Consider the following 72,089-nt stretch of genomic DNA (forward strand, 5'->3'; position numbering starts at 1 on the left):
ATGTTTCATATTGATCATTCGATCACTTGAAAATTGCTTTGAAGCTAATAGTTGGCGTGAGACAGCTATTATCGTCTTCCGAGAATGTTTCAATGATTGAAATGGAGTTTATAATAATTGGATACAAGTATAGTATGCGTACTTGCATATATGTAATCCAAGTCCGGGAACCATAGTATGCATACCCGTATGCATACTGGTTGGCTTAGTGAAAGCCCGGGGACCTTGTATGCATACCGGTACGCGTACTGGTGTGAGGTTCAGGTCCGGGATTTTCTGTTGAGTTTAGAAGGTATGCATACCCGTTCGCATACTGGCGAACCCAAACTTAGTTCGGGTACTGAGGTATGCGTACCCGTATGCATATCTGGGTAAGTTAAGTTCTAAAATCGATTTGTTCATGAACTAATACATTTACATAATAAGGAATGCGATCTTTTGCAAAGCGTGGCTATAATGTTCATGACTTGATTAGAGTGAATCAAAATCGATTTTCCTTCAATTGTTTCTTGTATACTTCTATGAGAATATAAACAATTGAACAACTCTAGAACTAGTTTCATTTGAGTCATTTGAACTAGTTATGGTTAAAATGAATGAGGTTGATATGAAAGTGTTCATATGGCTAACTTCGATTTACTATTGTTGAGCCAACAAAGGTGTACACTTTTAGGTACGGTTACTTATGTCTAAATGAAGTCACTTTTCATTTGTGTGTAACAAGCTAAGTTCGATCTAATGGTTGAAAGATATTAGCTTGAGTCTAATCAGGTTTTCATCTAATGGTGAATATCGAATGCTTTGTTACCAAGATAGCATTGATTGCAAACCCTGATTTGAAGACTATATAAAGGATAACTCTAGCAACTGGGAAACCTAATCCCCACACCTCCTATGTGATACTAGTTGTGACTAGAGTCTATTATCCTTTAACCTTAGGTTTTTCACGAAACCCTGTAGGTTAACGACTTGAAGACTTCATTGGGATTGTGAAGCCAGACCCAACTATTTTCTCTGTAGTTGCATGTTCTGATCTTGATGTTTTCTATCATGATTGAGTACTATATTCTCTAAAATTTTCTCGAGATTTAATCTCCGATAGGCAAGATAAAAATTAGTCACAAACATCTTCTTCTCATCGTTTGTGATTCCACAATATCTTATTTCACTACCATACGATTAAGATTATTGTGAGGTGATTGATATTTCTAGGCTGTTCTTCGGGAATATAAGTACGCTATATCAATTGGTTCCTGTTCACCTTGATTTACCAAAATACGGAACAAAACTCATAGGTTTATCTGTGGGATACAGATTTATCTATTCAATAGACTTTTTCTGTGTGAGACAGATTGGCTTATCAAGTCTTCGACTTTGGGTCGTAGCAACTCTTAGTTGTGGGTGAGATCAGCTAAGGGAATCAAGTTCGCAAAATCCGGCGTGGTTCTAGAAGCATAAGGAACGCGACTGTACCTTGATCAAGGTGAGATTGGTTAGGGCTAAAATACATTCCAGTCCGAAGTTAACTTGGAGTAGGCTAGTGTCTGTAGCGGCTTAATACAATGTGGTGTTCAAATATGGACTAGGTCCCGGGGTTTTTCTGCATTCGCGGTTTCCTCGTTAACAAAAATTCTGGTGTTTGTGTTATTTCTTTTCCGCATTATATTTGTTTAATTGAAATATCACAGGTTGTGCGTAAGTTCAATCAATTGTGAATCCAACCTTTGGTTGTTGATTAAATTGATTTACACTTGTATGTTGGTTTTTGATACCGTCCAAGTTATTTTTAATATTCAATCGGGCTCGTAAATTCCTATTTGTTTGATTGCAGATTGAATTGAGAAATAGAGATATAACTCTTTGATATAATTTTCTTAAGATCGAGTCTGACTGTCTAGTTGATTTTATTGAAAGTATATTGGAGTTAGTCCATACAGATTGCTAAGCGAAATATTTGGTGTGGTTGTTAGACCCCCGTTTTTTTTGTAAATTGTAATACAAAATTTGTGCATTAAATTTACAAAATAAATAGTATTTTCATAATACCAGTATATTCTAGGGACGGTAGGGATGAAAGCATCACAAGAAAATAACTTAGCGTATCAATCACCAAAAAATCCCAACCATCCAACACTCATTTCAAAACCACTATCGAGTCACCATCATTGATAGCATTTCAGTCATTTAATTATAAATTCTTATCATTTGTGGCTAGAGTGAAATTTTATTCAGTTTTTAAAATCTCTGGTTTGTTCCCCTTCAAATGATCTTTTTTATTTATTTTTTTGTTCCCCTTGATGCTGGAAGTTCATTATTCCTGCTCATATTTATCCTCTATTCCTTCTTTGCAAGTTTATAAGTCACTTATCGATTTAATGTGAATTTTCTAAATAACTTGTCACATTTGGTTTTAAAGATGTTTCAGACTATAATAATAACACCATGCATTCCAATTTCCTATTTCATCTTCTCATCTTGCAGGTTTATTATGACAGACTAACATTCATTGCTTAACAAATAAATGGTATATGCCATGTGGTAAAGGGTTGTGGTTTGAAGTAAACCACCCCACTACTAACAAAAACATAGTAGAGAATGGTATGTGAAAATGCGGGGTTCTAACAACTAGACCCAACAATTCGTTTGATAATCTGAGAGGACTTACAACAATACACTTTCTAGAGAATCAACTAGACAGTCAGAATAAATCTAGAATAAAGTATATCAAAGAGTTTAATATCTCTAACTCTTAATTCAATCTGCAATCAGTAAATAAAAATCTGCGAGCCCAGTTGAATGTAAGAGAATTACTTGAACGGTACCAAAGACCAATGTTCAGGTGTCAATCAATGTAAATCAACAACCAAAGGTTGCATATTCTAATTGATTGATCTTAACGCACAACCTGTGATATTTCAATTATACAACAAAATATAATATGGAATAAAAATAACACAGACACCAGAATTTTGTTAACGAGAAAACCGTAAATGCAGAAAAACCCCGGGACCTAGTCCAGATTGAACATCACATTGTATTAAGCCGCTACAAACACTAGCCTACTACCAATTAACTTCGGACTGGACTGTAGTTGAACCCTAATCAATCTCACACTAATTCAAGGTACAATTGCACTCCTTATTCCTCTGATCCCAGCAGGATACTACGCACTTGATTCCCTTAGATGATCTCACCCACAACTAAGAGTTGCTACGACCCAGAGTCAAAGACTTGATAAAAAAATCTGTCTCACACAGAAAAGTCTATAGGATTGAATAAATATGTCTCCCATAGAAATACCCATGAGTTTTTTTTCCGTCTTTTGATAAATCAAGGTGAACAGGAACCAATTGATAAACTGGACTTATATTCCCAAAGAACAGCTTAGTATTATCAATCACCTCACATAAACTTAATCGACTAGCGAAACAAGTCATTCTGGAATCACAAACGATGAGACGAAGGTGTTTGTGACTACTTTTCTATCTTGCCTATCAGAGATATAAATCTCAAGCCAATTTTACAATTGCACTCAATGACGATAGAAACAACAAGATCAGATCATGTAACTACAAAGAGAATAGTTGGGTCTGGCTTCACAATCCCAATGAAGTCTTCAAGTCGTTAACCTACAGGGTCCCAGAAGAAACCTAAGGTTAAAGGAGAATCGACTCTAGTTATGCAACTAGTAACACACATGAGGTGTGGGGATTAGGTTTCCCAGTTGCTAGATTTTTCTTTTATATAGTTTTCAAATTAGGGTTTGCAATCCAAGTTACCTTGGTAACAAAGTATTCAATATTGACCGTTAGATGAAAAACCTGATTCAACCAAGCTAATATCTTTTAACCGTTAGATCGAACTTAGCTTGTTACACATAAATGAAACGTACCCTCATTTAGGTTTATGTAACCGTACCCAAATGTGTACACCATGTTGGTTCACAAATAGTTAACCGAGGTTAGCCATATGATTACTCTTATATCAACCTTATTCATCTTAACCATAACTAGTTCAAATGACTCAAATGAAACTAGTTAAAGAGTTGTTCAATTTCTATATTCTCATGGATTTATACAAGAACACAATTGACGCAAAATCGGTTTGATTCACTCGAAATCAATATATGAACATTATAGCCACGGTTTGCAAATATTGCATTCCTTATTGATAAATGTTTAGGTTCATGTACAACCGATTTTAGAAAGTAACCTACTTAAGTATGCGTAAGGATATGCGTACTTAAGTAATCGGATTTGAGTTTGTATTAGTTTTCAAACTCCGCAGAAATTCACGGACGTGAACTTTCCTCCAGTATGCGTACGGGTACGCATACTTTAGGTACGCATACTTACCCTGCCTCCCACAACCTTTTTGGTATACACACAAGTATGCATACTTTAGGTTCCTGGTTTTGGACTTATACACTAATGTTCAAACACACTATACTTATATCCAATATGGTCACAAGATTATAAACTCTTTATTTCAATCATTGAAACATTCTTCTATAATGACAATAGCCGTTTTCACACACTATTAACATCAAAGAAATTTTCAAGATATTGAAATAATCATTATCGAAACATTCCAAGTCTTAGACCAAATGATTGTATCACACAAACCATATAAGATGTTACTCGGAAATTTTCTCATGATATATGATAACCTTGGTCGAAGCGAAAGCTTACCAACACATATTTCGAGAAATATGTAAGCGAGGTATACTCAGCTCGAAATCTCAAATGTGTATAGAGAAAACTATATCGTAACACGACTTATGTCTCAATATAGGATATAGAGCATAAATAGACTTTACAAGTGATAGATGAGTTTAAGTCTCTACATACCTTTTATCGATGAGGTTCCACAAGCTCTCCTTAGTAGTTTTTCGTCTTCAAGTGATAAACGCCGCGAAGTCTCAACTACACAAACTATGTCCTAGTTTGAGACATCTATAAATAGGCTAGAAATCAAAACTTATAGTTTTGATCACTAATATTGACAAACATGCTTGAGATAGCAACGCATGTGAGTTCGCCCAAGCAGTGCTCTAACAATCTTCCCCTTTGTCAATTTTAGTGACAAAACTATCAATACATATGGATTACAAAATAAATAAAAATTATAGCTTCTCATCCAAATGCTTGATCTCCTTGGCATCTTTAACGCGACTCGAAATCTTCGTCACTTCCAAGTACTCCATGATCCTAAAGGTTGTAAGTTCAGCATCATAGTTGTTGAAGATCCGTAACGATAAAAATGAGAAAACAAAGTGCTCTCAATTATTGTTATATAGTATCATAGTATTATTACACAACATCAAAGTTCAATTGTATCACAACTTTGACAACAATACTCTGGTGATATTATCACTCCCCCTTATTCAATGCTCCATATCGACATGAAAACCACTCCCCCTTACATAATGATCCGTAAACCATATGTATTTGTAGTATCACACTACACATTAATTCTCCCCTTTTTGTGAATATAAATTGGCAAAGGTACGAAAACTAGTGGGATCCTCATGAAATTTTCATAGAGATACTTAATGACCAAAAGAAAATACCATATCGACTTATTTAGATGCCATCATAAAGCCGAAGCTAAATGCATTCATCAAGGAGTTTATAAAGATACAAGATAACCCCTATAATATTCCACAACCGCACTCCCCACAAAGATTTGGCAATTAAGCACAAGTTCAAAAAGAACTCTCCCCCATAAAATGTCATTCCCGAAAGAACAACAAAGGCGACCTTACATTCACAAGAAAAGAAGGATTTCTTTGGACATAACCAAATCACATGAAAACATTAATTTGAATCCAAAGTATTCAATTGAATTAACCATAAAAGAATCCATGATTAATCCTATCGAAATGCACAACTAAATTAACCACAAGAAAACTCATGATTAATTCAATCGGAATTACACAACTAAATTAACCACAAGAAAGTGATCAATTCAATTGGTCATGCTTGTCATAAGAGAACTTACGGAGCAATAAATAAACTGACCACAAGAGAATGATCAATTAAATTGGTCATGCTAAAACATAAGAAAACTTATGGAGCAACACAGTATATGCACAAAAATGTGGATCGGAGATCGACCAATACTGCGGAATAGACAAGGATTTATTATATTTTCCATCACTATTTGCACAATGACATGTAATAAACTTAATCCTTGTAAACAAAAGTTTTATCCTTTCTTTCATCAAAACAATGACATAAAAGGCTTTACCTTTTGTAAAGTCAAAATTTCATTCTATCTTCTATCAATACTTTCATACCGACATAATAGAGATAAGTTTTGAACAAGTATGGGACAGTCACAGGTTCACGGACGTAAACACATATCCCGTAACATTTTGCAGTATGTATAAAATCATAAATATTAAAATTGCAAAAATCATCTTTCAAATAACTTAGAGTTTAAATAAATAAATCTAAAACATTGAAGATGAAAATAGTTGGACATATCTATGTGTACTCACAATACTGGCTATTCCAAACCCTAGCTATTCTTCTAAAAACATAAAAAGAAGATTTATTAGACATTGAGACCTCTGAAGAATTCTTTATCGTCCCCGAACTCCTTGTCGTCAACAGCCATGGGAACATAAGGTTCATGGAGAAAGGAGTCGATTCGAACAAACCTTCTAGGCTGATGATGTCGAACCAAGGCCTTCTGAATTTCGAGAGTTCTCATAGCAAAAGCCTTTATTTGCTGAATCACCTTCCTTGCTTCCTTCAACTCTTCAAGAACACCAGAAAACTTCTGAGAATTTGAAGGAACAGCTCTTGGCTTCCTCATATTCTTTCTTTTTCTTTTCAAAGTTGGAGGTAACAGAGATTTTTCTTTTTCCTTCATGATTGATGTATTAACAATCATATTAAAATCTTTTCCATCAGAACATATGATGCTTAGAGTCTCTATACATATATGTGTTTGTGAGAGGAAATCACAATTTAAACTCAACAGGCAGTCTTAGGATGAAAAGAGTTTCAGGGAAGGAAAAAGAGATATAGGGTCACGGAACCTTAAACAGCACAGGTTCACGCACGCACAATTCACAACCCTAGAGAGAGTAGAATTGTCGAGAATAACCCTATTTCATAAGACAGAGAAGTCCTTTCCAATATCAATTAGATATGAAAGAATTCCAAAATTTGCAAACCATAGCAAAAAAATAAAAAGAAAAAACTACTTTTCTTTTATTAAAGCCTGAGGTGTGCACAATCTTGTCTCTTTTGATCAGGCACATGAGATAAGATGCACAAAAACAAAACAATCAAGTTGTGATGCGGTGAACAACAATTTGTCCACCATAACCTTTTTGAAAGGAATTCATAGAACCATGTCTATCAAATTGTTTAGACCATACTCTTTTCTCTAGTGGTCTTGACCTATCTTTGGAAACCAACTTCTTTGAAGAGGATAACTTCTTACATACCTCAGCAGTTTTTTGAACAAGTTTGAGCTTGTCTGCTAGGCGATTTGCTCTTCTTTGAAGTCTCTTGACATGTCTCATCTTGTGTTTTTACTTGAAACACTTTGAAAGTTAATGAACTTTGAGCGAACAATAAGAACATGTCACTCGGATAAGATGATTCAGACGCCCGAGATGTGCAAGCTGCTAGGCACAGAGTGGAACCTGAAAAATCAGACATAGAGTTTCCAACAGAAAGGTTAATTTCTTCTTTCAGATTGGTTGAGTCTTTTTTTTTGGAAGGATATCAAGATTGATGTATGTATTGTTATAATTATCAAAATAAATATCTTCACAAAAAAGTGCAACACTTTATTTTTCATCTTCATTGGAATCATAGTGATCAGACATTTCATCAAGGGTTGCAACAAGACCTTTGTTTCTAGTGTATTTCTACGGTTCGGACACTCATTTGCAAAATGACCAAAGCCTTTACCTTAAAGCACTGTGGCATATCTTCTTCATTAGCCTCGTCAGTATCCATGTTTTTAGGAGGAATACGATTGTGAGATTTAACTGAAGAACTAGGTTTGTCTCTGGAAAACCGTTTACTTCTCTTCAATAGAAGATCCCTAAATTATCTAGTGATCATAGAGACTGATTTGTCAAGATCTTCATCTGATGAATCAGTCTCAGAAAGATCATCCTCAGAGACATAAACACTTTTACTTTTTTCAAGTAATTTAGTGTTCCTTTGTGCTTTGAAGGCAACATCCTTTCCAATTTTGGATGTATGCTCATGATCAAAGATCTTTAGCTTCCCAACCAACGTATTTCTAGAGAGAGCATCAAGGTTATTTCCTTCAACGATGGCATGCTTCTTAGAATCGTACAGCGGTCTGAGAATTTTCATCACAATGTCCTTTTCAGGAATAGTCTTACCCAATGCAAAAAATGCATTAAAAATTTCAGACACTTTGTGATTAAACTCATCAAATGAATCTTCATATTCCATACAAAGGTTTTCCCAATCGTAATTAAGGTTTTGAAGCCTAGCTTCCTTTTCACTGGTATTTCCTTTGAATACGGTTTCTAAGATATCCCAAGCATCTTTAGATCGTGTGCACATAGTCACATGGTGTTGAAGATCTGGGATAATGGCATTCAAACCGTCGTATTTTTTCTTTGCAGCAAGTATCTCTGCAGCATCATATGCACCAATGTTCTTTGGAACGGTCGCATTCCCTACTGCCACAACGGAAGCATCATAGCCATTAACTACATAAACCCATGATTGAAAATCACGCGCTTGAAAAAAGGCACGCATAGCAATTTTCCACCACAAGTAATTTGAGCCATCGAAGACTACTGGAGGTACGTTTATAGAGATAACACCTCTGTCCATATCAGATTGCTACAAACACAGACTTGTAAGGTCTTTAACGTATTTTCCTGCTCTGAAACCAATTGAAATGCGAGGGTCTAACAACCACACCCAACAATTCGTTTGGAAATCTGAGAGGACTTACTCCAATACACTTTCTAGAGAATCAACTAGACAGTCAAACTCAATCTAGAATAAAGTATATCAAAGAGTTTAGTATCTGTAAATCTTAATTCAATCTGCAATCAACAAATAGAAATCTGCGAACCCGATTGAATATAAGAGAATTACTTGAATGGTAACAAAGACCAATGTTCAAGTGTCAATCAATGTAAATCAACAACCAAAGGTTGGATATTCTAATTGATTGATCTTAACGCATAACCTGTGATATTTCAATTATATAACAAAATATAATGCGGAAAATAAATAACACAAACACCAGAATTTTGTTAACGAGGAAACCGCGAATGCAGAAAAACCCCAGGACCTAGTTCAGATTGAACACCACATTGTATTAAGCCGATACAGACACTATCCTATTACCAATTAACTTCGGACTGGACTGTAGTTGAACCCTAATCAATCTCACACTGATTCAAGGTACGGTTTCGCTCCTTACATCTCTGATCCCAGCAGGATACTACGCACTTGATTTCCTTAGCTGATTTCACCCACAAATAAGATTTGCTACGACCCAAAGTCGAAGACTTGATAAACAAATCTTCCTCACACAGAAAAGTCTGTAGGATTGAATAAATATGTCTCCTATAGAAATACCCAAGAGTTTTTGTTTCGTCTTTTGATAAATCAAGGTGAACATGAACGAATTGATAAACCAGACTTATATTCCCGAAGAACATCTTAGTATTATCAGTCACCTCACAATAAACTTAATCGACCATCGAAACAAGTTATTTTGGAATCACAAACGATGAGACGAAGGTGTTTGTGACTACTATTCTATCTTGCCTATCGGAGATATAAATCTCAAGCCAATTTTACAATTGCACTCAATCACGATAGAAACAACAAGATCAGATCATGTAACTACAAAGAGAATAATTGGGTTTGGCTTCACAATCCCATTGAAGTCTTCAAGTCATTAACCTACAGGGTCTCGAGAAGAAACCTAAGGTTAAAGGAGAATCGACTCTAGTTATGCAACTAGTAACACACAGGAGGTGTGGGGATTAGGTTACCCAGTTTCTATTGCTCTCCTTTATATAGTTTTCAAATCAGGGTGTGCAATCCAAGTTACCTTGGTAACAAAGCATTCAATATTCATCGTTAGATGAAAAACCTGATTCAACCAAGCTAATATCTTTCAATTGTTAGATCGAACTTAGCTTGTTACACACAAATGAAATGTAACCTCATTTAGGTTAATGTAACCGTACCCAAACTTTACACCGTGTTGGTTCATAAATAGTTAACCGAGGTTAGCCATATGATTACTCCTATATCAACCTTATTCATCTTAACCATAACTAGTTCAAATGACTCAAATGAAACTAGTTAAAGAGTTGTTTAATTGCTATATTCTCGTGGATTTATACAAGAACACAACTCAAGAACAATCGGTTTGATTCACTCGAATCAATACATGAAAATTATAGCCACGGTTTGTAAAGACTGCATTCCTTATTGATAAATGTTTAGGTTCATGTGCAACCGATTTTAGAAAGTAACCTACTTAAGTATGCATACGGGTATGCGTACTTAAGTAACCATATTTGAGTTTGTTTTAGTTTTCAAACTCAGCAGAAATTCACGGACGTGAACTTTCCGCCGGCATGCGTACGGGTACGTGTACTTTAGATAACCAGATGAGTTTGGTTTTGTTTTTCAAACTCAGCAGAAATTCAAGGACGTGAACTTCCACCAGTATGCGTACTGGTACGCATACTTACCCAGTCTCCTACAAATTTTTTTGTATACACACAAGTATTCATACTTTAGGTTCCCGTTTTTGGACTTGTTCACTAATGTGCGAACACACTATGCTTATATCCAAAGATGGTTACAAGATTCTAAACTCTTTATTTCAATTATTGAAACATTCTTCTGTAATGACAATAGCCGTTTTCACATATTATTAGCATCAAAGCAATTTTCAAGATATTGAAATAATCATTATCGAAACATTCCAAGTCTTACGCCAAATGATTATATCAAACAAACCATGTAAGATGTTACTCAGAAATTTTCTCATGATATAAGATGAACTTGTTCGAAGCGAAAGCTTACCAACACATATTTCGAGAAATATGTAAGCGAGATATACTCAGCTCGAAATCTCAAATGTGTATAGATAAAACTATATCGTAACACGAGTTACGTCTCAATATAGGATATAGAGTAGAAATAGACTTTCCAAGTGATAGATGAGTTTAAGTATCCACATACCTTTTATCGATGAAGTTCCACAAGCTCTCCTTAATAGTTCTTCGTCTTCAAGTGATAAAGGCCGTGCAGTCTAAGCTCAACTACACAAACTATGTCCTAGTCCGAGACATCTATAAATAAGCTAGAAATCAAGACTTATAGTTTTGATCACTAATATTGACAAACGTGCTTGAGATAGCAACGCATGTGAGTTCGACCGAGCAGCGCTCTAACAATATGCTCCATTGTTTCATTTTTTGAGAAAAAAGATAACATAAATTAGGTATGCCAATGAATCTTTCAGTTGTTGGAATCATAGCCTTTAAACATTTGCAGGAAACTAGATGGATCCTAAGAGAAGCTTGCAAGGGCCAAAATTTTCCCATTGAGATTTTCCATTTTGATTTGGAATCCCTTGAATTAACTTATGAAGAGATTAGGTACTACTATACCATTATTAGTTGGATTACCTAGATACCATCTAGGGTGTCAATTCTATTCCTATTGATTTGAATTATGGTAATATGACCAGCATTATGTTAGTGTCAAAAATTAAAGAAATTACAGTAACGTTCCAACTACTTAGGAATTAATATCACATCCTTGTTAGAATGAAAGATGTTATATAACTTTTTTGCATTAAATTTACAAGAGAATAATATTTGCAGAATGCATGTACAACCCGGTACGGTAGGGATGAAGCCATCACAAAAAAAAAAATTACTTGGAATTTACAACCGCCATAAAATCCCAACCATCCAACACTCATTTCACAACCACTAGCAAATCACCATTGCTGAGTTCTAAATAGAATATTTCAGTCATTTTATAATAAATTCTCATCAGTTGTGGCTGGATCCAAGTTTGATTTAGTTTTTGGATACTCTGGTTTGTTCCCCTCGATGTTGGAAGTTCTTAATTTCTCTTAATCTTCAGCCTCTATTCCGTCTCTGCAAGTGTATTCATTACTAATAGATATGTGTGATTTTTTTAAACAATTTATCACATATGGATTTTCAAATGTTCCTAGATATAGTAATATACCATGCATCATAATTTCCCATTTCATCTTATCATCGTGCAAGTTTTTATGCAGTCTAACATCCACTGCTTAACAGATAAATGATATATGCTAGGTGAGAAAAAGGTTGTGGTTTGAATCAAATCACACCATTCCTAGCAAAAGGACAATAGAGAATGTATGCTCCAACTAGGGCTGCACAAGACCGGTCCACGATACCCAAACCCACCCGTACCCGTTAAATCCGTGGGTTTTTAATCCATACCCGCCCGTTGTGGGTGCGGGGTTGGTTATGGAAAAAAAACCCGCTGTCTGTGGGTGCGAGGTTGGTTTAAGCTAATACCCGCCCAAAAAACCCGCAGATTATATACCATTAGATAAAACTAATCCTAATCGTCCATTATGAAACCCTAATACTAGTAGATAGGATAACTGATAACCCTCATTCACTTTTTACACTCTTCTCTCTGTTCGGCCTCTCCTCTTCTTCCTCCTCAGTTCTCCTTCTTCACCTACGAACGACAATTACCAGAAATCTTCACCAGAAATCGACAACAACTTCGAATCTTCACCAGAAATCGACAACAATCGAAAAATCAACAGATTCAACACTTAATCTTCATCTGTGAACTTCCTAGATATGAATATTTTGGGGGTTTTGTTTTTTTTTTCTCACTTAATCAAGGAGAATAGAAGTTACTCTAAATACTTGAATATAAAGCGGGTTTAAACCCGTTTAAACCCATACTCGCCCAACCCGTAGCGGGCGGGTAACAAAACCCACCAGCTGTTTGTGGGTGCGGGATTGGTTATGAAAAAAAAAACCCGCAGTCTGTGGGTGCGAGGTTGGTTTTAGCTTATACCCGCCCATACCCGCCCATGTGCAGCCCTAGCTCCAACGTTTCATGTTTTTGAGAGCAAAGAGAACATTGATTGCGTATAACAGTGAATCTAGAAAGTCTTTTCAGATGTTGGAATCATTTCCTATAAATATTTGTAGGCAATTAGATGAGTCCTTGGAGAAGCTTACGAATCCCATAAAGAGATTTATAAAGAGATTATTAAACATATTATTGTTAGCTAGAGATTGGGTAGTGAACATATTATTGTTAGCTGGATTAGATGGATGCCATTGTAAGGGTATCGACTCCATTCCTATTAATTCGAATCACATGAATATCCAACGTTGTGTTAGTGTCAAATATTGAAAAAATTAGAGTAATGTTCCAACTACTCTGCAATATCAGATCCTTGTTATAATGAAAGATGGAATATACGCGAGATTATAGGCCCACGATTTTGGTGTTTGATGCGTCTTTGTTGGTATACAATTGCAATTTATCCCTTGTAAGTGTAAGCTTTAAAAGAGAAGGCAGATATCATGAGTGGATCTATTGCATCGATCTTCCAATGGCCTTAGGATCGAGAGCAGTCGGATGCTCCCAGAATAGAGCAAACATTCTCTAAGTAGGAGTTGTTGCTTGTTGTATCAGAAATATCAAAAAATTTGGAGTGACAAAGTTCAAATATTGAACCAGTTTCATTCGTTCATGAAATTAAATATGCCATTCTTAGGCCCCTTCTTCCCTGAAAGAGTCCACCGCCTGCCGTCAGGCATGTCCCTTGAGTAGGTGATTCCGAGGCTGGATCAAAGGGGTACCACGAGCCCTCTGCCCTATGCATCTAACCAGCTTGCGTGGCGAAACTTGTTTCTTAAATTTACAAAGTAATTAGTATTTGCAGAATACACGTACAACCTGTGGATAGTAGGAATGAAGCTATCAAAAATGATTGACTTGGCGTTTATAACCACCATAAAATCCTAACCATCCAACACTCATTTAACAACCACTCACAAATCACCATCACTGAGATTTGAAAAGAGCACTTCAGTCATTTTACAATGAATTCTCATCATTTGTAGATGAAGCCAAGTATGATTTAGTTTTGAGATAATATGGTTTGTTCCCCTTGATGCTGGAAGTTCATCATTCCTCTTCATATTCATCATTCGTTTATTCTCTGCAGGTGTATGAGTTACTAATTAATTTAATATGAATTTTGTAAATAACTTGTCACATCTAGCTTTTCAGATGTTCCAGAACATACTAACATACCATGCATCTCAATTTCCCATTTCATCTTCCCATCATGCATGTTTATCAGGCATGTTTAATATCCATTTCATCAGCCTATTTTCCGTTAAGCGAGAGCCCTTTCACATGGGACTCCCAGATTACTATGGCCGACTTTCGTTTCTGTTTTACTAGTATGTCTAACTATCAGGTTTGCTTAATATGTAAATGGTATGTGTCAGGTGGGAAAGGGATGTCGTTTGAAGCAAAGCACATAACAAAAGGACCGAAACGATAGGTAAGCTTTAGTATATCATTTTGTTGAGAGAAAAGAGAACTTTGATTAGGTATGCCTGTGAAGTCTTTCAGCTGTAAGAATCATATCATTTAAACATTTGTAGACAACTAGACAAATCCTTGTCATAATGGAAGAAGTAATACAAAACTTTCGGTGTAAATTTACAAAGAGCATAACTCAATGGTATCCCATCAACTCCAGTTTAGAAAGAAGTCAGGGGTTCGATCCCCACCGTGGTAGAGGTTTGTATTTAATTATTTGTATAACAAAACTAGTGACAAAACACCTAGGTGACCAACTTTGTGGTACAAAAAATCCAGCCATATTATTTTCAATAAATTAAAACAATTTCATTAAAAAGTGTCACAAAAACCCCAGGTCAAATAATAATGATAAAATTTAGTCTTTGTTATTTAAAAAAACGCCAAACATACCCTTTTACATTCTTCTTCTTCTCTGATTTCTTTTTTTCTTCTTTCTTCTGTCTCCTTCTTCCCACCACAATCACCAGCAGCATCGGCAATAGATCTCCACGAACACCAGCATCAACTTTATTCTCCTCCGACCACACTACTGTACCTTCGTTTCTCACTTCACCACCAACACCATTACCACCACCGTCAACATCACCACCCCAAACTCCTCTCAACATCACAACAACCATAATAAAAACCCTAACCATAGTTTCATCTTCAAATTCAGAAGGAAATACAGGTGAATCTGGTGATGTTGTGATGTTTCTGTAAGATTAGATGAAGAAATTGTTGAAATTAGGGTTGCGACTGTAGATGCAATTGAAGAACAATAAGAAAAGAGATGGGTTGGTGAGGAATTGATGGTTGAGATCGATTTTCAAGGAAGGGATGATGAAATGGTGATGTTCCTAATAAGGGTCTGAGGAATTGGATCCAACAATTTTTTTCAATTTCATGCCCTAAATTTACTTTAATCTTGCCTTCTGTCATTGTCACCACCACCCTCCTTCTTCACCACCACTAATAACAAGAAACACCGTTACAGACAACTGAAAATGAAATAGAAAATTGGTATGAACTGAAACTGGATTTGTCAAAATAGTCTTCACACCAACTTTGGTTTGATTTCAATTAATACTAATTTCATTTTCATATAACATATGTGTACCTTCAGATTTTAAAGGAACTAGATAAATCTTCAAAGACATTGGTAAGAACTACTTCACAATGGGTCAATTCCAAGCCCTAATTGAAAATTTTGCTCAATTTTTTCTTTCTTTCTGAATTCTTATTGTGTATGTTTTCCTTTGCTATACTCCATTTTAGATGTAGTAGTATTGGAGATTTAGTCAAGTTTAAGGTTACAACAAAAAAATGATTCATTTTTCTGTCTGACAACTGCACCTGCATCTTTGAAACCTGGATTAACATTGTGCTTTCCACAAGGATTTTAACTTTTGTGGTCATCATCCAGATGAATATTTCACTTGCATTGCTACTTCTATAGCAGTTCTGTTTTAATTGCAAGTGGAGATCATTCTTTTGAGATCATCAGCTTGATCCTGTTTGGAAACATTTCATGGTGCATCTTGTTTTTCTTTTCCCATAGGTTATTGAGATTGTGACATTTTATCCTCCGATTGACTACCATTTCTTTGTAGTGCAGTGAAGACATTACAATGTGCACTTTCATGAAAAACTAAAAAAGTATATTCCTTAGGCATGGATCTGACTAGCGTCAGGTCACATAAAGTGGGATTCTAATTTATGATGTTTGCATTTGATATTTCTAATCAAGTTGCACTTTTTCTAGCTCACACACACAAACTCTCCTTAACTTGAACATGAATGTCTTCAAGTGATGTAGAAGGCTTATTTATTTATTTTAGTTCTTAAATTATGTGCTTTGTTGTTGTTTCATGATAGAGTGAGGACGTTGAGTTGATATAGATATCATAGTTATGAATACTACCTTGATGTGTGTTATGTATAGGTGGAAGGGAAATGAAAATGGTGGTGTTCTAGATTCTCTTGGATATAAAGAGGGTTTCAGAGTTGATGTTGATGTTCCAGATGACGCATGGGCAGAGGCTCCAAGCTTCCATGATATTCTTATCTTAAATACCGGCCACTGGTAATCATTTGTCTCTGTACGCCCCCTATCTTATCGTGTATGTGTTTTAAGTAACACTTGCTTGACACTCTTTTTTACCAACAGAGTGCTGGAAAGGACAGTTGCATAGTGGGATACAGGATTTTCCTGATGTAGTTATTGTGTTCGTATGTGTATCCATTTATATCCAATGATTGCAAGTTCTTGGAAATAATATTTCCTTTTGGTTTCATCGTATTTATGATGAAACCAAAATTGTTTTCATCTAATTTTTGTCGATTTCAAAAAGAGGAAAACTTTCAGTTCTCGAGGCTAAAAATGGATTTGTTCCTAAACAGATTCTCTTGATTGTGTAGGCACAACATGGTTGGTCAAGGTCTAGTACGTGAAGATATTTTAGTTAAATCGAGATGCCAGGGACGAGGATAAAGGCGATATAGTCTTTTGGAGGTGTAGACCCAAAGCACTATAATTAGTGAAAAGGGATACTGGCAGGTGAGTGACTGAAATCATTCTCATCTGAATAATCATAAGCTAGCTACGTATTATTAAAACTTATTACACTATTTTATTTGTCAAATGTTAAATAATGGTTTCTTGGTAGAATGTTAGTGTATGCTCCCTATTATTTGATTTTTCATAATTGTTTGGGGAATTCAGAAACATTGCACCAATTGCATTTCTGACAACTATAGGCACCGTTTATTTTTATTGAATGTTAGAAATCATGAAACCCGATTACCAGTGCAGATGGACAGTCGCATTTGATTTCATGATTTGTTAAAATTGCAAGTTCGATCGTGGGATTTTTGGGTTTGCGAGATGGTTAACTTTAAGAGACACTGATCCATAAACTTAGATTGCAGTAAAACTTGTAAATTTTGTATCATACGTTTTTGTAATTCATGGGTAGAGGTATTTATGATGAAACCAATTATGGTTCCATCGTATTTATGATGAAACCAAAATTGGTTCCATTTAATCTTATCCTTACTTAAATTGATTTTTTTTATGAGTTTGAATTGTTGTTGTGTTTGATATCCGTGGATTAGGATTTACAATGCTAGCTGTGATGGAAATTATGTGCTTTGAATCAAATAAGTGGTGCTTGTGTTTAGGTTAAGTCTGAAATAAAAAAAAAATTGAGTTACAAAATGTTGTTGGTGGGTGCTTTACATAATGTTATGAAACTGAATTACCTGTGATAATGTTTAGGTAGTTGTGTGGTTTGAATTCTAGCTGTAACTAATGATGTTGCTGAGTTTTGAATGAAGTTTTTATTTCATCTAATATGTAATTTTTTTTCCTAGATTTTATGTCGACGAAACCAATTGTTGATGGTGGTTTTTAGTTTAGGGCGAAAATTGTAAATGTCTATCTACCTGACCCGACATCGGAAGTAACCTTGATATGTCCTTATTCCGCAAGTAATTTGAAAAATATATCAAAATCTGATGAGTGCCTATGCCTCTCTTCATATTGTATTGAAACTCAAGCTCCTAGATGAATTGTTCACTAGTATAGATCCTAACGAGTATTTAAGCTCCTAGTTGCATTATTCACTAATGAAATGGAGCCATTTAAAAGGGTTGAGTGCCTAAGCCTCTTCGCTCATATATGTATTGATAAATTCAATATATTTATGTGTATAAAATTTACTCAGAATGGTGCATGTAGCAACAATCCCAAATATTTTATAAATTTTATCTTACACCAGCATTATTCACTAATGCATGGCCTGCCTAGTGTTTTCCGATGCCATGTTCCCCAGCGAACTCTCAATATTGGCATGACATGACGATTAAATGTTCGCTGGCAACATAGTAGCATGAATCTCCCGAAGTGTCAGTATTGAGACCTGCATGAAAACACTAACATAGGCTACACCACCCTCTGACAAAGAGATCAGCGCGTTCGCACACCTTTTAATTAAAATTTGCGCGATCGAACGCGTTTAAATTCCTTAAGGAAAATCTGGACTGTTCACATCAGTCTCAAAAAATAATCATGGCCACACGATTTGTCCGTGTGATTTAACAAACTTAGACTACTCCTAGCAGAACTAGGCAAACACTACAGCGACCACCGACGGGCCCACTAGTACCCTAGTCGATCGAGTAGTCCTTTGCTCATTCACAAGCACTTCAAACGCCGACCGAAACGTGGGTGTTCGCGCTATTTAGAAGCTCAAACGATCTAGACCGACCATGACGGTCTCAAAGTCATCACGTCCGTCTAACTTGGCCAGCCAAGTTGGACGTCTTAGATTGAGCTTTGGGCGATCAAAAAGGCGTCGTAGCAATCACCGGCAGGCCCACTAGTTCTCTAGTTGATCGAGTCCCATGTTTCCCATGCACAAGCGCTTCAAACGCCGACCCAAACGTGGGCGTTTGGCGCTGCGTAAAAACAAAGCTCGAACGAGCATAGACTGTTCAATGCAGTCTTAAAACCATCACAACCGTCCAACTTCGCCAGCCTGGTTGGACGTATTAGATCATCCCATTAATGATCATGGAAGCGCTGACGCACACGTTGGCGGGCCCACTTTTCCTTTACCCAATCGGTTTCGCACGGTAAGGCCATGGAGAAATGAAACGTTTGCTCGAATCATGGCAGGCGTGATGCTTCTAAGGGTCGCGGAAGTCCACTAGTGTCTTAAATCGATCACAGCCATCCAACTTACCCAGCATGTTTGGATGGCTTAGATCGCATTTAGGACCATAAGGAAGGTGCACGTGTGTTCACCGTCAGCCCAACATGGGCCCCACGTGATCGATCTCCCAAGAGGAGAATCACGGCGTGCCAAACCGCTTGGCCAAAGTCACGTGTGTGTGACTGATTCAAAAACCTAATTAGGGTTTGCGGCAATGCACATCTGTCGTAGTTCGATCATGACCATCCATCTTCACCAGCCTAAACGGAGGATGTAGATATAAACTCAACTTGATCACCGTGGGCCCACCTTTGTATGTGATCGGCCGACCTATGCAGACTAGAGCCCGACGGCTCGAAACGCACGCCCAAAGGTGGCATGCCACACGGCTTTTAAACCTTTACGACAAGGTACTTTTGTCGCAAATCGATCACGACCACTCATCTTTGTCGTTCAAATTGAGTGGCCTAGATCGAATCTTTGGGGGACATAGAGGTGTAGACATGCACGTCGGCGGGCCGTCTCCACGCATGCCTGGTCGGTCCCTCCAAAATTATCACCCATGCTTGGATTCGATCAAGCCAAAGATGGGATGTTGCGCACCTCTAAAAAACCCTAAAATCCATCAATGGAAGCAAATATGTGCCATAAATCATCTCGTCCGTCCAACTTGCCAACTTGGTCGGACGGCTTGGATTAAAAGTTAGGCGATCAATAAAGCGTTTCAATGATTACCTTCCGCCAGTCTTCCACAGAGAGTGATCGACCAGATGGTGGCCCGCGCATGTGATCTCCAAACAATCACTCGAAGATGGTTGGGCGTGCTGCCATTTTAAGACGCTTAATCCGCGACTTGTTCAATCAAGCTTTAAAACAACGATGCTTCATACATATCGATTGTTTCGAGCTGCTTGCATAAAAGCGATGCATTACATTCATCGAGCATACATGATATTTCATGAATATCAATTCCATAAATAACTTAGTTATTTAACCTGATAGAAACTTATGCTATTTCTTGCGGCGGGTCCCACGAATCGACCCGCTCATTCGAGACATCAAACATGTCACAAACTGGGGGATACTTGCTGGGGTATTGGTCTGGCGGTTTACAGCGTGCGCCGTGCAACGCGCCCATTACGAGAACGTGTCAGGAGGCATGGACGGTTAACGACGATGAGGGAAGTGGGAAAAGGCGTGATCGTGTGACAATCACCTACACGACCCCACTGCTCCGTCACTCAACTTCCTCCACTTCCTACTAGATGAGGATTGCGCTCAAAAGACTTGTATAAATAGGTTCTTCAACCTATTTTAAAAGCACAGAACAACACCAGTGTTATCAACACAAGTAGCCAAAAACCATTTTCTGATACACAAGTCATAAATAGCCACACCTTCATAATTCAACACTCTGATCTCAAATACCTTCTCTGCTTCCCTCCCTAAGATCAACCCTCCCTCTTCACATTGTGACCGAATTGAATCTGAAACGGCTATTTCTTGGTTTAGGCCAGAGTCTTACAGATTGATTTCTCGAACCTAAAAGCATTCACATGCAGTGCATTTGTTTAGGGTTTGAACTTTTTTCTCATCAACACAACCCAAATTACCAAAAACAGCAGAATCAGTTTTTACCCATAACAACTGGCGACCACAGTAGGAAATTAATCTATCGGTTGCAAAAAATCATTTTCCCTATTCCGTTTTCAATTTCCTAAATTTCTCAAGATGGTTGATCTTAGGAATGGTTCAGAAACCCTCAATCACAATATTACTTCTCCTAGCACTGAAAATACTTCACATGTTATCCCTGAATCCGTTCTTTCATTCAAAACCGTTGTCGAGGCTATGTAGTCTCGATATTTAACAACTATTCACATTTTGACGAAAATCTTGGATGATATTGTTGGGAATCAAGCTGCTATTGTCAAGATGCAGGACATAGTATTTACGCTTTTGAAAGCGCTCGCGGATTATCAAAGGAACCAACACGTATTCATTCCGAAGGAAACTCCACCAACAATCCATTTTGGATCAATACTGATAGTAGTAGTCCTTTTTCCAAGATTCATATACCTATTTCTGGTGAGGAAGATGAAGCCTATGATCGTGTTGAATGGAAAAGTAGTCACCAACCTAACTTGTCTGCTCATGAAGATCGAGAGATGCTTCCTCAAACTCGGAAAGAAGACTCGTGGGATTTAGCACGTTCTCATCAGAGTCCTCGCAATGAAAAGGTGATTTCATTATGTGTGTCCTTCCTGGAAAGTATCAGTTCCCATATTGCATCAGAAGCTGCTAAGAGATCCGCTGCTGCTTTACTCAGTCGATCCGAACCTTCCCGGAATGAAGAAACTCGTAAAGATGTTCAGGAAAACAGGTGTCCTTCCAAAATAATACCCTACCTCCAATTAATCACTAGTGAGGGTGGAAAGAGAAAGCATCCGGGGAACAACTATCAACAATCTAAGCGTCCGACTCCCATTTCACATAGGTCAAATGAGACTCCACCATTCCTAGATTTTCCCTTTCCAATGGAAGAGGTGATTGAACTCTTGGAGGTCTGGATACAAGATGACGCCATCAAGCTACCTCGTGTCAGACGTCCTCCAACTAAACAAGAAATGGAAGATCCCAAGTACTGTCGCTTCTGTAGGTTTATCAACCATCCTACAAGTGACTGCAACAAATTGAAGCACATCTTCCAGGAGAAGATCGACTCAGGGGAACTCCAACTAGGCACTGAAGGAGTATAAAAATACCATCCTCCTATTAGAAGCTGTTGCATGCTTTCTGGGGACTCCGTCTACAAAACTGTGCAGTCAACCATGGAACATGTGTGTGAAATTCTCTATTCCTCCAAGGCACAACGTCAAGATATCTTTGCCGCTCTAAATTGTGTTGTATCGGGAAAGCGACTACCTTCGATCGATGAAGCTTCCTCAGGCCTAAATCTCTTCTGGAAGACATGATTGGCATAAGCGGCTGGGGACTCTTGACCACTGCTTATCTTAGAGATGTCGAGTTGGGAAAAGCGTTATTAATGCAGGGACTATGAAAGAAAGTCCAGAAGCGCCATATCGTATATCCCGAGGCTAAAACTCACGAGTAAGTCTTCTCGAACAACCTCTTTTATAGTCTGTTAATCCTCATCTCACCAAGAACTGGGAACTTGATCCGATTGTCAACCTAACTGCGACTAGGCGATGTGAAGAGGAAGCTGGTCCCTATCAATATTTTGTCAAATGTTTATAATAAGTCTCAATCGAGGATAAGAGGTCCAGCGGTCAAGTAGCAGGAGCCTTACTTAGTTTCTGAAATTAAACAAGGTGACTATTGCAAACTCCTTGGTACTGACAACTGGGAGGAGTAATAATACACACTAGATAGCTTCCATCAGTTCCTGAAACATTATATTTCAATTTCCCTAGTATTTACCTTGTTTTCATACAATACTTACAATTCATCCAAAATGTTTGCACCAATTTGCATTCATAGTTAAGATTTCAGGGAAACACCATTTCTTTCACAAAACAAAAACCTCTATTCTTCAAAGAGCAGCCGCCTACCTGTTCAAAACCAAATCAAACCACAAAGGAACATCTCGTCTTTCCAGAAAACTTAAAGAGAAAAGTCATGGGAAGGAAATAAAGGCATTCAAGGGAAATCATTCAGCAACATTTCATTTTTCTAGAGAAAACACTTTTTATATCCCGAAGAGTAGCCTGCTTCAACTTCAACTCCCGAGACAGTTTCTCAATTTCCGATTTATGATTAATGAGATTCATGGAAGGAATCCTATCCATTTCAGTTTGCAAATTTCGGATTTTGGAAATCCCTTCACATGACCAGGAAACATTAAATTCGAAATCTACACACATGTCTTGAGGATACTTCCGATATTCGATCACTCATCCAGAAGCAGCGTGCCTGATCATACTACACATTTGGTCATGGAAATGTGTCCACACTTCTTCAATATTCGGGCGTACAATTCAGCATACTTCTAGACACCCTGAACCCCCCAATTAACACGTGATTTACATGAGGAGCATCAAATTGAGGGTCGAGGACGCAGTCACATCCTCAACATCGTCGGCCGCCTCCATTACCTCTCGGTTTTTCCTGCAACGTCATCCCGGATACATGCAACTTGCGCAAATCCAACAAGGATGTTCATCTTCTCAAAGCATTAAAACTACGAAAGAAGTTGAGCAAGATTAGTTCAAAGCTATCCAGATAATTCATCCAGTCAAACAGAGCAAAACATGTACATACACGTACATCCGAAGAATTGGAGATCACTGTAGTTGTTCAAGCGCCACCTGCAATCCTCTCTGACAGAACCTATTTCCCCTGGGGACTGCCTCCACTTTTCCTAGAGGATACAACTCATACGACCACCGTACAAGTTAAAGTCAAGGCCTCTCGCAATCGAGCATTACGGAGTTCGGAAAATTTTGAAATTTACTGGAGAGACTGGAGACAGAAATTACACATTCCAGTGGAGATCGATGGTACAACTTCTAAGCCCTCTGGTCCAGGAAGAAGAGTCTTCACGTGATTAAGATGAGTCTTAACAGTCATATAGGACACTTCGAAGAAGTCATCACCCATATTGGGCGTGTCTTTGGAATCATTAGTTCCCCTTGGCTTAGTAGCAGAAATATTTCCAGATTGCTTTGTTGTTGTTATACTCGCTCTACCGCTGCTAACAAAGAAAGTCAATCATATCGAATTAAACGTGGATATTTCACTCACATTAAGAATACGAAGACGAGATGAACTTACCTTGCTGTTGTTTGGTGTACATGAAGATGGGTGGGTCTTGATGTTCGTGCAAAACAGGAAAGAGCATAAGCTCCCTTTACACCCGACGAAATTTTAAAGCCAGAAAGGGTTTATTCCTCTCGCTCATACGAACGGGATTCAGAGGATCTAGTTGAGATCCAAAGACTTGACCGGACATGCCGCTTCCATTTTCCTACCATTGATGAGCAAGAGCGGTAATTTATTCGTAGCCCCTGATTATAAGTTGCTTCACCAGTACGACTGCAAGGGAAGTTCAAACCAAGTGATATACCTCTGGTAACATCTATCTATTTCATCTTATTGGTTTTGTTTTTTCGTCTGCCACTATCTAGTGCTTACCCCGCAACAATGCCATTGTTACGTACTAAGCAGGGTACTTAATATTGATGGTGGTTTTTAGTTTAGGGCGAAATTGTAAAAGTCTATCTACCTGACACGACATCGGAAGTAATAGACCTTGATATGTCCATATTCCGCAAGTAATTTGAAGAATATATCAAAATCTGATGAGTGTGTATGCGGCTCTTCATATTGTATTGAAACTCAAGCTCCTAGATGAATTGTTCACTAGTATAGAGCCTAACGAGTATTTAATCTCCTAGTTGCATTATTCACTAATGAAATTGAGCCATTTAAAAGTGTTGAGTGCCTAAGCCTCTTCGCTCATATATTTATTGAGAAATTCAATATATTTACGTGTATAAAATTTACTCAGAATGGTGCATGTTGCAACAATCCCAAATATTTTATAAATTTTATCTTGCACCAGCATTATTCACTAATGCATGGCTTGCCTAGTGTTTTCCTATGCTATGTTCCCCAGCAAACTCTCAATATTTGCATGACATGACGATTAAATGTTCGCTCTCAACATAGTAGCATGAATCTCCCGAAGTGTCAGTATTGAGACCTGCATGAAAACACTCACATAGGCTACACCACCCTCTGACAAAGAGATCAGCGCGTTCGCACACCTTTTAATTAAAAGTTGCGGGATCGAACGCGTTTAAATTCCTTAAGGAACATCTGGACTGTTCATATCAGTCTCAAAAAATAATCACGGCCACACGATTTGGCCGCGTGATTTAAAAAACTTAGACTACTCCTAGCAGAACTAGGCAATCAATATAACGACCACCGACGGGACCACTAGTGCCCTAGTCGATCGAGTAGTCTTTTTCTCATTCACAAGCACTTCAAACGCCGACCGAAACGTGGGTGTTCGCGCTATTTAGAACCTCAAACGAGCTAGACCGACCATGACGGTCTCAAAGTCATCACGTCTGTCCAACTTGGCCAGCCAAGTTGGACGTCTAAGATTGAGATTTGGGCGATCAAAAAGGCGCCGTAGCAATCACCGGCGGGCCCACTAGTTCTCTAGTTGATCGAGTCCCATGTTGTCCATGCACAAGCGCTCCAAACGCCGACCCAAACATGGGCGTTTGCGCTGCGTAAAAACAAAGCTCGAACGAGCATAGACTGTTCAATGCAGTCTTAAAACCATCACAACTGTCCAACTTCGCCAGCCTGGTTGGACGGATTAGATCATCTCATGAATGATCATGGAAGCGCTAACGCACACGTTAGCGGGCCCACTTTTTCTTCACCCAATCGGTTTCGCACGGCAAGGCCATGGAGCAATGAAACGTTTGATCGAATCATGGCAGGCGTGATGCTTCTAAGGGTCGCGGAAGTCCACTAGTGTCTTAAATTGATCATAACCATCCAACTTAGCCAGCATGTTTGGATGGCTTAGATCGTATTTAGGACCATAAGGAAGGTGCATGTGCGTTCACCGTCATCCCAACATGGGCCCCATGTGATCGATCTCCCAAGAGGAGGATCACGGCGTGCCAAACCGCTTGGCCAAAGTCACGTGTCTGTGACTGATTCAAAAACCTAATTAGGGATTGCGGCAATGCACATCTTTCGTAGTTCGATCATGACCATACATCTTCACCAGCCTAAATGGAGGGTGTAGATATAGACTCAAGAGATCCCATGGATGTCAACATGATCACCGTGGGCCCACCTTTGCGTGTTATCGGCCGACCTATGCAGACTAGAGCCCGGCGCCTCGAAACGCATGCCCAAAGGTGGCATGCCACACGACTTTTAAACTTTTACGGCAAGGTACTTTTGTCGCAAATCGATCACGACCACTCACCTTTGTCGGTCAAATTGAGTGGCCTATATCGAATCTTTGTGGGACAGAGAGGTGTAGACATGCACGTCGGCGCATGCCTGATCGGTCCCTCCAAAATTAGCACCCATGCTTGGATTCGATCAAGCCAAAGAGAGGATGTTGCGCACCTCTAAAAAACCCTAAAATCCATCAATGGCAGCAAATATGTGCCATAAATCATCTCATCCGTCCAACTTTTCCAGCTTGGTCGGACGACTTGGATTAAAATTTATGCGATTAATGAAGCGTCTCAATGATTACCGTCCGCCACTCTGCCACATGGAGTGATCGACCAGATGGTGGCCCGCTCATGCGGCCTCCAAACGATCACTCGAAGATGGTTGGGCGTGCTGCCATTTTAAGACGCTTAATCCGCGACTTGTTCAATCAAGCTTTAAAACAACGATGCTTCATACATATCGATTGTTTCGAGCTGCTTGCTTAAAAGCGATGCATTACATTCATCGAGCATACACGATATTTCATGAATATCAATTCTATAAATAACTTAGTTATTTAACCTGATAGCACCGTATGCTATTTCTTGCGGCGGGTCCCACGACTCGACCCACTCATTCGAGACATCAAACATGTCACAAACTGGGGATATTTACTGGGGTATTGGTCTGGAGGTTTACAGCGTGCGGCGTGCAATGCGCCTATTACGAGAACGTGTCAGGAGGCATGGACGGTTAACGATGATGAGGGAAGTGGGCAAAGGCGTGATCGTGTGACAATCACCTACACGACCCCACTGCTCCGTCACTCAACTTCCTCCACTTCCTACTAGATGAGGATTGCTCTCAAAAGACTTGTATAAATAGGTTCTTCAACCTATTTTAAAAGCACAGAACAACACAAGTGTTATCAACACAAGTAGCCAGAAACCATTTTCTGATACACAAGTCATAAACAACCACACCTTCATAATTCAACACTCTAATCTCAAACACATTCTCTGCTTCCTTCCCTAAGATCAACCATTCTCCTTCACATTGTGACCGAATTGAATCTGGAACGACCATTTATTGGTTTAGGCCAGAGTCTTACAGATTGATTTCTCGAGCCTAAAAGCATTCCCGTGCAGTGCGTTTGTTTAGGATTTGAACTCGTTTCTCATCAACACACCCCAACTTACCAAAAACAGCAGAATCAGTTTTTACCCATAAACACCAATCTTGTTAGTGTTTCAGATAAATGGGTCGTGCAGTCAGTTATGGAGGAGGTCAGAGTTCTTTAGGATATTTCTTTGCTGGTCCTGAGGATTCAAAACCATGTCAATATTGACATTTCAACGATGTCTTTCTATCAATGAACATGTATAATACCTCTTATAATTTTTCTTGCAGTTGAATTCTCACGAAACCAATTATGGTTTCATCTTATTTATGATGAAACCAAAATCGGTTTCATCGTATTTATAATGAAACCAAAATTGGTTTCATCGTATTTTTGGGCGGTGGTGGTGTGGGCGGTCGTGGTGCTGGTGGAGGTGCGGCGGGTGTTGGCGATGGTGCTGGTTTTGGTCGGTGGTGGTCGACAGTGGTGGTGCTGGCTGGTAGCGGTGGCTGGCAGTGGTGGTGCAATTGCGCAGTATCGGTGGTGGTCGGAGGTGGTGGTGGCGGTGGTGGTCATAGGTGGCGACGGCGGTGGTGGTGGTCGGAGGTGGCGGCGGTGGTCGATGGCAGTGGTGGTCGATGGAAGTGGTGGTGGGTGGTGGAAGGTGGCGGTGGTGTCGCGGTGGTGGTTGGTAGCGTCGGTGGCTGTGCGGTGGTGGTGGTCGGGGTGGTGGTGGTGGTGGTCGGTGGCGGTGGTGGTCGGAGGTGGCGACGACAGTGGTGGTGGTCGGAGGTGGCTGTGGTGGCGGCGGTGGTGGTCGGTGGTGGCGGCGGCGGCGATGGTGGTCGGTGTCGGCGGTGGTGGTCGGTGGCGATGGTGGAAGGTGGCGTTGGCGGTGGTGGTGTTCGGTGGTGTTGCTTGTTGGTGGTTGTTTGTTGCTTGTTGGGGGTGATAATATAATAATAATTAAAGTGGGGTTGATTTTTGTTTTTGTTGGGGTGATTTAAATTAGAAGGGTAATATAGACAGTTTATATTAAATGGGTTTTTTATGAACAATTTGTTTTGTTGGAGTTTTTGTGTATGGATAGCGACACCTTTGGGGTTATAACTCGCGGACCGTTTGTATAAAAGGATTTGGCGGGATTGGGTCTAACAGTGGGGCTAGTCCAACTGGCTGGATTTGGGTAGAGGCCTGGGTCCAGCTTTAGCCTATCAAAAGAAAAGAAAAAAGAATTACAAAGGAAATAGTATTATGTAGGAATTACCTATAGATCCTATTATAGTGTTCTTAGTTAGTGGCAGGTCCACCCAATTTTTTAAGCCCAGGTCCTGCACACGTGTGTAACCTATTACGTGCATTTTAAGAATTCCCAAAATAGCCTTCACTATATATAATAGAAATAAAAACAGCTTTCCTCAATTTTCTTTTTCTTCTCAGATGCGTTTTCTCTCTCTCTCTCTCCCTCTCCTCTTCTCTGCTGCTGCCGCTTATGAAGTTTAATCCTAGGGTTTGTGAAGATGTTTAGTGATTTTACAGGTATGTTATTTAATTTTTCTCCAGTTCTTCTTTGTTTTTGTTTTGTTTCTCAACTGAATCATGAAAATTCGATCGATTTCATGATGTTTTCACTTTCTTTTTGCGGTTTTGGTAGTTCGATCTCATGATGCGTCTCTTGTTTTCACGTGCTGCTGATTTTTAGACTATGAATCAACAGTACATATTTGGTATACTGAAATATACTGCTCTAATCTTGTTGTTTTTTATAGTTTTGGAGATTTTTCTTGTTTGATCCAGAAGTACATATATGGAATACTCAAATAAAAGTGTTTCGATTCTATTTTTTCATAGATTCGTTACTTGTTTTTCACATGCAGCTAAATTTTAGATTATGAATCAGCAGTGCATATATGATGTACTGAAAAATTATGCTTTAATTTTGTTATTTTTGTAGTTTTGGATATTTTTATTCTTCGATATAGAAGTATATATATGGAATACTGGAAAAAAAAAGTGTTTCGATTCTGTTTTTTATGGATTCATTACTTGGTTTTCACATGCAGCTGATTTTAGTTTCATTTTGGTTGTTTTTTATATGCTTTTGAGTTGCTTTTGTGTATCAATCATCAGTACGTATATGATATACTGGTGGATTTTGATGAAACAAGTTCATATCTAAATAAAAAATCATGTTTTATGTTTATTTCATTAGTAGATCTGATATTTTTATGGTTTTTGGTTTGTTTTTCAGTTTTCTTTTGTGTATTAACCATCAATACATATTTGACGTACTGTTTATTTTTGTGTTTAATATGAATTTATAGATTTTTTCTTATTTTTTTGGTTTGATCCAGGAGTACATATATGGAATACTGAAATATGTGCTTTGATTCGGTTAGATTTTACGGATTCATCACTTCTTCTTGACATTCAGTTAAGTTTTTCTCTACCTGATCAGGTGCGTATTAACTTTGATTCTTCGTTTTTATTTACTTCTTTAAAAAAATGAGTTCGATAGAATTACAAAATGAGTCTTTACAGGGATACCAGGTAACCCTAGATTTGTTAATTTTCAAAGCACCAAATTTGAAATTTTGAAGTTTCGTTCAAAACCCTAATTTTGATTTCCTTGGATGAGCAAATTAGTTCTGAGCTACTAGAGGCATTATATGAGAAATTTCAGTCTGAATGTGCAAAGTTCTCGCAATATCAGGTCAGTTAAGGAATGCGGGACAATTTTCAGGTCTTAACATTACTTTGTTCTCATTTACTTGATTTCCTCTTGGAATCCACTTTGAATAACGATATTTTACCTTGATTTGTTCTTATGGGTATTTTGTTTGCAGTTTGATTTTCTTGCTTCTAGCTAATTTAGGATATCGATCCCGATGCAATAGGATTTCTCGGAATGTACTGCCTTTCTATTGGAGCTTAACAATAATTTTTCTGTTTGACTAGATATTTCCCGGCATATGTTTAAGAATTACACATCATATACCAACTTGAACGAGTTCCCCAAGTTGCATGATGCTAGGTCATGTTTGAGGTGATTCACACTAAGGAAAATGTGGTTTGGGTTCTGATTTAGATGCGATTATTTTCGACTTAGCAGACCATCATTCTCAGATGTGAATGATGAATACAAATACAAAGGGTAATATCCGCCATCAGACGACATTCCATGTACAAAAAACTTTGCTCGCATTTAGAAAAATTTGTAATATTGTAGGTTTAGAAATCATATTCTATTGTGTTCATAATTATAGGCACAAATTTGGTGCATATCAAAGCACTTAAATGAATCTTAATTAGAGATTGCATAGGACGGACACAGAAATGACATGAGTTATTGCGAGATAAATTAATCATCTTTTAGATGCCTATATGATAACGATGTTTTACTTGCATTTGATAGTCTGTGTTGCAGTAGAATTGAAATGACAATGGTGTTGATGTAGCTGTTGCAGTTGTGGTTTAAGCTAAGAATATTGTGATGCAGCAAGATAGAAGATTACTGAGAAGATGGAGCTGAAGGCAGTGGTGAATGGTTGACTGCAGAGGTGCTGGTGCTGCAATAAAGTAAAGTGAATTGAGGAGTACGCAGATTCCTAAGTAGTGTAGCAGATGTGTACTCATATTTGTAAGCAGTGTGGCAGATATGTACTCAAATTTGTAAACAGTGTAGCAGATATGTACTCAAATTTGTAAACAGTGTATCAGTTATGTACTCAAATCTATGGTAGTATGTTATTTCACACGTACTTAAACAGTGGGGTATATTAGTCATTTCCATGTTTTCAAATAATTTTGGACCTTAGAATAAGAGTAAAATCTAGTTGGACCCTGCTATAAATAACCTTACAGGCTTAGGACCAAAGAAGAAATTTTCCTAATATTATTTGCAGTATATATGTACAATGGGGGTGGTAGTATAAAGCAATCACAAAAAATTGACTTGCGTTTACAACCACCATGAAATCCCAACCATCCAACACTCATTTCACAACCATTATCAAATCTCGATCGCTGATTTCTGCAAAGAGTATTTCAGTCTTTTTACAATGAATTCTGATCATTGTTAAGAAGAAAAACTGTCTTAATTTAAGGCCATCGGTCGGATGACGATACAAAGATAGGGCACAACTTAAAAAAAAACCAAAAAAACCAAAACAAAACAAAAACAAAAACAAAAACAAAAAAAAACATTAATTTCAGATTTTCACCTACGCAATTGTAAAGGAATGATCTTTGATCTTCAAGGTTCAAAGGGTAAATTATTTGTTGAAAAAGAGCTAGAGATTTTGAGTCTTTTGGTATGAGATTCAAAGGGGCTTTTTAGAGGTGAAATTTTCTGAAACATTGAAATATTATGGGATTAGGGGGTGGGGGTGGTGGTACTGACCTCATGGTAGATGAGGGAAGTGGTGGTGAGGAGATGTTAGATAATTCTTCATCTTCAGTTTCATGTTCAATTTGTCTTGATGAGGTTTTGAATAAAAGGGGAGATAGATCAAGGGCGATTCTTCAATGTGGTCATGAATTTCATCTGGGTGAGCTCAATTTCTTGATTTTTGTTTATTTGTAGCTGAAATTTTGTGTTTTTTATTGGAATTTGCTAAAATGACTTGGGTTTTTCTTCTGGGCATGTGAATTTCAATGTAATTGCTTAGATTTTGGGGTTAGGACTGAATTTGTTGATAGTTGATTCCCATGATGGGGTTGATGATGCATTGGCACCTGCTTGGGTTGATAATATTAACTTGTTGTCATCGTGATCCGATCCCGATTCTTAAGATTAGGTTTACACAAAGAAGGTGTTCACTTTCGTGATCTTGAACTTATGATGATGCAAACTTGAAGGCTCATGGACAGATAGGAGCCCTTCTTATTATAAGGGTTTCATACATAAATGGGAAACTGGTAACCTGATAAAGAAGCCTGATACATCTGTGAAATGCTAAAATTGAAGGGACTAAGTTTACGAGATCAATACAAGGTTTCTGAAAAGACAATATACTAATTCTAAATATGAGGTTAAAGTTAGTAAATATACCTTTATGGGATGGATTTACATAAGTTCAGCATTTGGTAATCTGTTGAAAAGGACTTATATGTTAAATTCTTAACCATTCGCACCACTTTCCTGGTTGCTAATAGGCACTTCTTGTTTCTTGCTAGGGGCATTTAGTTAGCTAGATGAAAGAGTTGCTTTGTGCCACTTTTTTCTTCAGGATTTGTGTATCAGCTAAGCGTTATGTATACTTATTATATTTAAGACATGTTTTGTGACCATTATTCTTTGCTAGACAAATTATGTTGCATCTCTCTTATCTTTAGTCAGCTATGCTAATTGTTTAATGTCATGATTTCTTTCAGACTGCATTGGTTCCATGTTTAATTCTAAGGGGGGAGTGATGCAGTGCCCAAATTGTCGTAAAACTGAGAAAGGACAATGGCAGTTTACACATGGTTCTCATTCATCATCATTTTCTGAGTTTAACCTAGTTGACTGGGCGCATGACGATGATCTTTATGATCTAACTTATTCTGAAATGGTAAGAATTAGTATGCTTAACTCATGTTTATTAGCAGTGCCGTTTGATTGTACTAGCTTCGTCTTTTTTCTGAAAACATTACCTTATAATTTCTCCTAGGGGGTAAGCTTAACCACTTCGATTAGAATTATTTGCTATTGCCTATTAATATGTTTGACGTCCCAGCCTTATGCAGACGTTTTGATATGTCAGGATATTTGGAAATTAGGATGTTTGCTACGTTCTTGAGTCCTGCTGTGACGAGGTCATCCTCGTGACAGTTATCACAAGGGTGCACCTTTATGGCCCTTGGATTTTGCATCATAGATGTGTACACATCCCAATGCAAAAGTTATCTTTTTGCTTATTGAGTTATTTCTTATATCCTATTCATTATATTTACACTTTACTCCTTCTAGCAAATCAAATAAACTAATTTTTTGGACCTTGAGAATAAAATCACATTCTTCTTCTGTTTCTGATGCTAATACATACTCATCAAAATCTTATTACAAGACCATAGATTACAGGACCAGCTTTGGTTCCTGGATCGAGATTAGTTGGATAAGGAAAAGTAATATGGGGAAAAAAATAACAATCGAAGATATTTGTTACGAATTATGAACTTGTCATCTGAGTTTGAGAGTCAAGAGTGGATTATCTTGTGTGTGGGAGATTGGAAGCGGTAACGCTGTTTGAAAGTTAGGGAATTTAGGCGTTTTCTTATATGATTAATTCTTTCAAGGTCGTCATTATAAACGTTAAACAAATCTTCTTCCACATTCTAAAAAACCAGAATGGAAAAGTTCATTCTTTGATTTGCTTTATATGGTCTATAAATAGCAAAGAAAATAAAATATAGGATGTAAAAAATAATGAAAAAGAATAAATATATCTTTTAGTTTCTAAATTCTCTATCGAGATACGTATATAACTATGATATAACATCAAAGGCCATAAGGTGACCTTGTTTCAGCAGGACTTAGTTATCCAAGATTTTTCTTTTTTCGGGCACATATTTAGCATGCACTTTATTTGTGTTATTTATTAACTGTGTTTGCAGCCATATGGAGTTCACTGGTGCCCATTTCGTGGATTGACTCCTATTTCTTCATCGTATGAGTAAGTATGCTTTTTGGCATGGGCTTAAATCTTACATATTTTCACTTTGAGATGTTAAGCTCAAATTATCTTTGTAATGATATGTGCATGAAGCATTTACTAGAATATAATATGAATATTTAGTCAAAACAATTATAAATTGCAGCATTTTTCTCGATAAGCTGAATGAAGCTGCAAACTTCTCACTAGAAAATTGTCTAGTTACAGTCATATTTTCATCGTAATGTCTATCATTGGCTTTTACAGTCAAATATCATAGATTTGCTGGGACATTGGAATCACAAGTTCAGTACTTGCAGTTTTTAGTTAAAATATCCAATAACACCCACCTAAGTTTAACTACAAATAGCTATTCCTCCCCTCTGACATTCTTGCTTTGAATCCTGCAGGGACAGGGAGTCGCCGACAACTATTTGTAAGTTCATGATCTTCTTGGACAACTGTTTATATCTTAAGAATATGCTGTTATTCTTTTTTGAAATTTAATATGAAGTTGTCGATGTCCTTTAATGCAGTTCATGATCTACTTGGACATAACGCCGTCTTAGCCGAACATGCAGCGGTATCATCAGGTTCCCGTTCATGCCCTTATGTTGCCGTCTTTCAACCACTTTTATCATCATCCACAAACTCCAACGAGCGGGTTAACAGTACTCCTAGTTTCAATCATCAATGGACTGGCCCGTCTGGGCCAAATGAAATCTCAAGTTCTCATCGATTTCCTGCAGGGGATATCCATTACCAAGTTTGGGACCATCATTCACCTCCATATTCTGCAACTAGCAGCCATGTTGGAGCTGCTGATCAGGGCACAATTCCATCTGCTGCTATAAGACCTTCTAGGGGTGATTCAGACGGTCCACCAAGATCAGGGTCAGTACATCCGTTTTTTGTTGATCAAGGGTGAGTTTCAATAGTTCAATTCTTTAAACAAAACCCGCTCCTCTTTAGTAGTGTATCTGATAGATTTTATGTTTGCACAAATACTTATATACAAACAGTATAATATTGTGTTTGACATTACTAAGTATTAACTTTGCTTTACAGTTCTGGTTCTAGAGCTGGAACCTCCATCATGCCCTCAATGGTACCCCCGTACGCAGGCGTCAGCTCTCGCGTTCATGATCGGGTTGAAGGTGTTCATCAGCACCACCAGCAGCCACAATTCCATCCCCGGGCACCAATGTTTTCAAATGTCAGAAGATCCAATGGTCCGAGGGGAGCACCTCCTGTAACGCAACCACCATCTTCTTCAGAACATGGCAGCAACTTCTATATGTTACCGCCTTCAGGCTCTTCTGGTAGGAATTTACAAGAAACAGTTAATCCATCACATAGCCATTTTTATTCGTGGGAACGAGATCGTTTTGCCCCTTTCCCTCTGGTTCCGGTGGATAGAGAATTGAGTTGGTGGCCTCCTCCTCTGGCTGTGGGCGGATCAGAACCTGGGATCAGGGCTAACGGCCATTGGCACAGGCATGGGTCAGAGAGGACGTCGTCACAAGGTCGGCCACCATACCCTCATCCTCCTGGTCAGATGCATCCTTTCAATCGATGATGCCGAAAACTTTTCAGTGCCTGAAAACTTGGAATATATGTTTAAAAGTGATGTATGTTGGGTTTTATACTCCAACTGACTATTATACTGTTAAGTGGCCCCAAAAAACCCGAAACGATCCATTTGGCAGTCGAGCCACGGTGTGATGATTTTGGCCTCCTGTAAAATCATGGCCTGAAGATATAAAATGATACATTTCTCACACAATGGCTGAAGTGTATTTTTGGGTGACTGGTGATTGTTGTGCCGTTCCCAACCCGATATAAGATTCATTCCCACCTGCTCATGTATGTGCCTCTAAAAGAGAACTACAGAACCTTTTCTTCCGTTTTTTTCTTTTTCCTTACTTTTTGATTCGACAGTGGAACACTGAAGTCATGGCTTAACCAGATTTGTGATGGATATGGGTTCACGAGTCACAACTGATTATTTGAAAATTCAGACCAATATGCCTCGTACACAAAAGATTAGAAAAGAGTAAAGACCGTACATAGTTAAATCAAATCGCCTAAAAACTACTCTATGTATTATTTTTTTGTCCGTAACATTCACACGCCCCGTTTAACCTGTACACGTGGGCGGATGTCCCCGGTCCTGGCGCTTGATTGTCAACCACCCACTTCTGTTGAAACCTGTTTGGTCATCCACCTGGCTCAACAAAAAGTTTAGAGCCTGTTTGGTACAGTTTTTAGAAACAATTTTTTGTTTTCAAAAATAGAGAAAACAGAAAACAAAGAAAAACGCGTTTGGTAGGGACATTTTCAGAAGATGTTTTCTATTTGTTTTCTGTTTTTGAAACCAACAAATTATTGCTTTATGTGTTTTCCCTTTTTTTCTTTTTTTTGTTTCTTCTTTTCATAACAAAGTAAGAGACCGGGGGAATGACTGCAAGTGAGTCATGGCCAGTATTACTATCAATTAGGAGTCTTTACGTTTGATCAGATTTAGTTGATTTTCCTTGGTTTTCAAAAATAGTTTTTATCTTACCAAGCAATTTTTTGAAAATGGAAACAAGCAAAAAAAAAAAAAAAAATATATAAACTATTTTTGAAAATTGTACCAGCTCTTAGTTTGTACATTGCCATAGGAATTGCCCTAAACATTCCTTGATACAGATTGAAGCCATTAACTAGAAATTGGTTTGAAAGTGTATCTTCTCCACTTGTGCAAACTGGTTTGAAAGCACGTCTTCTCTACTTGTGCCTGAATACAGATTGAAGCCATTTAACTAGAAATTGGTTTGAAAGCATATCTTCTCTACTTGTGCCTGAATGGCTGCACTTTCTCAGGAGATCAAGTTTAAAAGTCCAGTGTCATGACCAAGCAAGTGTCTGAACTCTCAAGTTCCACATGATAAATATTACCAACAGAAAAGATTTGATAAATATGTTTGCAGTATTACATTAGACAGTGCAAAAAAAAAACTGGTTTAGTTCCATAAAATAGTTCAAACTTAACTCTCAAATATCAAAATACAATTAAAAAAAACAAAATAGGCTATGCTACTCTCAATAAGAGTTTCCACTATTCATTCTGTGACTTCTCAGGTTCTTCAGTTGGTAACAATGATGCCCCTGACCTGTCAGACAGGAAAACAGTAGTCAAGATTAAGCACATGGCAGAACCAAAAGGGAAAATAGATAACAATATGTTTCCAGTTGGTATACCACCACACCTGATATTAGTTTTAGCTAGGGCTAAGGCTTCGACTCTTGCTCTTGATTGGACTCTTGCTACGACTGGGACTCCGCTTTTTAGGGCTTTTACTCACATGTTTGCCGCGAGGCTGCATAATAATAAGTTTAGTAGAATAGGGGAGAGAAACATAGATATCAAAGCATTTGAAGTTTTTACTTACAGAGAGTACTGGCGACTTGGACCTCGAACGGGATCTGCAAAAAGTTCCAGAAACAACCCAATTCAATATCCACAACGTTTCCAAAACACCTTTGATCCAAAATCCTCGACGCCTCTTCCACGTCAGAGTACCAGATTCAAAAGCGAGAAAGGAGGAAACCCATAAAATTTCAGAACTATAAACAATATATAAGATCCAGCTATGCACTATTACTAAAAGAAATCTACGCTAAACATGTCATTGATAATCAGATGATGACCCCCATCAGGTGAAGACAGCATCTTCACTTGAACATGATGATCATCAAATATTAAAGATTAAAAGATAGGAGATTGGCATCTTTCCACTTATACCATGGAGGTCCAAGGAATTCCTGGGCGCAATCCTATTAAGCCTGTGCAGATTCCAAGAAAAAAAGGGAATTTGAATTCTATTCCTACAGCTGATTCATGGTGCGTCCATATATCCAATTACTTAAGCCATCTCTAAAATACCATCATCTTTCATGTCCCACTTAAGCTTCAAGTTGCACAACATTAAAATTAATATGCCATTGAGGTTTCCCAAGCTGTCCACTAAACCACCACAAACAAAAGAGTTGCAGGCATTTTGCACCACATCCCATCAAGCCCCTAATGTGCAATCCCCAATCGCCGCATTAAGCCAAATCTAGAAAACAAACAAGCAATCTTCATAAACAAGGAATGATAACTGCCCAACCTGGTGAAGGTATCTCTTTCTCAAATACCCCTAAACCACTTTTCAAAAAGAATCATGTAGGCACATTTAATGAATACGACAAACAAAAATGGTATGGGAAGCCGTAACATCTAATATGAAGTATAAACATCTCATGTCGAAGTGGTTTAGACCAATGCTAAAGGCCAACTCTAAATTTGGTCTGCAGATCTAGAAGTGAAAAAAAAAGAAAAAAACTGAGCAGTGACCTGTAAATTTTCAGAATTTACCAAAGACTGCTTATAGAGGTCATTATCCTTGAATCAACCCAAAACCCCAATACTTGATATTCAGATTTGATGAATACAAGTCATCAGATAAAATGCAGGTATTACCAGTTGTTGGGTCCCCCTCCTTTGCACATTACTTAATCGCCACTAGTAGCCATGATCTTAGTACATTGCCAAGCATAAAAGTGTACCAATGCTTAACCCAAACATTATGTAGGAAAGTTAAACTGAACTTTGAGTGTTAACCATTCTCTCTTGAACATTTATTCGCTGTATCTGATCTTTGCTTTGTCAAACATATCATTTCAGGGTTCTACCCTAGTACCCAGCAATTCAACTTGCTCAGACTCTGGGCACCAAGACATAGGGTTCAGTAATGAAACACTTCACATACATGATTCTCTAATAAATTACCCATTTCAGGTCGACCTAGTTGGTACATTCAAGTAAATATAAAAATATATCAAGCAGACTTGGAAAACAAAAGCAACACTAACCTTGAGAGCGAGCGATGCTTTGATCCCGAGCGTGACCGTGAAGAAACAGATCTGGATCTAGATCTGGACCTAGATACAGATCGACGAGAAGATTTGGGCTTTGGAGATTTGCTACAGAAAAGTCAAGATAAGTTATGGTCAATTAACAGCCAAAGGTAGCAAACTCAAGCTATTGCATGGTCAATTCACAGCCAAAATAAATGAAACAAGCCTACAGACTAAGTAACATATTAAACCTTTTGCTCCTGCTTCGGGTTTTGCAGCGACTACGCTTGGGGCTTCTGCTCCTCGAGTCAGATCGGCTACGGCTGCGGCTCCTTGATAAGCTCCTCTTGGAATCATACTCCTTGACCTATAATGAGCAAACAAGATACAGAGTCATGCTGACTTTGATCGATATAAAGAAAAGTTAAACCAAGATTTTTGAAAGGAATAAGAAATCATACCCGAATGTAGGCTTTGGAGAAAGCATTTCTGAACTCAGAGTCATCGAGTTTTCTGATCTGCAGCCAGAGAAGAATGACATATTAGTAAATTATAGAATAGCAAAAGTGAGCGGATAACGAAGGTGCCGCGAAATAACAGTCAAAAACTCATTAAAATTTCGAAACTTTACTTACGGCATACTTCATGTCGTCATAGTTTGTGTAATCCACAATCCCAGTTGTGCCTATAAACAGCAAAAGACGATGTAAGAACCATTTACTGTACCACTATTACCAATCGACAGAAGCTATGAATAAGCTACCAACTAAATAGACAAATGGCATGAAAACAGAACAACATCGAGCCCACGGGAAAAAAATAAAAAATAAAAAAAAACACGATAATCGCTACTTCTTTAACTCCTGTTCACAAAAAATAGAAACCAAAACATAGACAGGTAAAGCGGATTCAAGTTACCTCCACCCTCACGAAACACTTGGGAGAAACAGACATCCCCTGCTCGGCGCATATGATCCTACTCATGGAGAAGATAAAAGTCAGACAAAAGACAAATTAAAGAGAAGAACAAAACCAATGGAAGAAAATAAACATGCCAAAAAAAAGAGATAAAAACAATAGAAGATATGATCAACTGACCTTCAAATCTTGCCATGAAGCAGAAGAAGGTAATCCAGATACCAAGACACGGTAATCTGAGTGCCTAGATACACCTCCTCGACCACCCCCACCACCATTATAACTGCTACGCCTATCCACTGACGATGCTTGTCCTCTTCCACCATGTGCAAGCTCCACCTATAAAAAACAGACAATTAAATATAACAAAAGGAAAATCAAGTAAAACATATTCTAATTCAAAATCAATCCCAACTAACCCTCAATCGGTGACCATCAAAGTTGTATCCATCGCGACCACGGATAGCATCTTCAGCATCACGAGCATCTTCAAACTATAACATCCAAAAGTAAGTAACCTTTCAAATAAGTTAAAACTTCACAACCAAATACCATAATCATCATCAAATTACAAATTACCTCAACAAAAGCATAACCTGGAGGTCTTGGTGGAACCTTCAAATCGATTTCAACAATGGGTCCATACTACAATGAGAAAAGTTCACAAAAATCAAAATAAATCAATTAGCAAATACAATGCTTGAAACGTAACTCAAAACCCTAATAAAAATAGAAAAAATTATACGATTACTACATAAGCTTTCAAAAAAAAAAAAAGAAGACTAAACCCTAAAAAAAATTACCTTGTAAAACAAATCATCAACTTCTCTTTCACGAATATCACCAGGTAAGTTACCAACGTAAAGAGTTCGACTTGCACGGCTACTCATCTTCCTGTCATCATTAATAGCACGATTAGAATCTAAAAAAAAAAAAAATTGTTTCGAAGAGAGAAAAAAACCTAATTTTTGAAAAATTGAATCAATTACTGACAATCAAACGTTAAACAACCATAGGAATCAATTACAAAAAGAAACGAATATAGAGATCGAGAAAAGGAAAGATTTAGGGTTCGGAGAAACTTACGTTGAGTTTGGGAGAGACTGAGGAAGAAAGAGATTCTTTTGCAATGGGAGGGAAGAGAATAATAGGGTTAAGTAGAAAAGGATACTGGGCAAAACTGTAATTAAAGACGAAATACAGGGGAAATAGTTTTCTGTACATTTTATTGGGCCTATGTTTTAAGTCCATTAACAAGATAGATAGTTTGCAAGCCCGCCAAACTCTCTAAGTTCAGGAAAAGGGAGAAAACTGAAAAAGAGACTTTCAGATATTTGGGGTTCATCAGGGTTCGTGGAAGTCACATATCTCTCCTTGTAAGTATTTCCCAGACCTTAATCTCGATTGTTTGTTTCAAGGGTGATTTCATGATTTTCAGATCAATCTTAAGAATAGATACGATTATGGATCCCCTAGCTTTTAGTAGAAGTTTTGATGAAATTATGCTGTATTAAGTAGTGATTTCAACTGAGAATTAAGCTCGATATAGATTCGTTAGAATACTCTAACTAAATTTTTCTGGATTCTGATTTCCTGGTTGATTAGGATCTACAGATTAGGTTATCAGATCAAAAAAAAAAAAATCTTGACATTTTGAGTTGGGAAAGTGAATTTAGTCATGGAAGGTAATAAAGATGAAGCAATTAGATGTATTCAGATAGCTGAATCAGCTATTGCATCTGGAGATAAACAACGAGCATTGAAATTCATTAAGATTGCACAACGTCTGAATAAAGATATATCTGTTGATGGTTTATTAGCCATATGTGAAACTCTAGATTCAAAATCATCAACATCTCAAGATAATAAGGGTAAAACTGGAGGTCAGACTTCAAGAGAGTCTGCCTCGAGTAATGGTAATTTGGAACGAACTTATACTGAAGAACACGTTAAGATGATTCGTGAAATTAGGAGAAATAAAGATTACTATGCGATACTCGGTGTGGAAAAGAATAGTTCTGTTGAAGAGATACGAAGGGCGTATAAGAAATTGTCTTTGAAAGTTCATCCCGATAAGAATCAAGCTCCAGGTTCGGAAGAAGCATTTAAGAAAGTCTGTAAGGCATTTAAGTGTTTGAGTGAAGATGATTCGAGAAGGCAGTATGATCAGGTAGGTTTGGTGGATGAATTCGAGTATAATCAACAGCATAATGTTAGGAGGAGAACTAGAAGACATACAAATGATATTTTTCATGATGAATTTGATCCAGATGAGATATTTAGATCATTTTTTGGTCAAGCAGAGATGTTTCGCACTGCTCATGTTTACAGGACTAGAGGACCAACTAGTCAACAACGAGAACATGTTCAGGAAGGAGGTTTTAATTTTATGATTCTTCTTCAGCTGTTGCCGTTCTTGATTATATTCTTGCTTGCATATCTTCCTTTCACCGAGCCGGATTACTCATTGCAGAAGAATTACACGTACCAGATACCAAAGGTGACAGAGAATTATGGTGTCGAATATTTTGTTAAATCATCTGATTTTGATCACTCTTACCCTGCGGGAAGTCCTAATAGAGAAAAACTTGAGGATACTGTGGAGAGAGAGTACAAAAATATACTTTCACGTTATTGCCATGTAGAACTTCAAAGGCGTCAATGGAACAGAAATTATCCCACACCTCACTGTGACAAGCTACAAAATCTCGAAGTTTCGTGAAGGTTAGTGAATTAGTTATTCTGCTCATTTTTGCTAAATTGCTGCTGTCTAGGTCTATATCTTTGATAGTCAATTGTCATGATAATCCAATCATGTATTTGAAGAATAAAAGTTTTTTTTTTTTTTTTGTCAAAACCAGAGTTTTTCTCCCATCTTCCTTTTCGGATCAGTACATGAATGCTGCTCAGTTGTCCCATGACCATTCAGTGATTTTTTTTTCTCGTGTTACTACTGTACTATTTTTATGATCTCAAGATTGACTTCGGAGAGCCATGGTTTCAGATTAGTAAGCGTGTAACTTGTGACCTATTAAGGCTTCTAGTAAATGAAACTTTTTATGTTCCCATGGCATAAATGGTTTAGGAGGCAAATAACATGAAAGGCAACTTTTTGATGATTACAATTGCTCATATTAGCTAGCAAATTTACTGTTTTTGCTCTATACTTTACAATGGGTTTTCATGACTATCCAATCATGTGTTGTTATAACTGAGGAAATATGTTCTTTTTTCCTCCAAAACTTCAGACTTTTTTCCATTCTCCGACCCTCTCAAAAACTCACAGTATGTTAGTATTTTTCAGTTGTCCTATGATTTGGCTCTCAAAGATTGGCTGGTTTGGCTCTAAAAGAGTGGCTTGAAAGTTTCACTGTTTTGTTAATTTGATAATTGCTAGTTTGTACTGTGATTTTGAATAACTTCCCCGTAATAGTTACTGTAAAAAAGCATATGGGTTCGACCTGCCTTAGTTTCAAACTAGTATAGTTGAACTAATTAGCAGAAACTCATGATTAATCATCAATGACATGCTTCTGGGCTGTTATAACTTTTTATCTTGTTATGCTTAAGTAGTGTAGTGTAGGAGGCAAACTACACTGTAGGCAAGTTTGTACGAGATTAAAGGTTTATATCTTAATCTCGACCTTCCCTCAAAAGAATAAAGGAAAAAAAATCTTAATCTTGACCTTCCCTGATACTATAAAATAAAATAAAATCTTATTTCAGTTGTGTCCATTGGGTTACCTCTTTCAGTTGGTATGACACTGTAACACAATTGTGACATCGTTAATGTTTGGTGGGTGATTCATTACGCTGACAAATTCTGTTCTTGTCTTTGAACTTCTTGCAGAGGTTATAAATGACTGGAAGTAGCAAATGAACGAGTACTTTTTTCTTTAGCAGACAAAAGGATATTCAGGAGTTTTCTTGATAAAAGCAGATACATCTTCGTTTTGTGGTTTATCCATTGGAGTAACTAACTCACCTCGTAAATCAAGGAACTACTATTCCATATTTTTCCAGGTTCCTTCAGTGATGATCCAAGGCTGTAGCCATGCATTCCCTGTCATCCCAGAAACACTTAGCATTTTGTATGTGGTGAAAAAGAAAAAGCTTCTAGCCTGCTGCCGCATCTGGAAAAACAGATTATCATATTTTCATGTATGACAGTAAAAACATAGAATATATTATTTTTGTATTGGCTTTTTTTTTGTATTTTTAGTTTTTTAGTAAAGGATGCTTGGTAGCAAATCCATGAAAATCATGAACAGTTCCTCAGCCACAAACAAAAACAAACATCCATATTTTAATTTGGATTACAGATGTGATTCTGATGCGTGTTTAGACTGAATCGAACGCACAGTTATATGCCCAGCTACTTGATTCTGATGTGTTTAGACTGAATCGAACGCACAGTTATATGCCCAGCTACTCCCAGATTATACATTACTAGGGTATAACGGCACGGACTTCTTATAAGTTCATGAAGATACGATTTCTGGTAATATTATACGAGTATGTTTTATGATTTGTGTTCATATTGTTTGAGTCTGACTTCAACATGTTTTTGTTTTTTTGATCGGTAAAGAGTTTGGTGCTGGCGAGTTTCAAACTCAGGTCACCGGTATCATCATCCGATAACTTTGCCACTGTACTACAACGACACCTGCAACATGTTTCTATTTCGAGTTGTGTTATTCTATGTAAACATGAGTATTAGTCTGTAACTTTATATCTTCCTAGTTAAAGAAGAAGAGGAATGCCTCTGAGTAATTTGCCCCGCAGTATTAGTCTGTAACTTTAGTCTGCAACTTTATATCTTCCTAATTTGTTGTAATAGGCCTCGAGTAATTTGTGGTAATACCTTGAGTAATTTGTTGTAATATGCCTCGAGTAATTTGTGGTAATATGCCTTGGGTGCATGCTGCGTGCTTGTCTGGCCCAACAGCTACTTAATCCCCTTTCCATTTGTCAGCTAGTATTCTAGGTAACAAGAAATATATAAGAAATTTTAGGTAACAAGAAATATATAAGAAATCAGTTTTCCTTTGCAATGTAAGAAAATCAATTTTCCTTTGCGATATTCATGTTGTTTTGTAGCTGAGGCACGGAGAGGTTATTGGGGTTAGGGTGAGGCACATTGGAGTTAGGGTTCTTGAGAGGGGTTAGTGTGACACTTTGTAATCTTGTTTAATGGATCACTTCATCATTTTTGCAGTAGATGTAGATCATATTTATCGAACCATTTAAATCTCATGTGTGTGCTTGTGTGATTGCTTTCACTTCTATTTCATATCTTGGTGCTTTAGCTAGTAGTCTAACAAATTAGTATTAGAGCTTTGAATAGAAGCGACCTTTATAACGCGTTTGGATACATATTTAGAAGTTGCTTTTTGACTTCTAGAAGCAAAAAAGTCAGAATGACTTCTAGAAGTAGAAAAGTTAATTTTTTGTGAAGTAAAATGTTTTTGTTTCTGACTTCTACTTCTGGAGAAGCAGAAGTCATAAGCAAATTTATATCCGAACGCGCTAAATTAGTAGGAACAGTGGCTCTAGCAACAACATTGAGGGAGAAGGAGAATGATCTCATGGAGAAAGCACATGGATTGTACTCATTTTGGTGGTATCTAGAGCACTGTAAGAAGAAAATACTACCAAAATATTGACTTGAAATTTGTTATCATTTGAGTTGTATATAATAATTTGTAACAGAACTGCTAGATAGTTGCTTTAGGTTTAAGTTAAGATAGCTTGGAACCAAGCAAACAATATCCATCATTAGATGAATCTTTGAAATGAGATTAACATACCAAGATATACACTTTGGTTAGGATGAACCGGAACTGAACCGTGTACAAAGATATTGTTCATAGACAGTTAGCTGAAACTAGCCGATTGAACCATAAGCTTAATCATTTTCATATAACACTTAAGACTTTAAGCTTGAGTCACAACCATAGGTTATATAATGTGATCAATCATGTCTATATAGTGTTTGTAGAGATTTATTCAAATGCCAATTATCTCACAGAAAGTGCATCTGAAAATATTCGACAGGGAAAGTACGTGTACCAGGTACGTGTACTCTACCTTGTTCGTGACTATTTTTGTCATGGTACATGTACATGGTATGTGTACCGTTAAGACAAAAACGATTTCAGGAACTCACAGATCCGGTTTGCATACTGTGTATAGATACCACACCTGTTTTGAAACAAATAGTTCTTTTACGGTATGCATACAATTCATGGTTCACGAGAAACAAACATTTTATGATATGAATACCGGGTGTGCATACCAAAAAATTGATGTCGAACTATAGCTACGGCGGTACGTGTATTGGGTTCAGGTACTGCGGCTCCGGACCTGTAACAGTTATCCTAGTATGTGAGACTGGTATGCATACTGTCTTGTATCCAGATTTACAGTAATTCTATATTTCTCTCTAAATCAATTGGAAACATTCCCAAATAACATCAATGACACATATCACGGTTCCAGGATATTTTTGAATGATAATCTTGAATCACGATTTAGATTATGAACAATAAATTGTTCTTAGCCGAAACTCATCAAGTATGAATAAATGTTTATTAAGCTTAGTCATACAAATTTCGAGAACGATATTACCAAGGTAAATTTGACTCGAAATTCTTGATATGCTTGCAATAGTCTAATTAGTCTTGCGACATCGTCTCATAGATAAAAGTATGAACATAAATTAAGAAATAGGTGGTTCAATCTTCACAGTGATGTACGATTCTCAACTACACACTTTTATCCTAATACGAGAGTTAACTAATTGTAGACTAGAAATCAAGACATATTTTTGATCAACCAAATTTGACAACAAGCTTGATATAACAACACTTGTGAGTTCGACCGAGAAATGCTCTAACAATCTCCCCCTTTGTCAATTTTACTGACAAAACGATCAATACATACGGATTAAAAAATAAAGGTTCAAAAACTCCTTGAATCCATCATGCTTGATTTCCTTGGTTTCTTCAACTCCTTGAATTCTTCGTTACTTCAAGTTGCAACGATTCTGAACACGTTCAGCTCAGCATCATTGTTGTTGAAAATCTGTAGCGATAACAACTTTGAAAACAAATATTCTCTGAAAAGACGAGGGTACTCAAATACACCACGATCTTTTATTTATCAACCTATAAGTCCTTTACCAAGTGTGATCGCCTATGGACAGAGTCGGAAAAATACAAAAACTTCGGTACAAACTTCGTATGATCGTCTATAGATACGAGACCGAGACAATACAACAACAACATCACTTGTGTGATTGATTATGGATTCAAGATCGAGACGACACGACAACGAAGTGTTCACTTGATAATAGGTATAGTATTAAACAGAAACTCTATAAAAATCAATGTCAAGTGATACAGATTAACGCACAAGTGCAGTATACTTTAATTATAATAAAACAATTATAATGCGGAAAGTAAATGGCACAACAAGATTTTGTTATCGAGGAAACTGCAAATCCAGAAAAACCTCAGTACCTAGTCCAGTTTGGAATATTCTCATAATTAAGACGCTATACAAAATCTAATACCAATTTCTTATAGTTGAGACCAAGTAGACTACCCCTAGCTACTTAGTTTCCTCAGTATCCCTGCACCTTCGACTTCGAGAGTCACACACGTGAATAGCAAGTCCTTTGGATCGTATTCCAAACAACAAAGGAAGAATCTGTTTGGTAACCACTCTAATCAATATTTGCTATAAAGATATGTGAGTTGCTGACAAAGGCTCCTCCATTTAAACTAACTAGGGCTTAACACGTGCCGTAATGACACGAGAAAGGATATGTATTTCAAATGTATCCACCGGTTCATACATATCATAACTGTTGGCGAAAAATCGATCCAAGTCTAAATATTTTTGAGGTGTTGCTTAATAAACATGACCTTAACCTCAAATCCTTTAATATTATGTCTGCAAGTCATACAATCCTTTAGGACAAACATAGTTAATCGTTAACAAACTCCTCAAATTCCTATGGGCCTATGGGTAATAGAACACTATTTCATACACTTCTTCAAAACAAAGTAGTGTCCTTACTTCGAAAACAAATAAATCATCAAAGGTTGCTCACCAAATTTGTCACAAAACTGAAAACACAAAATTACTTCAAAATCAATCAGATGAAGCTTACAAAATCAATAAGCTTCAGGAATTAGTTTTCTCCCTTTGATGATATAAATTATTTACTGATCGGTTGTCAATCGACAAATATAATTTCACTTCCTTACTCAACTACAATAATGTAGAAAGTGGTAGAAAAGAATTCGTATCCACAGGGAGGCCTTTGTTGTTATGCAATTTTTTTGGTTTCTAAGATAACCAAGAGTGATTTTTTTTTATTTTTTTTAGTAGAAATAAAGTAAATCAAAGTAAATAATTGGAATAATCAATAAAGAGAAGACATTGGTCATGGGATAGTATCATTCACAAGCATGTATTTTTCATCATTGAATAGAATTGATAATTTAATCTCTTATTTATTAAAATTCCTAGAATACCTTGATCGCAAGAGTATCCCGCTAATTCCCTAATTTCATCACAACCACATTAAAAGATGCATATGTGAATTCTTCCTATAAAGCAACCCAAAGTGTAAAAGCACAATTAAGTTTAACTCCCTAAAAGCTTTAAGATTTATGGAATAAGACTAATCAACGCAAACAAACGTGTAAGAGCACTAATTTGTTTTAACCAAGGTTATGATTCATATGTGACTAGTAGGATATATCACTACAAGCACTAACCACAATTATGCTACTTAAAATCAGGGACAAACTGAAAACCCTAATATAGCTCTAGAGATGAAAGCAAATCGGATTGATTCCGGACTCAACCAATCAAACAATCAAATCCTAAAACACTATAAACCATGAATCATAAACAATAAAGTTGAGACAAAACTAATCCATAGAATCAAATAACACGCATTGAGAAATCAACTTTTATCCCATAACCAACAAGTGTATTTAGTTACTCATAATAATGGAGTTCATCATCATCATAATCAATAAATTAATAAAGAAGATGAAAGCAAAGAAAACCCTAGAAGTAGTTTTCTCCAAAGCTCCGAGAAGAATAAAAAAATAAGATCCCCTTTCAAAAGTTGTAGAAGTCCTTCTTTTATATCCCTTTGCTTCCCAAAATTAGGTCAAATTTTCAAAGCCCATTAGATGAAAATCCGCGTGGCCCAAAAGTCATAAAAACTCGTGTAGAAACTCTGCCGAAAAGTCGCCGAAAGTTAGCCAGAGAGTGGCCGGAAAAGTGCCCAGGTGACCGGCAAAGTCCGCCCGATCACCGGTCAACGACCTGAATCGGTCGGGTCAACGAGTCGATTCGGTCAACTGGGTTAAGTGAGTCATAGTCAGCTCAGATGACTGTTCCATTCTGCCAAGGCCTAAGCTATTGCATAGGATGAACTTGTGTTGCACAATGATTGTGATTTAATCCTCTCAATCCATGGTCACAACTCAGATTCTGTATTCTGCAATTCCAGTTCAGTTGCACTTCTTCTTGTAATCTGCAACTCAACCTCATGGCTTGCTTCTCGCAAATAAACCATCATCATAGCCACTGCATCATGATCAATCATTCTCCTTCACAGTCATACCACCTGTGTACATCCATTGCAGTTGATTAATCTACACAAAAGCACCACCTAACAACTGCATCTTTCCCAGCACCTCAAACACATTCCACTTTAGCTTCACTTTCAATCTGTTACAGATACCTAGCATTCATCTACGCAAACTCAAGTCTTCCCTGCGATGCTAACTCAACTCCAACAACTTCAGGCACCATCTCAGGCCATCCAACACGATCACAGTCTTCTACTCAAATTTCGAGCAATACTGCCATTAATCACTCTCTTTTCGTGTTTATCATTGCCATTCTTGTTGCCTCTCGAGCTCGTCATCAATACATATCCATTCCACCTGCAATGCCATTATCCAGAACTGCAGCTTTACCCATTAGATCAGCTTAATAACTTTAGCAGCAACCATCCCTGCGTCTAGCCTGCGACAACGCCATATCCTTTGGATCCACCCTTGCATCATTTCAGCTGCTCCATTCCCAGCTGCTACTGCAACTTCCAATCCATTGCAGTCAGCAAACACCAGTCCTCTTCTACCACCAACTACAATCCCGTGCAGCTTCACATCATTCACAACTCAAACTGCCATCTTGTAGCTTCAAATGCATAACTACAACTCTAACATACCAGCAGCAGTAGCACCACTGTCTCGGTCCATTTAGTTGCAACCACCAGTTACAGCTGCAATTTCATACTTCAATACCCACTGCATCAAACACAGTCTAATCCACTTCCATTTCGGCTCAACCAGCTCTGGTTCAAGACCATTACAACCACCTACAACTTCACTTCACACACAACTTCAATCCTTAACCTACAACAGCTGCTTCTAACTCAAGTTAATCAATCCCTGCATCACAGCTCAAGTGCATCAATCAGTCACTACCAGATAAAATCCAGCAACACCATTTCAGTTCAGCTCACATGCTTATCACTCAATTGCAGCCAACTTCAATATCACTCCCTATAGTTTCAGCCCACTAATATTCATAACATCACATACATTGAGCCATTCCTCCATAACCTGCACCTTCTTGCAACCCTTTAGATCATAGCAACAGACAACACTGGAAATCCAACTCAATACCCCATTTTCTTCTTCTTTGCACTTGAAATCTGCTCTAACTTACCACCAGAACCAGTAACCCGTCACTTGCATCTTCGTCTCAATCAGATCCAATTAAATGACAGTTATTCATCTGATACTCGATTCACAGCACAATCATCAAAACCCAAATCTGATATTAACCCTTAGCAGATAAACCCACTTCTCATTCATTTGAGAAGTTGAATTTCTTCTTTCCTGTTCTTCAAACCCTAACTGAATTCAACCTCAATTTTGATTCCTCTTCTTCCATTTCTCAATTCATCTGGCAGCAAAACCCTTAATCTTCCCATCTTCAAATTACCACCAGATCTTCTCGATTCAACAACAGACAGACCCACTACTTAATTGATCTGTAAATCCATCTGCTCGAATCAATCTTCATATAAAACTCGATCAAAGCGAAACCCGTGAAAATCAGCACCAAGACAGACCCAATTCCCTTTTCTTGTTCTTCGAGATTCAACAGCAGCAGGTCTTCTTACTCTATCATTTCATACTCAAATCGATCTCCAATTTCTCTCATTGTTTATCGATCTAGTCTCTCGGACAACATCAACTTCGAGTGATACCAGCCGCTACTTGTTTCTCTCAATTTCAGGCGTAACTAATGATTGAATGAGAACACATTTCTCGATTTAGGGTTAGAAATGATTGGGGTGGATTTAAATATCCGGTCACTTCTGATAAGGGATAACCATATGGCAACCCCCTTATTCCCATATGTCCTGTGTTTAGTACTCCTTCAATAGAGTTTTCCCTTAACCTTAGTTGGACTCTCGATAGTGTTTGCCCTGAAATGACATTTCTGTCCTTTTACGCTCCATTGCTGCACAACCTCAGCCTGCTATAAGTACAACTCGCATGTGAATTGACGGTTCTGCCCTTACGCTCCAAAAGAGTGCTTTCTTCCTTCTTTTGCGCCATATGACTCTGAAACACCTAAATAACTCAAATTCAAACATAAGACACATAATTTACAGGAAAAGTAGCAAAGAAAGCATAAATACTAGATATCGAATTAGGTGTTTTAGACACCTATCAAATTCCCCCACACTTAGACTTTGCTAGTCCTCGAGCAAATTAAACAAAAATAATTCTACAAGATACATACAACTCCGTCTCGTCGAGGCTACGGTCACTTTTAGCATAAATAACAAGCCTTTAAACCCCTAGGTGTCCCTAGTGGACGAGTTATAGTCTCGTGAAGGTTTACAAGAGGTATGCCTACAAAACCTACTCTTCCAACTTACTAGTTCTCCGAAATGATAGCATCCAACGCGCTAAGAAGACATAGATATTCTGCACACTAGCAATAAGAAGTTAGACACATAAATGAACATAATCTCATCCTTAAAAGTTGAGAGAGAAATAACCATCCCTTCTCGAAAGAAAATCGGGTTCGGAGTGATCAAAAGTCTCGACTCTGCCTCACCAGAAAGGGTTTTATAATATTTCTCTCAATAATAAATAGCTCTTTATGGGTCACACATGTGTCCAGGTAGATTTGAAGAGAGAATCCCGCGACACCTTGAATGGTAGGAAGGTAAAAACCCTCCGGAGTATTTTGAAAACCCACATCTTTTATCATTTTGAAAACCATTTTTTCTGACGATCTCTTAGAAAGGAAATCAACCACTTAACGAAAGTGGGAATATGCTTACTTACCTCGTTATCCGTTTGGCGTGCAGTTAGCACCACTCTCACATCATCCATAGAAACGTCTTCGGTCTTCATCTTCGTCTTCGGTCTTCAACACTTGATGATAAATCTTAAACTTCGTAGAATCTTGACAATGTGATTTTTTCCTCTAATTCCTTGTCGCTTGAAACTTCGTTATGGATATTTCTTCTTCCATTGCCTTAATTGAATGAATACAAAACCAAAAATGAGCTAGACAAATTAAAATATAATACAATGGATTTTTTTCTTTTTTTTTCTTTTTTTTTTTGACGAGAGAAAATAAAATACAAACTAATAAATAAAAATGCAAAGGACATGGTATAAGTAATTTACCACTCAATTCTTCACAACTTGTATGTCTTGATATCATAAACTTCTTGAATTCTCATCTTGATAATCTTCATTCTTGTACAATAGTCTTCAACTTATAAAAAATTTGCTCCTTGTCTTGTTGCTTTACTTGAATCTGAAATCTGCTCATTTCTGTACTGTTGCTCATAAACCTTGAACATCTTCAACTTTCCTTCTAATTTGTGATGCTCTTCTTGTTGATGATGATGGTGTTTCTATGGACCCGTTGGTGTAGAGAGAGATGAAGTGGAAGGTGCTAACTGCGAACAAGATTACAAGTAGTACGTAAGTTAGCAATTCGATGTCACCATTCATGATTGATAAAAATAGCACTCAAGAGATCAAAATAGTGCTTCTATGGTGGGAGGTTGGATAGTTCACCATTATACCCGAAGTTTACGTACGGTGACACACAGTCTAAAAGCACATATTTAGACAGGTACAAAAAATTGAAGGTCGGTGCCTCTCATAATGTAACATGGGTAGTCTCCCCTATAGGGGATCACAAATATAATACTGAATTCAATCTGCACCTCATTTTCCACTGGGATGGTTAAATCCAACTTTAACTCTTATACAAGTAAGAAACCCGATCATGTTCTCTGTCATCTCTAAGTTCAGTCACTCTTATGAGATTCTCGATGTAATCTTAGCGACATGTATACTATGTGACTCTAAACTAACTACAAGTTGGAGTTTCGTATTCACTAATTTACAAAAAAGTTGAAAAATTGCATGAAAAAGGTACAAAGCAAAAGCTTAACCATCCCCCACACTTAAAATTTACATTGTCCTCAATGTAAATTGAATCATCCAAAGTAAGTCAAGGTGGGAAATTCAAGACAATAAAAAGCTAAAAACAAGACAAGAATACTTAAAAAAATAAAAACATAAAGGTAAAGATACAAAACCGGTGGGATGCCTCCCACTTAGCGCTTGGTTTAAAGTCGTCAGCCCGACTATCTCCTTGATTTCTATGACTCCTCCAGAGGGAGTGCATCCACAAAATTAACTCCTTCCACCACTTCGGAAGAGAAGTTCTCATAGTAGGGTTTCAACCGGTGCCCATTAACTTTAAACTCCTTTTCTGTAGCAATACTACGAATTTCAACTGCACCATGAGAAAACACATTAGTAACAACAAAAGGTCCAATCCATCGTGACCTTAATTTACCCGGAAATAATTGCAAGCGAGAATTAACCAAAAGCACTTTCTTCCCAACACAAAATTGTTTTCTAGAAATCATATTATCATGAAATGCCTTAGTTTTCTCCTTGTAAATGCGTGAGCTTTCAAATGCATCATTTGGAAGCTCCTCTAGCTCTTGGAGTTGTAACTTCGTTTGCTTTCCAGCCCCATCCATCTCCATATTGCATTGCTTGATAGCCCAAAACGCTTTATGCTCAATCTCCACGGGTAAGTGACAAGGTTTACCATACACAATCCTGAAAGGAGACATCCCAATAGGTGTCTTGTATGCAGTTCTATAATCCCACAAAGCATCATTAAGTCGCATGCTCCAATCCTTCCTTGTTGGATTCACCGTCTTTTCAAGTATGGACTTCACCTCTCGGTTGGAAACTTCGGCTTGTCCATTCGTTTGTGGATGATAAGGTGTTGCAATCTTATGCGACACATTGTACTTCCTTAACAAGCTTTGCAAGAACCTGTTTTTGAAGTGAGAACCTCCATCGCTAATTACGGCCCTTGGAATTTCAAACCTTGCAAAAATATTTGCTTGCACAAAATCTGAAACCACTTTAGAATCATTAGTTGGGGTGGCCTTAGCTTCCACCCATTTCGACACATAATCAACAACAAGTAAGATGTAAAAATTCCCATGAGAGTTGACAAAAGGACCCATAAAATCAATACCCCATACATCAAAAACTTCAATAAATTGAATAAAAGTTTGTGGCATTTGATTTCGAGCACCTAGATTGCCTGTTCTTTGGCACCTATCACAAGTTGTGCAAAATTTATGTGCATCCTTAAACAAGGTTGGCCAATAGAAACCGCTTTCAAGCACCTTGTGAGCGGTTTTCTTACTCCCAAAATGTCCTCCGCAAGCATAAGAGTGACAAAAAGACAATATAGAGTTAAATTCATTCGGGAATGCACCTACGTAATACTTGGTCACTACCTTGTTTCCACAAATAAGGGTCATCCCATATGTATTGGTTACCTAACCTTTTAAGTTTGTCCCTCTCAGCACGAGACAAGTCCTTTGGGATTTGTTTAGAAACTAAGTAATTAACAATATCCGCATACCATGGTTCTCCAAGGGCAATTGAGAATAGTTGCTCATCCGGGAAGCTTTCACGCAATGGGATAACTTCCTTGTCCACACAAGTCGGCTCAAATGATCCGCAACGGTGTTCTCAATTCCTTTCTTGTCTTTGATTTCAAGATCAAACTCTTGCAAGAGCAAAATCCATCGTATGAGCCTCGGTTTCGCCTCTTTCTTTGTAAGCAAGTATCTAAGTGCTGCATGATCAGAAAAGACAACAACTTTTGTACCAATTAGATAAGAGCGAAACTTTTCTAAAGCAAAAACAATGGCTAATAACTCTTTTTCAGTGGTTGTGTAGTTTTGTTGGGCCTCATTTAACGTTCTAGAAGCATAATAAATGGCATGAGGAAACTTCCCCACACGCTGCCCAAGCACCGCACCAACGCATAGTCACTTGCATCACACATGAGCTCAAAAGGCTTGCTCCAATCCGGTGGTTTAATGATAGGGGCTGAAATCAAAAGCTCTTTCAAGCGATTGAATGCCTCCATGCACTTTTCATCAAAGTTAAAAACCACATCCTTTTGCAATAAGTTACAAAGTGGTGATGCTATCTTGGAAAAGTCCTTGATGAACCTACGATAAAAACCTGCGTGTCCAAGAAAAGAACGTATCTCCCTCACCGTAGTGGGAGGGGTTAGAGCACGAATAAGGTCAATCTTAGATTTATCAACTTCCAAGCCTTTAGAAGATATTACATGGCCTAAAACTATGCCATGAGTTACCATAAAATGGCACTTCTCCCAATTTAGCACAAGGTTTGTTTCAACACATCGTTCAAGGATTAAAGACAAGTTGTCCAAGCAAAGGTCAAATGAATCACCAAAGACACTAAAATCGTCCATGAACACTTCGATTATGTTTTCAACATATTCTGAAAAGATACTCACCATACACCTTTGGAAAGTAGCTGGAGCATTGCACAAGCCAAAAGGCATCCTTCTATAAGCAAAAGTACCGAAAGGACAAGTGAAAGTGGTTTTCTCTTGGTCCTCCGGTGCTATCACAATCTGATTATAACCTGAATAGCCATCAAGGAAGCAATAGTAAGAGTGTCCAGCTAAACGTTCAAGCATTTGATCAATAAAAGGTAAAGGAAAGTGATCTTTTCTAGTAGTGGCATTCAATTTCCTATAATCAATACAAACCCTCCAACCGGTTTGCACACGAGTTGGGACAAGTTCATTCTTATCATTCTCCACCACCGTCACACCTGATTTCTTTGGTACTACTTGTACCGGGCTTACCCACTTGCTGTCGGATATGGGGTATATAACACCCACTTCCAAAAGCTTGAGTATCTTTTTTCACAACTTCCATCATGGGAGGGTTCAAACGACGTTGCGCTTCCCTTGTAGGCTTTGCATCCTCCAAACGAATCTTATGCATACAAACGGCAGGGCTTATACCCTTGATATCAGCGATTGTCCATCCAATGGCCGTCTTGTACTTCCTTAGCACCCTTAGAAGTTGTTGCTCCTGTAATTCACTAAGCTCGTTAGAAACAATCACAGGTAACTCTTCCTTGTCACCCAAGTACAAGTACTTTAAGTGACTTGGAAGAGGTTTCAATTCTAATTTTGGAGATTTAACAATAGATGGTAAAAGTTTTTCATCACTGCATGGTAAAGAAATAAAAGAGATATTATGAGTTTCCGGGCATCCTTGTAGTGAACTAAGATCACCAAGGGCTTCCTTGACTTCATTACCACACTCTACACCATTATCCATGGATGTAGTTAAAACGGTTTCCAAAGCATCGCCACCATTCAATTCAAACACTTGTTGTGCTAATGTATCCATAACATCAATAGAGAAACAAGAGTGGACGTCACTAGGATATCTCATCGTCTCAAAAATGTTGAAACGTATTATTTCTCCATCAAACTCCATAGTTAGCGTTCCCTTATCCACATCAATAATGGTTTTCGCCGTTTTCATGAAGGGACGCCCAAGTAGCAATGGAAGAGATGAGTCCGGTGAACCTTCATTCATCTCTAACACACAAAAGTCAGCTGGAAATACAAGTTGATTAACCTGCACAAGAACATCCTCAACAATACCCATTGGGTAAACATTAGAGCGATCGGCTAATTGCAAAACAATTCCAGACTTTTTAAGAGGACCAAGATCAAGTGAATTATATATGGACGCAGGCATAACATTAACGGATGCACCTAAATCTAACATTGCTTTGTTAAATGTAGTGTTACCAATAGTGACGGGAATGTCAAAGCTACCCGGATCCTTGCATTTCAGTGGGAGTTTATGTTGTAAGATTGCCGAAGCATTCTCTCCCACACTTAGCACTTCATTACCTTGGAGCTTTTTCTTATTGGTACACAAGTCCTTTAACACCTTTGCATACTTTGGCATTTGCTTTATAGCATCTATGAGGGGTATGTTCACATGAATCTTCCTTAACACGTCCAAAATCTCCTTTTCTAGTTCCTCCATTTTGGACTTTGCAAATCTGCGAGGGAAAGGTAAAGGAGGAACATAAGTAGGAATAGGAGTTTTAGAGTTAGGAATCGGTACCTCGGTTGTTTGGGGAATTTCATCCCTCTTTCCTCCAACACCGGCTCCTTGGGTGTTTCCACCTTGCCCGAATCAGTAACTTCGGGTTGCACAAGTTGTGTACCGCTTCTCAACGTAATTGCATTGACACCCTCTGTTGGGTTAATAGGTTGAGAAGGGAGTTTCCCACTATTTTGTGCTTTCAATTTGTTTATCTCAATCGCCATGGATCCCATTTGTGTCTGCAACTCCTTAATAGCGCTCTTAGTCTCTTGTTGGCTCTCTTGAAACATGGTACCAATGCCTTGCATCATCTTTTGAAGTTTTGCATCAATATCCGAACCTTGACCTTGCATTGATTTTGTGGTTGCTGAAATTGTTGTTGTTGTGGTTGAAATCCACTTGGACGGTTGAAAGTAGGTTGTTGAACCGCTCCTTGCTTGTTGGCATAGCTAAAATTGGGGTGGTCTCTCCATCCCGGATTGTAAGTGTTGGAGTAGGGATCATACCGTCTTTGCTGATTTGGGAAGATCACATTAGCTTGTTCATTGGAGTCTTCATACCCTTGAGAAGAACTTGGTATCACCGCGGCTGCAACTTGTTGCAACATTGCTGTCACGTTACCCATTTGTTGACGAAGTTCCTCTACCTCGCTCACTTCATTTACTCTCCTTAAGAGCACGTCCGAACCACGACTCAAGAATTGTTGGGAGTTTGCTGCCATGTTCTCAATCAACTCTCTAGCTTGTGCCACCGTTTTGTTCACTAGTGCACCACCACCCGCAGCGTCAAGAAGATTCCTATCACTTGAATTGAGTCCTTCATAGAAGTATTGGATGATCATTGCATCGCCGAATTGATGGTGAGTACAGCTTGCCACCAATCTCTTGTATCGTTCCCAACATTCATATAAGGATTCTACCACATTTTGCTTCATCCCGCAAATCTCCTTGCGAATTTGAGTAGCCTTGGATGCTGGAAAATACCTCTCTAGAAAGAGTTTCTTTAACCCATTCCATGTTGTGATACTTCCGGGAGGTAAATAACACAACCAATCCTTAGCATTATCCATCAAAGAGAATCGAAAAACTTTCAACATTGCATCATCCGCTTCAACATCCGCTGGAAGCATGGCCGTGACAATGGTGTGGAAGTCCATAAGATGCTTGTTTGGGTCTTCATTCACCATGCCATGGAACTTTTGTAATTCTCTAAGCAACCCCGGCTTGATCTTAAAAGTAGAATTTGATTTAATACACCCTTGTTGTGTATCCAACTTGTGAGAAGCCAAGTCCTTGAGTGTATGATTTGCATCATCCATTGCTTCTTCAAAATGTGGTTCTTGTTCAACCGGTACCTCTTGTTGTAACTCTTCTTCCACTGATAGCTCTTGTTCTTCCGTTGTACCTTGACTTGGTTGGAGTATTGTGCCTCTTCTAGTGGCTATTCTGCACCTTGGATAGTTCCAATCTTTAGAAGCCAGGGATTAGGTACTTGAAAACAATTCTCACAAACAAGTAAGAAATAAGACAAGAAACAAAAAGCAAATATGGAAGCAAAAATACTGAAAAGAAACTAAAAACTTAATAACAAGCTGATGCCTCCCCGGCAACGGCGCCAAAATTTAATCGGTTGTCAATCGACAAATATAATTTCACTTCCTTACTCAACTACAATAATGTAGAAAGTGGTAGGAAAGAGTTCGTATCCACAGGGAGGCCTTTGTTGTTATGCAATTTTTTTGGTTTCTAAGATAACCAAGAGTGATTTTTTTTTTTGTTGTTTTAGTAGATATAAAGTAAAACAAAGTAAATAATTGGAATAATCAATAAAGAGAAGACATTGGTCATGGGATAGTATCATTCACAAGCATGTATTTTTCATCATTGAATAAAATTGATAATTTAATCTCTTATTTATTAAAAGTCCTAGAATACCTTGATCGCAAGAGTATCCCGCTAATTTCCTAATTTCATCACAACCACATTAAAAGATGCATATGTGAATTCTTCCTAGAAAGCAACCCAAAGTGTAAAAGCACAATTAAGTTTAACTCCCTAAAAGCTTTAAGATTTATGGAATAAGACTAATCAAAGCAAACAAATGTGTAAGAGCACTAATTTGTTTTAACCAAGGTTATGATTCATATGTGACTAGTAGGATATATCACTACAAGCACTAACCACAATTATGCTACTTAAAATCAGGGACAAACTGAAAACCCTAATATAGCTCTAGAGATGAAAGCAAATCGGATTGATTCCGGACTCAACCAATCAAACAATCAAATCCTAGAACACTATAAACCATGAATCATAAACAATAAAGTTGAGACAAAACTAATCCATAGAATCAAATAACATGCATTGAGAAATCAACTTTTATCCTATAACCAACAAGTGTATTTAGTTACTCATAATAATGGAGTTCATCATCATCATAATCAATAAATTAATAAAGAAGATGAAAGCAAAGCAAACCCTAAAAGTAGTTTTCTCCAAAGCTCCAAGAAGAATAAAAAAATAAGATCCCCTTTCAAAAGTTGTAGAAGTCCTTCTTTTATATCCCTTTGCTTTCCAAAATTAGGTCAAAATTTCAAAGCCCATTAGATGAAAATCCGCGTGGCCCAAAAGTCATAAAAAACCATGTAGAAACACTGCCTTAAAGTCCCCGAAAGTTAGCCGGAGAGTCGCCGAAAAAGTGCTCAGGTGACCGGCAAAGTCTGCCTGATCACCGGTCAACGACCTGAATCGGTCGGGTCAACGAGTCGACTCGGTCAACTGTGTTAAGTGAGTCAGAGTCAGCTCAGATGACTGTTCCATTATGCCGAGGCCTAAGCTATTGCATAGGTTGAACTTGTGCTGCACAATGATTGTGCTTTAATCCTCTCAATCCATGGTCACAGCTCAGATTCTGTATTCTGCAATTCCAGTTCAGTTACACTTCTTCTTGTAACCTGCAGCTCAACCTCATGGATTTCTTCTCGCAAATAAACCATCATCATAGCCACTGCATCATGATCAATCATTCTCCTTCACAGTCATACCACCTGTGTACATCCATTGCAGTTGATTAATCTACACAAAAGCACCACCTAACAACTGCATCTTTCCCAGCACCTCAAACACATTCCACTTTAGCTTCACTTTCAATCTGTTACAGATACCTAGCATTCATCTACGCAAACTCAAGTCTTCCCTGCGATGCTAACTCAACTCCAACAACTTCAGACACCATCTCAGGCCAGCCAACACCATCACAGTCTTCTACTCAAATTTCGAGCAATACTGCCATTAATCACTCTCTTTTCGTGTTTATCATTGCCATTCTTGTTGCCTCTCGAGCTCGTCATCAATACATCTCCATTCCACCCACAATGCCATTATCCAGAAATGAAGCTTTACTCATTTGACCAGCTTAATAAATTTCGCAGCAACCATCCCTGCGTCTAGCCTTCTACAACGCCATCTCCTTTGGCTCCACCCCTGCATCATTTCAGCTGCTCCATTCCCAGCTGCTACTGCAACTGCCAATCCATTGCAGTCAGCAAACACCAGTCCTCTTCTACCACCAACTATAATCCCGTGCAGCTTCACATCATTCACAACTCAAACTGCCATCTTGTAGCTTCAAATGCATAACTGCAACTCTAACATACCAGCAGAAGTAGCACCACTGTCTCGGTCCATTTAGTTGCAACCACCAGTTACAGCTGCAATTTCATACTTCAATACCCACTGCATCAAACACAGTCTAATCCACTTCCATTTCGGCTCAACCAGCTCTGGTTCAAGACCATTACAACCACCTACAACTTCACTTCACACACAACTTCAATCCTTAACCTACAACAGCTGCTTCTAACTCAAGTTAATCAATCCCTGCATCACAGCTCAAGTGCATCAATCAGTCACTACCAGATAAAATCCGGCAGCACCATTTCAGTTCAGCTCACATGCTTATCACTCAATTTCAGCCAACTTCAATATCACTCCCTGTAGTTTTAGCCCACTAATCTTCATAACATCACATACATCGAGCCATTCCTCCATAACCTGCACCTTCTTGCAACCCTTTAGATCATAGCAACAGACAACACTGGAAATCCAACTCAATACCCAATTTTGTTCTTCTTTGCACTTCAAATCTGCTCTAACTTACTACCAGAACCAGTAACCCGTCACTTGCATCTTCTTCTCAATCAGATCCAATTAAACGACAGTTCTTCATCTGATACTCGATTCACAACACAATCATCAAAACCCAAATCTGATACTAACCCTTAGCAGATAAACCCACTTCTCATTCATTTGAGAAGTTGAATTTCTTCTTTCCTGTTCTTTAAACCCTAACTGAATTCAACCTCAATTTTGATTCCTCTTCTTCCATTTCTCAATTCATCTGGCAGCAAAACCCTTAATCTTCCCATCTTCAAATTACCACCAGATCTTCTCGATTCAACAACAGACAGACCCACTACTTAATTGATCTGTAAATCCATCTGCTCGAATCAATCTTCATATAAAAATCGATCAAAGAGAAACCTGTGAAAATCAGCACCAAGACAGACCCAATTCCCTTTTCTTGTTATTCGAGATTCAACAGCAGCAGGTCTTCTTACTCTATCATTTCACACTCAAATCGATCTCCAATTTCTCTCATTGTTTATCGATTTAGTCTCTCGGACAACATCAGCTTCAGGTGATAGCAGCCGCTACTTGTTTCTCTCAATTTCAGGCGTAACTAATGATTGAATAAGAACACATTTCTCGATTTAGGGTTGGAAATAATTGGGGTGGATTTAAATATCCGGTCACTTCTGATAAAGGATAACCATATGGCAGCCCCCTTATTCCCATATGTCCTGTGTTTAGTACTCCTTCAATAGAGTTTTCCCTTAACCTTAGTTGGACTCTCGATAGTGTTTGCCCTGAAATGACATTTCTGTCCTTTACGCTCCATTGCTGCGCAACCTCAGCCTGCTCTAAGTACAACTCGCATGTGAATTGACGGTTCTGCCCTTACGCTCCGAAAAAGTGCTTTCTTCCTTCTTTTGCGCCATATGACTCTGAAACACCTAAATAACTCAAATTCAAACATAAGACACATAATTTACAAGAAAAGTAGCAAAGAAAGCATAAATACTAGATATCGAATTAGGTGTTTTAGACACCTATCATTTACATAGATTTATGTTTATTCATTTTCCTAAAGTTTAATAATTTGTAATTCTTGATTCATTTCGTTTCTTATCTATTTATCTTCTCTCCATACCTATTACCATGAATTATTTATCAATCATGCATAATCACATGAGGTCGAGGAGAAATGGCAAAAACAGAAATCATTTTACAGCAGCCGTATATTTAGCTTTCCCAAGAATGAATCCATAGTGTCCTTTATCTTGCGTAAGTTGTCTATCATCATATTAATCTTACAAAATATGTTAGCTTAAGGAATTACTTTTCTCCCTTTGTTGATATAAATTATTCTAAATTTACATAGATTTGTGTTTATTTATTTTCCTAAAGTTTAATAATCTGTAATTCTTGATCCATTTCATTTCTTATCTACTTATCTTCTCTCTTTACCTATTACCATGAACTAATTTTCAAGCATGCATTATCACATGAAGTCGTGAAAAAATGGCAGAAACAGAAATCATGACGAAAAATGGGTATAAAAAGAGATATGAGAAATTAAATGATCTATTACAATTGATCCACGTGTATCCATGACCCAACCCGACAAATGTTAAAATCACAACTATTGATTTATCTTCTCCCTAGAAAAATTTATTTGTTTTGATATAAAAAAGTTTAAATAATAAAAGAAAAACAAATTTAAAAATTAATATCAAATAAAAAAAATTAACCAAGGGTAACAAAATAATTGGAAAGTACCCTAATTAGGCGAAATCTCTTGCGACCGCTCGTTTAAAGACTTATGTGGTATCAATAAGCTCTACAAGTACCGCTGGTGGGACACTAGATAATTGCATTGTTATTTTAGTATTCGATTATTGATTCGATTGACTAGCGGTTGTTGTAACTTTGATTGCACATAGTTTGATTATTCTTGAGAGCCTTCTCTCCTGACATAAGGGTCACTCAAACTAGATTAAAGTATCAACATGATCTTTAGAACCATTTTCGGATCTAAAGACATCTTGTGATGATCCATTGTTAGCAGACTTTGTTCTGTGCATGATTGATCACAAGAGGATTCAAGTTGTATTGTGCAGGTATTCAAGGCAATAGAAGATTTGACGACAACGAATAATTTTTATTAGTTTTCGTATCTTGTGGATCTAGCGCACAAACCTTGATCAACTAGGATCCAACTAGAATCGTGTTTATCTTTGATAGACTTGATTGACTAGTTGAGTGAGATCGACATCACCTTATAGTTTCTCTTTGAGATCTATATTGATTGATTGCAAATCTGGAGTTTGATTATTTCGGTAAAAAAAAGTTTAGATTGATCTAACCAGACAAAGGAGATTATTAAGAATATAAAGCATAGCATGGACAACTTAGCCTAGAAAAAGAGCGGTCAGGATGCATTCTGGGGAAAGCTAAATCCATGGTTGTAGTTTGCTCTAATTAAAGTAATCATTATGAGTGTTTTATTAATTAGTGTCTCATTAATCTCTCATAATGAGTAATTTATTTAATTTTCATCACTAAATCTCTTCTTAATTAATCTAAATCGAATATTTTATTAATCTCTCATTATAAATGTATTATAATTATCTTAATAAATATACTTTCATTAATTAATTTATTTATTTTTCATTATAAATACCTTCAGACATCATAAATATCTTATAATTATCTCCATGAATGAACTTTCATTAAATATTTTATTAGTCTCTCATTATAAATGTCTCACAATTTTCTTAATGAACATACTTTCATCGTTAAATATTTTTATTAATGTTTTCTTATAAATATCTTATGATTATCCTAATAAATACTTTTATTAAATAAATAATGAATTTGTTAATAATCATATCAATTGGGCAGTACCCGTGGGTGGTGGTCCATGGAGCCGGTGATGATGGTGATGAGATATAGTGATGGTTGGTTCTGGTGTTGGTAGTGTAGGTGGTAAGTGTGATAGTCAGGTAGTGGGGAATTCTTACTCTATGTGAAAATAAGTTGGTTATAACAAAAAAAAAACAATTGTATAGGTTGACCGCAATTTCCCTAAAAACAAACCGAGAAAAATTTAACAATAATAGAGTAATATATATGCTATTGGGATAATAAAGGTTTTTAGTTGGTCCCACTACATGTTTCCCTCGGTGGTTTCTTCGAGACACCTATTACGGTCAACCTAGCAATTCTTTAAAAAAAAATGTTATTATATATGGAGCCAACAAAAAAAATGACAAGAGTCAAAATTGACATAATTCTTCTTTTACTTATTATAGAGGTCGTGCCGTTATGACACATGTGAAATTATAAACCAACTTATAAAACAAAGTTTAGAAAACTTAGGCAAGATAAAGGACGCTTTGGATTCATTCTTGGGAAAGTTAAATCTACGAATGTAAAGTGATCAGTTTAATTAACTTTCACTAATAAATATTCTATTGAAATTTCATTATAAATGTTTCTCCAATTAATCAAATAAATATATTTTCATTAATACAGTACATAATAAGTTTATTTTATATTAAATCAGTAAGCATTAATGGTGGTTGTGATGGTAGGCGAGGGTGCTGGATCAGCTATATGGATATGGTGGTGGGTATTGGTGAAAATGGTAGAGTGATGACGTTAATGGTGGAGGTGGTGTAAGAAGTAGTAGTAGTGGGATGAGACAATTGTTCTAAGGTAGACTCTTCGAATAGACGGATCCACCATAAACTACGCTAATGAAGTTTTCCTGGCTCGTAGGATAGTTTGCAAGAAATGAAAAAATCAATTATTTATAAACCAAGGTTATTTGGACAACAAGGAAGTTCCAAAACAGAAAATATTCTCAAGATATTCACATTAAAGTACCTAATTTCGACTTTCCTATTTCCAATTAATTACCAAACCATATTTCCGAAAACTCTCATAGAAAACTTTTATTATTAGTATAGCACATTAACTTATAATATTTTTCCAGAGGATATGCTTTAATTGCTGATAATTAAAACATATATGATGAAAATCATAATTAAATGCTTTTCACTTTTTCGGTATGGGATCACCTTGAGTATCAAGGAATATATTTGAAAAATTAATGATAAGAGTTATGTACATGTTCAAATAATGTCGACATCTATAAGCTTCTCATCTTAGCAAACCCAAAATCATAATTCACACACACCATGAAGAAATATGTGAACCATAGAAATTTGGTTTTGCTTATGGAACCGATTATACCATCACTCCAAAATATGTTGTAACCTGATGTAACATGATTCCCAATATAGGTTGTAATTGGTTACACCTTGCTCCAAAAAGTAGCTTGTGACCGGTTACACCTTGCTTCCCGAAGCAGCTTGTGATCGGTTACACCTTGCTTCCCAAATGTAGCTTTGACCGATTACACCTTGCTTCCCGAAGTAGTTTGTGACCGGTTACACCTTACTTCCCAAAGGTAGCTTGTGACCGATTACAACGAACTTCCCAATTCATCTGGTGACCAGTTATACCTTGGATTCCAAAGTAACTTGTGACCGGATACAACTTGCGTTCCAATATAGCTTATGATTGGTTACACCTTGATTTCACTTGTGACTGATTACAACTAGCTATATATCATAGACGATGACCGGTTATACGACAACTCTTAATCAAAGTTAAGACTGGTTCTACCTAGTCATCTTGTATTGATCAATCAAAATATTCAATGAAGAACCGGATCAACACATCATGATTTCCCTTTCGATTATGAAACAAGTTCATACATATACTTCCTTAAACTAATATAATAATACGCATTTTTCTATGATGAAATCACACTTATATAATGCACACATAATCAAGTAACTAAATACAATAGATTATGTCGATGTCGTATTTACGAAGTTCAAAAGATAAGCGTTATACTTCGTAATATAATTCCTTAATACTTCGAACATACTATTATGACCAAGTCTAACACTAGAGTTTCATATGTATATATCTTCGCATGTTATGTTTTCAATCTAAAACGACTTGAAAGTATTTCTTGTTAAAAAGAATTTTATGATATATAAAAGGGACCGTTAGCTCGGGTATTTTGCTTTTTTCTGGAGATATTGCTTCTTTTACTGCATATTCATATTTAACTGGAAGATGCCGTGACACAAGACGATCTACATTAGGATACTGTGTATTTATAGATTAATTTATTGTTTCATGTTCCTCAAGAAAGCAACTTATTATTTCTCGATCTTCTGTTGAAGCAGAATACCTGTCTATGGTTGTGGCTTTTGCATAAATAGTATGGATTTTTTTTTGCTAGATGAACTGCAATAACTCTGATTAAACCATTCGTCTTGTTTGCTGAAAATACTTCTGCAAATAGTATGGCTAATAATCATGTGTTTCATGATCGTGTGAAATACATTGAGATTGATTACCATTTCCTTAAAGATTTGGTCACTTCTTCCTTTCTAGTATTCAAGCACATTCCTTTTGCATATCAATTAGAAGATCTTCTCATCAAATACCTGATTAGAGATGCACAGGAACCAAACTGGAACTGTGAAACCGGAGCAGATTTTCCAAACCCGGACCAGAACCGACCCGAAACCAAGTTGATCGGCTCAAGTACAGGAACACAAAACAGTTCGAGCTAGTATAGGTACCGGTTCTTAGGTATATACCGGTACGAACCTACCAAAGTCCCAAAACCAATATCGTCCTTAGATTTTTATCATTCTTAATCCTAGCCGTTGATTTTAGCTTTAGGTATTCTATCAGCACCACCACTATTCACCATTCATTCAATCACTTCTTCTCTTCTTTTTCTTCGTCACAGTATCAGACTCATAGCAACACAACCACCACTTCCACTCATACTCAATTGCTTACTATCACAGGCATTATAATCACTGTTCACCACCACCATCTTCTTCTTCTTTATTTATTTATTTCTTCTTCTTGTTCCTCTTGTTTTATAAGTTGAAATCAAATTGGATTTTTCTTTTAGGATTTTTTTTCCTTCTTTAAAGTAATTTGTTGTTGTTCACAAAATGGATATTCAATTGGAGGGTTTTAGAAAATGAATGTTCATGTATCCCTTTTTATTCTTGGTTTTGATTTTGCCGGTGGTTCAATACTTGATGGTGATGTAGAAAAATCATCTTTGAGATAACGGGTTCATGAAACTAAATATACTTATCAAATTGTGAGGGGATGGAGATAAAAGTATTAGTGGTCCTTTACTTGTTTAGGTGCAGAGAGTTATGAGATAAAAGGTTGCAAACTTCGTGTAATGGGTGCAGACAATACCCATTCATTGCATAGTTATGTGTTCTTAATTAAATGTGTATATGAATTTGATTTTGTAAAAATTTTCTTGAATTATAAGTTATTGAATACAATGGGGTGGTGCAGAAATTTCAACTGAGGAATTAAACGAAAACTTAGGATATTTTTCATTAGATAACTGCAATAGGTAAAAAAATCGGAAGCAAACTGGAAACAGGCGGTCATACAAGTACATGCACATGTACAGATACAAGTACCCCAAACTGGAACCAGCTGCTAGTAGGCACATGTACTTGGTTTTGAGGAAAACCGGGTCGTACCTTACTTTCGGCAACACTAGGCCTGATATACATCCAATTTTTCTATCTCTGGAACTCAAGCTTCCGCATCTACTAGGATATCATCTTGCAGAGGGCTTTAAGAGTAACTGAGTATGTTCTTTTAGTTTTTTTCCAGAGGTGTAACGAGGGTGTAGTTTCATTTTCTATTGTGACACCCTTGTTAGTTGTGTCGGTTATATCGTTTCTATTATAGCATAAATTTCTCCTTCTATTAGAGCTTCTCTGATGGTCATTGTGTGTGTTTCCTATGTGGAAACACAAATAAGACATCCTTAATCTATTTTTCCTCAAAATTAGGGAGCGAAAAAAATCCATCTCCCACAGTATTGCATGTAATCTCTTCTTTTAATTAGTATAAATTTTACTTTCCATAATTAAGATTTTGTTAGAGCTAAAAATGATTAGTTAATATATTAAAGTCAATTCAATTTAAGTAAAAGCTGACTAAGATGACATTCTCCTTGACATTGTCTACCCAAAGTCATCTATACATTAGTTTAAGACATCGGGATTGGAGATGATTTTAGAGAAAATGGATGTATATCCTAGATGGATTTTGACACTTTATCTCCACACACATGCCATTGGAGAAGCTCTTATAACAGCTAGTTGTCTTTCTTTCTCTTTTATATTTCTTATCATATAAAGACATTTCTGTTTAACAAAAGCTTGAAAAAAAATTGTTTTTACCATTTTTCACTTACCGATTAATACATCGAGTATTAGTATTCACAATCTACATCGAACTTTGTCGATAGAAAAAATGTTGAGCATTGATATTCACACTCTAAATTTTGAAAGTTTATCATTATTTTAATTTCTACTCACCCACAAATAAAAATAATATTATCACATTCTCGTTGAATTCTGAATTTTGCAGCGAAACTGTTACCAACCAGCATCAAACTTGATTTTCATGGGAAACATAATTTATCGATATCCAAGTCCAAAATACCAGACCTTACTATATTGAAGATGGGTTTATATATAAAAGAACACAACCTGCAAATAATAATTTGTTCTACGACCACATTAATTTTTAACAAAAATTCTCCATGGACGGAGATAATGAACTACACCAAAACAACGTACTCACAAACCTATATATGGGGGGCTCAAAAATGATCCCCTGCTATCTCCATGTGGGCGGAGCCCATTCATGTGAGGGGATGATTTTTATGTTGTCTAATTTCGGGGTTCACAGAGAACCACTCAATTTTTAAAGACATGCTGCTCCATGTGGTCACACACATTTACGACTCTTCTTCTTCTTGAACCAAACCAACCTGTCATTTACTTCCACAAAGGCTCCTAACATGCAATCTAGACTATAACGCACAGCACCATTAGTGGGAACCATGTGCCATAACCGAAGACTTCATCATTTGTTATCAGTTTTATATTATTCTGGAAGATACTTTGATAACAAAATCTGACCAGTAGACTCGAATTACAACCACGAGGATATATAGTATTACATTTGCATAACCGTTGTCCGGTTAGTTAGGTGTAAAACGTGTGGGCACGACACAACCCAGCCCATGAAATCACGTGCCTAACACATGCTGCGCTGGGCTGGATTATACCGGAGATTCAGACGTGTTGTGATGTGTTCTATAGCGTGCCACGCTGTGTTGTACCAGAAAAATAAATATGATGTGACGTGCTGTGGTGTGCTAGCGCACCTGTTTTATGTCTTCCAAAATAAATATTTTTGAGATATTTTAGTTAGTACATGTATTATTACAGAAATAAATTAGCATAACGAAAAAAAATGACAGAAATTAGCTGAAACAATGATTCTTTTGTGAAATATGCATGTAATGTGATGTATTGTGTGGTATTTTACGCACGGCGTGGCGTGCTTTATTCGCGTGTCGTGCGGTGCCGCGTGTTGTGCTATGCTGATGTGCCTGTTTGTCTGGCACAACACGGCACATTAAACAAACGTGTTGTTCTCGTGCTGGACGGGTGACGTGTTATATCGTTCTGTGCTCAAATTTCAACGTGTTGTGCTGTGCCATAAACATGGTGACCCGTCCCAATTTACACCTCTAAGTCACACTAATAAATTCTACCCACTAAATCTGACCAGTGTATTCAACTTAACACGGTATTTTGTAGATTCATGAAAGGACTGAAAAATCTCACAGGATCATCCCATGAGCCGAGACAGTTCAATAGTTGTTGTTTAGTTAATGCAGATGCGACAAAAAGAGAACATGTGTAAAAGAAAAGGAAGATATTATTCCGAAAGGGCATTACTGGAAATATACAAAGTAAAACATACTACGTAGAAGTGAAAATGAAGCAAGATCCCACATACTGAAATGTTCTTTAAACAGAAGAACTCAAAGATTTTAGATTCAAGAACATCATTTATAAATCTATAAAAAACTGTTATCTTCATTACATAATCTACACAAAACTATACCAAAAATACATCCGATCGGTCAATCGTCGGAGTCATCGTCTTCGGATCCGAACAATGAGAAACGATTATAAAGAAGGAAAAGAACAAGAAAAAGAAAAAGAGCAACACCTACAGGTGAACCGCTAAGTCGATGAATAGAATCAGGTTCACCTCCATTTGATGTAAAGATACCAGATAATACCGAAGCTCGATCCGATGATAAGAATTGTATAAGTAGTAAGAGACCTACAGGTACCATAAGAAGACCTAATGGACTTAATAACTCTGTGATAAACACTGTAATTGCTTCACCAAATTCTTCACCACCAAGATAGATTGGTACCATTACTACTAAACCTACTACTATTGCAAATAATAATCCATGTGGTGCTACTCTTCCTCCTTCTTGATCTATCATTTTCTCTCTTTGCTATGGTTTGTGTTTTTCTTTTGCTTCTGTTTTCGACTGTTGAAGTTTGAAGTGAAATGGAGTTATTAGGTGAGGTCTTCTTAAAGGGGAGGTGGGACGCGTTTAATGGAGAGAAAAGATAGTAAGTAAATAATTTGGTGTGTGTACTGATAGTAATTAATTAACTAAAATCTAATTAATCACTTATTTATTTATGATTAAAGTTTGATTGAGATCTAATTTTACAAAAAAGTTAAAGTACTAGTAAAACATCTGTTTAGGTGGAAACTTGAAAAGTACGGTCTTGTCTTATTTATTTGAACTTAATTGCACTTTATTATTCTCCGCCTTTGGAGTAATTAGTCTTTTTAAGTTTTACCCCCAAATGAAAAATCCTTGATTTGATCTAAGGATCATATTAGTCTCTTATCTTTTATTTAGAGGACTTTGAGGGGGCAATCTCAGACCACTAATAATAAGATTATGAGCGAAAACGAAGTCATGATGAGTCCATATGACTCGTTTTGCAATTTCATTTCATATATGGATTAGATGGGAGGGACCTGGAAATTGGGGTAAGCAAGCATCATACTTTCATTAATGGTAGATGACACACTTGATTCGGTCACCTGACCCTGACAGTAAGGAAGTAACACAGTAAGTCAGTTCAGAAAGTGAGAGTTTAACCTCCATTATGTAATGACAGTGTGTACTATGTACCATGCCAAAGAGAAGTTTCCATGCCATTTCCTGTAAGAGAATCTGAATCTCATCTTAAATTTGTCCCCCCCTTCAGACACGTTCTATTGTCTCCCAAGTACTTTCATGGTTAAACTTACCTAGCAAGTTACCTCTGAGATTCTCGGTCACTCTTGTTGACTGGATGCGAGATGTTTAAGCCCGACTCAGATCTAATTTGTATCCAACACTTTTATTAAGATTTTTGTTAGAGGGAGAGCAAAAATAGATTTGAGGAGAGCAAAAATCGTTGTTGAATTGGTGACTAGGTTGACCCAACAATTTTCTTTTACTCGGATCAGAATACCCTTATTCAAACACATCAAATTC

The 72,089-nt window shown here is 37.4% G+C and overlaps 4 protein-coding genes and 1 long non-coding RNA gene across 11 annotated transcripts; 3 read left to right on the forward strand and 2 right to left on the reverse strand.

The window, feature by feature from the left end:
- The first annotated feature begins 15,710 nt into the window (after nt 1-15,710).
- LOC113354403 lies at nt 15,711-17,572 on the forward strand. Of its 2 annotated transcripts, XR_003361861.1 has the most exons (5): nt 15,711-15,792; nt 16,576-16,716; nt 16,801-16,862; nt 17,052-17,190; nt 17,446-17,572. It is a non-coding gene; the product is annotated as an uncharacterized LOC113354403 (long non-coding RNA). The 2 variants fall into 2 exon arrangements; XR_003361860.1 differs by having other exon boundaries at nt 17,052-17,572.
- Nucleotides 17,573-31,509: 13,937 nt separating this feature from the next.
- Nucleotides 31,510-35,948, forward strand: LOC113350276 (E3 ubiquitin-protein ligase RFI2-like). 3 transcript variants are annotated; one of them, XM_026594395.1, is made up of 7 exons: nt 31,512-31,957; nt 32,784-32,962; nt 34,005-34,063; nt 34,453-34,478; nt 34,579-34,635; nt 34,792-34,966; nt 35,111-35,948. In XM_026594395.1, exons 1-7 carry the CDS (start codon nt 31,777-31,779, stop codon nt 35,619-35,621), a joined length of 1,188 nt encoding a protein of 395 aa, XP_026450180.1. In that variant the 5' UTR covers nt 31,512-31,776; the 3' UTR covers nt 35,622-35,948. The 3 variants fall into 3 exon arrangements, with proteins under 3 accessions (XP_026450179.1, XP_026450180.1, XP_026450178.1); XM_026594394.1 differs by having other exon boundaries at nt 31,510-31,957; nt 34,579-34,936; XM_026594393.1 differs by having other exon boundaries at nt 34,579-34,966.
- A 991-nt stretch (nt 35,949-36,939) lies between these two features.
- LOC113350280 (serine/arginine-rich-splicing factor SR34-like) lies at nt 36,940-40,985 on the reverse strand. 3 transcript variants are annotated; one of them, XM_026594398.1, is made up of 13 exons: nt 40,934-40,985; nt 40,651-40,741; nt 40,427-40,492; nt 40,267-40,341; nt 40,028-40,186; nt 39,848-39,905; nt 39,565-39,614; nt 39,391-39,447; nt 39,181-39,296; nt 38,945-39,055; nt 37,480-37,513; nt 37,297-37,407; nt 36,940-37,200 (listed from the first exon to the last, which is right to left on the reverse strand). In XM_026594398.1, exons 2-12 carry the CDS (start codon nt 40,735-40,737, stop codon nt 37,309-37,311), a joined length of 912 nt encoding a protein of 303 aa, XP_026450183.1. In that variant the 5' UTR covers nt 40,738-40,741; nt 40,934-40,985; the 3' UTR covers nt 36,940-37,200; nt 37,297-37,308. The 3 variants fall into 3 exon arrangements, 1 of the variants encoding a protein (XP_026450183.1); XR_003360704.1 differs by lacking the exon at nt 36,940-37,200 and adding an exon at nt 37,833-38,148 and having other exon boundaries at nt 37,480-37,593; XR_003360705.1 differs by lacking the exon at nt 36,940-37,200 and adding an exon at nt 37,833-38,148 and having other exon boundaries at nt 37,301-37,407.
- A 155-nt stretch (nt 40,986-41,140) lies between these two features.
- Nucleotides 41,141-44,125, forward strand: LOC113350277 (chaperone protein dnaJ 49-like). Of its 2 annotated transcripts, XM_026594397.1 has the most exons (3): nt 41,141-41,223; nt 41,453-42,571; nt 43,698-44,125. In XM_026594397.1, exon 2 carries the CDS (start codon nt 41,526-41,528, stop codon nt 42,567-42,569), a length of 1,044 nt encoding a protein of 347 aa, XP_026450182.1. In that variant the 5' UTR covers nt 41,141-41,223; nt 41,453-41,525; the 3' UTR covers nt 42,570-42,571; nt 43,698-44,125. The 2 variants fall into 2 exon arrangements, with proteins under 2 accessions (XP_026450182.1, XP_026450181.1); XM_026594396.1 differs by having other exon boundaries at nt 41,150-42,571.
- A 26,527-nt stretch (nt 44,126-70,652) lies between these two features.
- On the reverse strand, nt 70,653-71,030 carry LOC113352604. Its single transcript, XM_026596411.1, has one exon. It carries the CDS (start codon nt 71,028-71,030, stop codon nt 70,653-70,655), a length of 378 nt encoding a protein of 125 aa, XP_026452196.1.
- Between the last annotated feature and the right edge of the window lie 1,059 nt (nt 71,031-72,089).

The sequence above is a fragment of the Papaver somniferum genome, chromosome 2 (assembly GCF_003573695.1).
Source record: "Papaver somniferum cultivar HN1 chromosome 2, ASM357369v1, whole genome shotgun sequence".
Lineage (NCBI taxonomy): Eukaryota > Viridiplantae > Streptophyta > Magnoliopsida > Ranunculales > Papaveraceae > Papaver > Papaver somniferum.

Excerpts from the sequence above, each read along its gene's own strand:
- LOC113350276 (XM_026594393.1), top strand. The coding sequence starts at position 31,777 with ATGGGATTAGGGGGTGGGGGTGGTGGTACTGACCTCATGGTAGATGAG. Across the intron at positions 31,958-32,783 it reads TGGTCATGAATTTCATCTGG|ACTGCATTGGTTCCATGTTT; the intron begins GTGAGCTCAATT and ends GATTTCTTTCAG. Across the intron at positions 34,967-35,110 it reads CCGTTTTTTGTTGATCAAGG|TTCTGGTTCTAGAGCTGGAA; the intron begins GTGAGTTTCAAT and ends TTTGCTTTACAG.
- LOC113350280 (XM_026594398.1), bottom strand. The coding sequence starts at position 40,737 with ATGAGTAGCCGTGCAAGTCGAACTCTTTACGTTGGTAACTTACCTGGT. Across the intron at positions 39,615-39,847 it reads AGTGTTTCGTGAGGGTGGAG|GCACAACTGGGATTGTGGAT; the intron begins GTAACTTGAATC and ends TGCTGTTTATAG. Across the intron at positions 37,514-38,944 it reads AAGCATCGCTCGCTCTCAAG|ATCCCGTTCGAGGTCCAAGT; the intron begins GTTAGTGTTGCT and ends AACTTTTTGCAG.
- LOC113350277 (XM_026594397.1), top strand. The coding sequence starts at position 41,526 with ATGGAAGGTAATAAAGATGAAGCAATTAGATGTATTCAGATAGCTGAA.
- LOC113352604 (XM_026596411.1), bottom strand. The coding sequence starts at position 71,030 with ATGATAGATCAAGAAGGAGGAAGAGTAGCACCACATGGATTATTATTT.